At 42.4% G+C, this 72,089-nt stretch overlaps 2 protein-coding genes across 3 annotated transcripts; both read right to left on the minus strand.

Annotated features, from left to right (window-relative positions):
- Positions 1 to 30,644: 30,644 nt before the first annotated feature.
- ASMT (acetylserotonin O-methyltransferase) lies at positions 30,645 to 37,856 on the minus strand (the record flags this gene model as incomplete). Its single annotated transcript, XM_082491921.1, has 7 exons — positions 30,645 to 31,223; positions 31,871 to 31,993; positions 33,266 to 33,406; positions 34,178 to 34,296; positions 34,813 to 34,881; positions 36,469 to 36,598; positions 37,790 to 37,856. The coding sequence occupies 7 exons, from the start codon at positions 37,854 to 37,856 to the stop codon at positions 31,012 to 31,014; spliced, it is 861 nt and encodes a 286-aa protein (XP_082348047.1). The 3' UTR covers positions 30,645 to 31,011.
- Positions 37,857 to 37,929: 73 nt separating this feature from the next.
- Positions 37,930 to 59,690, minus strand: AKAP17A (A-kinase anchoring protein 17A). Of its 2 annotated transcripts, XM_082498444.1 has the most exons (6): positions 59,660 to 59,690; positions 58,114 to 59,343; positions 55,671 to 55,819; positions 54,321 to 54,561; positions 51,952 to 52,855; positions 37,930 to 37,964 (listed from the first exon to the last, which is right to left on the minus strand). In XM_082498444.1, the coding sequence occupies exons 2-6, from the start codon at positions 58,873 to 58,875 to the stop codon at positions 37,945 to 37,947; spliced, it is 2,076 nt and encodes a 691-aa protein (XP_082354570.1). In that variant the 5' UTR covers positions 58,876 to 59,343; positions 59,660 to 59,690; the 3' UTR covers positions 37,930 to 37,944. The 2 variants fall into 2 exon arrangements, with proteins under 2 accessions (XP_082354570.1, XP_082354569.1); XM_082498443.1 differs by lacking the exons at positions 37,930 to 37,964; positions 59,660 to 59,690 and having other exon boundaries at positions 51,755 to 52,855.
- Between the last annotated feature and the right edge of the window lie 12,399 nt (positions 59,691 to 72,089).

The following is a 72,089-nucleotide window of genomic DNA, read 5'->3' on the forward strand; positions in this document are numbered from 1 at the left end:
GATAATTCTCCCACCTCCTTTCTCATAGTGGAGTACTGTTTTAAGTACTGCAAGTAATTCTTTTTAACATTCATTCTCGTTATCTTTAATGTGGTTATTAGGTTGCTCTCTGTTCTTACAAACACCACACTTACTTTTTTTTGCTTTCCTTGTCTTTCATCTTTATCCTCCAGTATAACTTTTAGTGCCACAATTCTGTAGTGTCCTTCTAATGCAATGCAACTGAAAAAGGCATCACAGCCAGAGCCCTGAAAGCAGGCTTTGTCTGGAGGTACAATGTAAAATCACAAAGAGGCTCTGCTCCTGAAAATGTCACGAGAGCATAAATAAGACCTGCTTCCTTCATCCGTGCTAACTTGATGCTGTTGTTGAATGAGGAGGAACTGCAGGGCCCTCCCCTGCTCTCCTGTGGCTGGAAAACAAGAAGCATGATGAGGTCTTACCTGATTGACACCAGTCAGTAGAAAGGTCAAAGACTCAAATAGGTATATCAGATCCATTGCAAGAGCTAAAATGAGGTCAGGAAAAAAGCTTTGTCCTCCCAATGACTTAACTGGCCAAAGTAGACCTCACCAATAACTTCCTTGCTACACTTTGCTTTTTATGAACAACAGATGTTTTCTGTGTATTGATTATCAATATTCTGATGTGGAATAACCATATGTCTAGTGTTGGATCATGTAATATACCTTAGTAAATACATGGATAGAGTTAAAATTTTCCAAAAGACAACATGCTTATTTCACTCTTTGGGACTCTGGCACTCTTGAATCTGTACCTGCATTTCCTATAATTCTCGGGGTCAAATATAAAATACTTTGTATTTTTTTTTACTCTATTAATAGGTTACTGCGCCTTAGTGATATTCTAATTGATTTTTAAAAATTTTTTTTTAAGAAAGAATCAAATAATTCACTGCAGGTGACTGGCTATTTCCATTCAACTAACATGTCTTAAGTAACTTGGATCACAAATAAACTGACTAATAGATGAGCAGATAACTACCCATTTAAAATGGCTGTGGAAATGTTTCTGGTTAAGACCAAGATTAGTGACTATCACTGACTGTTGAAGGAGTCCCATATTCATTTGTCACTTTTGCTCCTTCCTTCTCATCCTAGCCTGCAGCCTGACCTTTTCCTGCATCCTGGCACACATCATTCCCTGACACTACATAGTTACAAGTGCTGAAGGGTCTGCAGACCAACAGACCTGCGTGAAGGTGCATGAAAATATGTGGTTTTACTGTGTGTTAGTGCAAGTCAGGGTTAGAACTACCTCTCTCTAATGAACACCAAATTAGGGCAATACAGTTAATTAGTTTTCTTATAGTTATTTTATAGTACTCAAGAAAAAAAACCTGTTGTGTCAGCTGAAACTTCAAGATGCTCAGAAATCAGCTTTAGATCACTTAAAAAATTTAGTTTGAAAAATTAAGTTGTTAGTGGTAAAACCAGAAGTGTGTTTGAAGCTGCTCATTGTGACTACATAGGCCATATCCCCACCTGGAGGCAGCTATGGTTTCAAGTGAAGACACAGCACAATGAACAGTTACAAAGAGTGACCCAGACATCACTTATGCCACCACATTTTCCATCCTGCAAGCTCTACTTCCATGACCTACAAGAAAATCAGAGAGAATGTGGCTCTTGTGTACTTCCCCTGGGAAGTCATATATGCCTTGCACTGCAGCTGAACAGCAGGGAACAGACTAGACCTTGATACAGGAGGAATGTCGTTTGCCCCACCATCTGAACATTTAAATCTCAGAAGCTCTGAAGAGTCCATATTTCTACCACTCTTCAAGCAATTTTATTGTTGCGTCATACCCCTATCTTAAAAGTGATGTTTTTAATGCCAAAGAGTCCCAAAGAGTGAAATAAGCATGTTGTCTTTTTGAAAATATCAACTTTGTCCATGGATTTAGTAAGGTATCTTACAAGATATATTACAAGGTATATTTCTCAGTTCTTGCTTTGACATTCAATTGCACTGCAAATTGGGCCTGGCAAATTTGGTGGCCTTCTACAACGGCTTTACAGCGCTGGTGGATAAGGGGAGAGCAACAGATGTCCTCTCCAATGGCTTGATGTCCAAGTGGAGACCAGTTACAAGTGGTGTTCCTCAGGGGCTGGTACTGGGACCGATGCTGTTCAATATCTTTGTTGGTGACAAGGACAGTAGGATCGAGTGCACCCTCAGCAAGTTTGCCAATGACACCAAGCTGTGTGGAGCAGTCAACACACTGGAGGGAAGGGATGCTATCCAGAGGGACCTGGACAGGCTGGAGTGGTGTGCCTGTGTGAAGTTCAATACGGTTAAATGCAAGGTCCTGCACATGGGTCGGGGCAATCCTATGCACAAATACAGGCTGGATGGAGAATGGATCGAGAGCAGCCCTGAGGAGAAGGTCCTGATTGATGAGAATGAGCCGGCAATGCACATTTGCAGCCCAGAAGGCCAACCGTATCCTGAGCTTCATCAAAAGCAGCGTGGCCAGCAGGTCAAGGGAGGTGATTCTCCCCCACTACTCTGCTCTGGGGAGACCCCACCTGGAGTACTGCGTCCAGTTCTGGAGCCCCACACATAAGAAGGACATGAACCTGTTGAAGCAAGTCCAGAAGTCCAGAGGAGCGCCACAAAGATGATCAGAGGGCTGGAGCACCTCTCCTATGAAGACAGTCTGAGGGAGTTGGGGCTGTTCAGCCTGGAGAAGAGAAGACTCCAGGGAGACCTTATAGTGGCCTTCCAGTATCTGAAAAGTGCCTACAAGAGAGCTCAGGGGGTACTTTTTACAAGGGTGTGTAGTGATAGGACAAGGGGTAATGGTTTTAAACTGGAAGAGGGTAGATTTAGATTAGATATTAGGAAGAAACTTTTCACTCTTAGGGTGGTGAGACACTGGAACCGGTTTCCCAAATAAGTTGTGGATGCCCCATCCCTAGAAGTGTTCAAGACAAGGCTGGATGGGGCTTTGAGCAACCTGGTCTAGTGGGAGGTGTCCCTAACTATGGCAGGGGGGTTGGAACTAGATGATCTTCAAGGTCCCTTCCAAGCTAAACCATTCTGTGATCTTATGATACTTTGATAATATTAGTACAGTCAAAGTTTGCTAAGCGGCATAAATTCAGCCTTTTAAATTTGTACATAAGCATCAGTCTAGAAGTGGTGAGCTCTTCAATAGATCTGAGAATATTCAGTGGCCACCGTGTTATTTTGGCCTAGTCCTATGATCGTCTTACTTTTTTTACTTTGTCCACTAACATTTTTAAAAGCAGCCGAATGCTCACATCTCGGTGTCCCATATGCTGGGGAAGGAGGGAGAGGGAGGGAGAACCTTTTATTTTGCTGCCTTTATTCCCATGAGAACGACTAATCACGTGGGAGTAGAACAACAAGTTCTGCTAGGCACACAGAATCTGCTTATGAGACATCTCTGCATACTCTCGAGGTTTCATTAGCTTTAAGTGGATTTTTTCCACTCCTCCAGATCATTGTTATTTCAAAACCAAATTTATTCAAACTAGGGAAAGACACATCTCCTCAAGTATGCCAACTTCAAACTCAAGCACAAAATGTACTGTATGCATTTTTTTTAAACAGTTCAATGATTAAAATATGCATCAGTTACAAGAATGGGTTTATGGTAAACTCTTCCTTTTCATGCTGTAGGGAATGCTAATAATTAGTATGATTTCTGTCATCCTTCTAAGACACTGCTGAACCTGAAATTATTATGGAGAAATAATATTTCTATACTGGCTGTCTTGCAAAAATAACCAGGTCTGTGTTTGTTATATGGTCGTCTAGGGAGAGAATAACACAATAGCTACACCCAATGGCAACTTCATTTACTGCTATTTTTCTGAAGAAAACTGCTAGGATTCTCTTACCAAGGACTTAACAATCAAGGTCAAATACAAATACTTGAGCTAGTTTTAACAGTTGCTTTTTCGTAATGATAAATTAGTTTTTCAATGGTGTCACATCGAGTAACATTTCTCTTCCATAATTCAAATTTTCCTTGCAGTTTATCTTTTAATGCACACCAGTGTTGTTCTTTTGATTGGTTTATTATCTTCTCCAAGTAGTGCACTTGGACAAGCATGAAGTATTGAAACACATATTCTTCTCTTTACTGACTTCTCCGCTTTGATATTTTTACTTCATTGTGGTGACAAAAGTAGCTTTCACATTATGAACCACAGGAGGTGCTGCCATCTTACATTCTGGGTTTGCAAAGAAAACTGAAGCTGGTGCTCTAATATGGATAAGAGCAGTCTCCAGTTCTATAGATCATCATGTTAGCCTCTGAGGCTACAGATGACAATAAACAAATAAAGAAGGGGGAAAAGTCATTTTTAGTCAGTTTTTGGCTTCTGAATTTTAGTAGGACAGCAATTTTTGTCATTGAGAAGTTATAAAATTTTGATGGAAGTTTAAAATTTCCATTTTACTTTAAGGAGAATGAAAAAACATCTTACATTCGTGCTCCACAGATATAGGATTATACCTTGAATAGAAGTATATTTGGAAGCTTTGCTTCTAATTGAACCAGGCTAAGAAAGAATAAATAAAGGAAAGAAAAAGAAAATCATATTCTGAAATTTTGAAGTCTACAGTACATGGGAAATAATTCTGACATCACTAATTGAATGTCAAAGCAAGAACTGAGAAATAGGAAGAAATAAAGCAATGGACTTGCAACCAATGCTTCTGGTGAAAAGCGGAGGCCTTCATTCTATGGCTTTTTTTGGTTTATGTTTGCACCATGGCTGATTTAAGTTTGATGGATTAATTTTGCCTCAGAAAAAGTGGCAAAATCTCAATTTTCAGTTAAGTTTCATTGCTGCAAATTTAGGGAATGTTCCTATAAAGGTTAATAAATGAAGGGGAAGAATTTATAGATTTTCTTTTCTTTATGATACCTGAACTTGTATTCTTTAGTGTATAGGTGTATTTTCCAGTCACATTCCCCACTGGTGTAAAGGAAAAGTGATTCGCGAGTTACAGCATGCTATCAGAGTTACCCTGTACCATGAACCTCAAATGGGTAACAGCTTCCAGCCACCTGCTGCCCTGAACAGTTCTGTTGGATGACATGTTGCTTATACATTCACAAAAACAATTGCGATGTTCCTTCTAGACACATAACAAAAGTTGATCCTCCTCTGGAGGAGGGATCTTTGGTACGGGAACAGTGATGAGAGAGGAGGGAAGAACTCTGTCCATAAGAACCATCTGCATCCATTGGAGCAAACTTCCATCACCAGCACAAGGTCCAAATTTGGGTACTGCCTTCACTGTATAACCATCTCCCAAAACTCACAAATCACTGTCCTACCACGTTTCAACATTAGCAGGATGTGAAAAAAAAGGACAAAGACCAATTTTGTTCTCCCCTTCCACTGCTCTAGGAAGAACCCAGCCAGATGCCAAGAAAACCAAAATGACACAGAATGAATGGGCACAAGTCATCTCTCAAATACATCTGAATAGGCTTAGAAGGACACCAAAGCCTCTCCTAAAATCATGTGTTTTCCTCTAAATGTCTAGCCTTCATCATTGCCTATGGAAACAGGACACGCTTACTGATACAAGGCATTCACTCAAGTCTGCCTCGCAGAGGACCTTTCCACACCCAGCCTACTATTTTTGCTCAAAGGCTGGCACTGCTCTTCAGTGTCACAGCTGGAAGTTCAACACAGATGAAAATTCACCAGATGGAAAACTAAAGTCCAAAACTAAAGTTTTGCTTATTAGCAAAAAGGCTTTTAGTGGGAACCTTGTAGATTGTATTATCCAACCATGTGCAAGAGCCTCCCAGATCACATTTCTCAATCAAAGTTCTGATAAAACTAGTTATGCTGATTGCAATTTGCTTAAAGGACGGGTAAAGGTTGCTGGGAGAATGCCAGCATATCTATTGCTGGAATATATGCATTAAAACATCCAATGACAGGCAAAAATGCACCTGAAAGATCCCAAATATAAAAAGGTGTCATCAGAAATCCCTGTTGGAGCATGGAAACCATAGAGCAAAAAGGGTTTTAACTTGCCTGCATACAGCAAAGCACTTAGTTACACAGAAAGATCCCTGCAAAGGCAGTGTTTTTCCTTGAGATTTATCACCAGGATTAGCAGAAACCTTGCCAAGGGTGGCTGCTCCTCACGCAGCAATGTCCTCGTAAGCAAAAGAAGCAACTTCTGAACACGTGTGTTCTGCTGACCACATGTGTATTCTTCATGTGGGGAAAAGGTCTTCTTCACAGTGTTTGTTATTTATCAAGAAAAATGGAAAGATGCTCTGATTAGTCTGATGATGCCTCTATGCCTCTGTTTTAAATCCAGAGCAGTCAGGGATTACTCTGCCACTGACCTGGCAAGCACAAAGCACAACTTGGCTTCAGGCTCTTTCAGATCCTCAATACTAGAACTCATGGGAAAAAATAAAATAAAATAAATTTAAAGCATCTTTTTGAAGGGGAGGTGGCATTTAAGCTCATCCATCCAAGCTGATACTTACCTTCCCAATAAAGATGTTGATGTCTAAACCGCAAAATGACTTCAACATCCAAAAGAACAGAAAGGACTCTGAGCTCACCACATAAAGGTTTTCCAGCAAAGACACGGTAGTGCTAAGTCCCTGTGACTGGCCTTTTCCTACTGTAATGAATTAACCCACAGAAATACTGCATTTAGGGAACCAGATCTGACAAATTAAAACGTCCCATTCTTGCACTTACTGAAGACAAGGGCAGAATTACCGCTGACTCTAACTGAGACAGGAATTCTCTGACTCATCAAGCATAAATATCAGTTTATGTATGCAGCTGTCGCACATCGGCTGTGACTAGCCTATCTGCTGACTCAGGAAACAAAGCAGCATCATGAGCAAATGGCAGCCCATGGGCATGCCCTGGTTTTATCTTTTTGTCTGCCTTTACTCCCTTGCCCACCTCCAGGTTCATCCTAGAAATCAAAGCCACCTTGTTTCATTTTTTTTTTTTTTTGAAGCCTTCATATTCACAGTGTAAAGGTCTTTAGGACTTAGACTGTGCCCTTTTCACTGACACCTGCCCAACATATTTGAGGATTTACTTCTGCAACGCTAAGCCAGGCCATTGTGCCTAGGTAGGGAACCCCAGGATTTGGGGAACGCCGCATGTGCCTTACCCACACCAGCTAGTCACATCCTGAGACCAAACACAAATTGAGTCACAGCAATCCATGGGCATTTAGGGTTCTTTACAAGCATATGAAATGACAGCTCCATACGCTGAATATCTGACAATTTACAGTGGGCTTTACACAGCAAGGATCATCACAGACAGTAGCAGAGTTGGAAAGGGTGTAAGAGGACAGAAATTACAAGCGTGGAAGATACTGAGATGGGCTTGATGCTGTTTGTCCACCGTGGGAAGGAAGTGTTTGGGAGAGCTCGCAGGCACACATGTACGAGATTTTTTTTTTCCCCAGCATATAACATAGGCTGATTTTGCAGTGCTCCTCATTGAAGGGTAAATTAACATTTCCTTGGTAAAAAATGTAGAGGGTTCACATTTAGCCACTATAATCATTCACTTAAAAGGGTAATTAATTCACAGATACCACCACTTCCTTCAGGCTACTTTTTAGCATGAAACTAATATTGCTGGGTGTAGTCAAATAAGCAAAATAATTTCTCTGAACTGCTTTATTTTTAAGGTGGTGGTGGGGAAATTGACGAAGACCTGAGTCAGCCCCACACATCCCTGCTGGCTGTTTGGTCAGCCTCATTTCATTATTCGCATTCATGCCTGGCTGCTGCAGGATGTAACACCTCGCTTTCTCTGGAAAGCGAGCAGGCATTCAGAACACATTACTCACAGGCTGCAGCTCCTGGCAAAGTCACCTTCATGCCACATCACCCGCAGGTAGGGAACACTGCAGCTTATGAGGAAACTCTCCAAAGCCACTTGTCCCAACTCCTCCAATATCCGGTCGATATCTACGGGGCAAGATCCTACTCAGGCACAAGAGGCTCATGAACTGTGCCCTGTTGCTTTTAAGGATGAGAAGGGCCATTATAGCCTTGTGATTTGATTTTGTTACCACAAAATGTGACAAAAGGCCAACTTTACCCTTCTGAGGCTACTTTCTCCCTACGCTTCTCCTACAATCAAGGGAGAAGGGGACTCTTGTAGATGGCTATAAATGCAGACTTTTTCTGTACCTAATTCATTCAGTCTCCACTGATTATAATGAGAGCCTGGTGAGATTAGCCCCACAGAGCTAATAGCCTTTGCAAAGACTTCTTACGCATGCTTTGATGCCTATTACTGAGCTCAACAATTCACTGAACTGAACGTTCATTTCAGAAAGGCATCTGTTCTTGAATTAAAGGCACTACAGATAAGATCATCTGATGTCTCTGTCTCAGCCAGTCACCCTCACTTTGCTTTCTAGGCCATGTAGGAAAATAGGACATTCAAAATATTTTCGAAAAATGGTACCCTGTAGTGCCTGGAACCTAAGGGTTCAGCGGTTCGGATGAGATGAGTCCACCTCAAATAATGCTGAATATACCACTGCTTCTCTGTTTTCATTAGACCTCAATTTTTTTTTTTTCCCTTTTTACCTAGTAGGAGAATTTTCCTGGTAGCCAGAGAATAACAAGCAAGTAAAGTCTTATCTTTCATTAAAAGGGAGAGTCAGAGAGGTTTCTAGCCTGTGTATCTGTGCAGAGATGCTCGTAAACATGAAAAACATGTTCTAGAGTCTCATCAATGTGAAAGCAAGTTAAAAATGACAATATGCTTTTAAAATAAATCTCATGATTTGCAGGCATTCCTAATCTTTGAGCACTTAAGTTTGACAACACTGTAAATAACAGCTTCTGGCCCAAAATGAAAGGCAGTTTTTATAATTTTAGTGCAGAATGACGCGAACGATAAATAAAGATGATCTGAAACCTCTGTCAAAAAGTTCATAAACAAGATAAGCCATTCAGGAGAAAGGTGTCACATTTGAAATGTTAGCTTACACCAGAAAACAACCTTTCAGATCAATCCTTCAAGGCAGATTAGGAAAGAGTAGTAAGACATTTCCACCATCTGCCCTGGTGAAATGAAAGGAGAAATATCAGACTTCATCAGCATATCCAGAAGCAACTCCAACATTGCAGTCTGCACATCAGCTGGAAGACAAGAGTTTAAGTTTGGGCTGAGCCTCCAAAAAAGTCATCAACCAAAAACCTCTTGCAAGCATGTTCTCTTTGCAGCTGACCATTCCCGTTGACAGCCCATTTCTAGCACCTCTCCACCTGGAGCTCTAGGCTTTCTTTCTCTCAACCCAGACACTAACACTAACCCCAACCCTAAATGAACCATGTAGACTGGCTTCTTTCAAACCCACACTTCCACTCCCTATCTCATTTTCACTCTGCCATCTCTGTGCAGACAGGATGTAGTACTTCCATGAAGGAGCAAGCAAAGCAAACTGCAGCATGTCCAGGCTCACCTCCATATTTCAATCGCCCCATGATAGTCACTTGCCATACATCTGATATTGGCCTCCTCCCCAGTATCTATACTGGCATCTTCAGAAGATCTTCTGTGTCTCCTTCAGTAGTCTTCTTGTGTGAGCTCACCCTCCAAGGTTCAAGCTCCGTGTGTGTAGGACCAGTTCTAGTAGGTCACTGTTGTGCGTCCAGGTGCTCAAAGAATTAGGTGCCTCAGTCAAGGTTTTAAAACAATGGGACTAGCTTAAAAGTGCATTTTCGTAAACATAAATATCTCATCCTGAGAAGGCAGGTAGAGAGGAAGTGTTTCCAAACCCACACTTTGAAAGTCATCAATTAGATCCACAAAAAGTCTTGCTTTAGAAGAAGAAAGGCTTTTTTTTTTCTTTTGTTTAGCATTGGGTTGTTATCCATTAGCATGCAGCTAGACTGTGTTTTCAGGGCTTTCTCCTTGAATATGGGGACTAAAATGTATTTTTAAATTAAGAAACATATTATTAGACTCTCAGATCACTCCAAGAACCTAAACTTTAACATGGGCATCGTATACTCAGAATAAAATCATGACTTCCAGTAAGTGCATTCATCTACCACCCACAATGATGGATCAGCAATGAAAGAAAGTAGAGAAGGCATTTCCTTCTCAGATGCAAAGAACTGATCTTTCAGAATTTTACTTTAGTTGGCAATACCAAATTGTGAGAAGGCCCCGGGGAGATCTTATTGTGACCTTTCAGTACTTAAAGGGGGCTTATAAGAAAGATGGGGACAAACTTTTTAGCAGGGCCTGTTGCGATAGAACAAGGGGTAATGGCTTCAAACTAAAAGAGGGGTTAGACTAGATAGAAGGAAGAAATTTTCTGTGATGACGGTGGTGAAACACTGGAACAGGTTGCCCAGAGAAGTGGTAGATGCCCCATCCCTGGAAACTTTCAAGGTCAGGTTGGACAGGGCTCTGAGCAACCTGATCTAGTTAAAGATGTCCCTGCTCATTGGGGGGGGTTAAACTAGATGACCTTTAAAGATCCCTTCCAACCCAAACTATAGTCCCATATAGGAACTACTGCCGCACATTCATGGCAGAAGATGGGGCCCTGTCTGGAGGTATTGCTGGCTGAGTGAACCCTGAGAAACTGCCAGAGCAGAGGCTGCGGTCACAGGGTGGCTGGTGAGGGAAGCCAGACCCCACAGAGGGGATGGGGCAGCAGGGCCTGTCGTGGCAACCCCTTAGGGAGGCCACCAAGAGGCCAGGGGATCTTGGGAATGGCGTCGGAGGTGCCAGCCCCTGCAGGGAGGCAGCAAAGGCAGGTCCAGCACAGGGGAGACAGAGGTGAGGGCCACGAGGGCCGCAAGGGTTGCAGGCAAGCGGTTCATACAGCCAGCTGCCACGGGGCACCATCAGAGCCTTTGTAGGTCGCCACAGGCAGTGACCCAGACCAGGACAGGGGTGACCCACACCGGGGCCAGCACCCATGGCCAGGGAGAGCGGTGAGTCGTGGGGCTCTCTCCGTGGCCAACGCGGGGCACCGAGGAACAGGCTGAGCACCCCGGAGTCACCATGCTGAGGCCTGTTCCACAGCTGGCAGCACCAGCAGAGAGGCACCAACCCTATGATGTAACCTGGCTCTGCATTTGCAAAGATGCTTTTATTCTCTGAGTAACAAGAAGAAATGAAATGTCAGGCCCATGTACCGCAAAGTCTTTTTTCCTGTGGCGCTGTAAAAAGGCTTTTACAAACAAGCTCTGCTGGACTGGCACAACCTTTTTAGAAGAAGGTTGCTCTTTGCTTCATGTTAAGGGTGGTAAGGTGGGACAGGGTCACATTGTGGCCGTCACTGCACACAAAGATGAAGGGTTTGCTCCTTCTTCCAAGGATCACTCTGGACCGAGAGCTACGTGAAAAAATGGGTTTGCATTTATTGAGAGCAGAATGCAGAGACTCTTTAACCGCTTTTATCTCGACCCCCGATATCTAAACTGTGTAATTTACGTGGCACTTCAGCTGTGACCGCAAATGACCGCGCAGAGCTTTCTGTTTTTTCCTTAACCATGGCTGGTGTCATCTCAGCAGACAAGTGCAGCAACAGCAACATCTAGTGGCAAGTGTGATGGTGGCTACACCAGAGCAGAAACGAACTCAACAGGATACAAACCAGACACAGATGTACAAGAACAGAAAGTAGCAACAAAAAACTTATTCTGTAAAAATTTGTATTTCAAAGTTTTCTCATGGTCACATGCATATATAATATGTAGAATATGTATATCTCAAATATAACCTAGTCTTAAATCTTCTTTTTCTTCACATGACTAACACTGTGTCATTAGTTCAAACACCAACTGATTTGATGACAATATGTTTGTATCTTATTTAGCACCCTTAGATTTTAAAGGTGCAGAAACATAACAGCAGAATTTCAAGGGAAATTATATGTGTAGTTATGGTTTTGTTAGGTACTCAGGCGGTGAACAGTATGATGTTTTAAACATGAGAGAAACATTAGATACATGTATGACATTCGGGATTCCTGCAAGGACAGGAGTGTACCTTGTTTTCTCTGCACAAGGTTCAAAACAATTCAACATTTTTTTTCTCTTTTTCCATTCTCGCACTAGTCATGTATTTAGTATGTCAGACACCCATTATTCAAGATAGATGATTTTGTAGTTAAAACATGGATCTAACGTACATCTCCTCTTTTGCCATTGTACTGGAACTGGCTGGAACAGCCCATACAGTGCCGTTGTTGTGGTTTAACCCCAGCTGGCAACTAAGGCCCACGTAGCCACATGCTCACTCCCCCGGGTTGGGATGGAGGAGTGAATCAGAAGAGTAAAACTGAGAAAAAACTCATGGGCTGGGAGAAAGACAGTTTAATAGGTTAAGTAAAAGCTGCACACGCAAGCATAGCAAAGCAAGCAGTTCATTCACTGCTTCCCATGGGCAGGCAGGTGTTCAGCTGTCTCCAGGAAAGCAGGGCTCCATCACGGTAACAGTTACTTGGGAAGACAAACACCACAACTCTGAATGTCCCCTTCTTCCTTCTTTTTCCTCATGTGCTGAGCATGACATAATATGGCATGAAATATCCCTTTGGTCAGTTGGGGTTAGCTGTCCCGGCCGTGTCCACTCCCAACTCCTTGTGCCTCCCCCAGCCTGTTCACTGGTGGTCGGTGTAAGAAGCAGGAAAGGCCTTGACTCTGTGTAAGCGCTGCTCAGCAACAACGAAAACATGTCTATGTTATTAACTGTTATTAATAACTGTTTTCAGCACAAATCTAAAACATAGCCCCATACTAGCTACTATGAAGAAAATGAACTCTATCCCAGCCAAAACAAGAACAGATATGTTTTAAACTTGTGACCAAAACAATGTTGATAACACAGGGATCTTTCAGCTAGTGCTGAGCAGCGCTTACACAGCATCGGGGCCTTCTCTGTTTCTCACTCTGCCCCCACACCAAGTATGCTGGGGGTGAGCAAGAGGCTGGGAGAGGACACAGGAGGTACAGCTGACCCAAACTGACCAGAGGGATACCCCATACCATAAAACTTCATGCTCAGTAGTAAAAAATGAGGGTAGTCTTTCCAAGGTGGCTGCTGCTTAGAGAATTGCTGGGCATCAGTCTGCTGGTGGGAGGTGGTGAGTGGTTGCCTTTGCATCACTTGTTTCAAGGTGGTTGGGTTTTTTTCCTGACTCTTTCTTTCACTTGTTAAACTGTCTTTATCATGATTCCCAAGCTCTTCTTGCCTTTGCTTATTCAATTCTCTCTCCCACCCTGCTGGCAGCAGGCAGTAAGCATGGAGTGGGTGGTTGCTTCATTTCTGGCCAGGGTCAGCACACCACAACCAAGCACACTTTACTTCATACCCAGTTTTAAATATGCACATTACATTGTGTCCAGAGCTACAAAGTGTGATATTTTTCAGCTAGATCCTGGAAAAAAAAAAAAAAAAAAGGATGAACTTTCCTTCACAGACAGTAAAATATATCAATTTAAAACTCGTGAGGCAATACCTGTTGTAGATAAATATAAATGAAACTATGCAGTTAGACAGAGACAGCCATTCTAATACCTGTCTCTATACAGTCACACAAAATTAACAGTCTGCTGTTATCATACTACATTCTGGAGGACTTGGGTGTCTCCTTGACCTTCCCAAAATGTGCACTGGAAAAACATTGCAAGACCCAGCTTCTGGTCTCTATACCTTACTTGCAGCTGCATATAGGCATAACATTCTAAATAAATGCCCTATTCAACCAGACTTAAGTGACAGCTGAAATAAGAGCATCTGCATGCTGTGCATTGAGTCCTATTCCAACCAAAGACCCTAAGTTGAAAGGTGGCCAACGCTTCTGAGAGATAACTTGGGCAATAGCCTATAGACCCTATATCTGAATAGTGCCATTCAACTGTCTTTTCACTTTGCAGTGGTTCAGAAGAGGCGGGCCTATTTGTCTCCTGGAGCCCTAATCTTTCCAGCTTTCCCCATGCAGTCACAAGGGTTCACAGCTGTATTAAAAAGTTAGAGCTGGGCAGAAGACAACCTTCTTCGAATGAAGCTCCAGCTTGAACTTAGACAATACATCAGAACACCCAAGTGTTAAAGGAAAGCCCAAGGAATTTTAACGTTGCCGTATCACACACTCAGCAGTCTGAGATGTCAAAATTAAGGTGGTTTCTTCTTCTGGGACTTGGAGACCAGGCTTCGACAAGGAAAAAATCCCTACTTCTCATACTAGTTGTACGCTTCTTATACTCTGCTAAGAAACTACACCAGTTACCACAGCCTCAACTAGCATTCAAGCCACGTGTACCCACTTCCCATCACCTCTTCCAAATGCTTCCTGCACCAGGCATCTGGGCTATTACGAGCTGTACTTCACTAACTGATTTAAAGAAATAGCAGATGGCAAGTGGCACAGAGATCCCTGATGGGTAATTAGATTCTCCATTACTTACCTCTGCCTCACAGCTGCTATTCCTTGGGCTTTCAAAAGTGTTACCAGTGCAGAAGCATCACTGCCCTCCCAACCGTCATCATGCTAGGCTGTCAAGTTCTCATTTTCACAAGTTACTCTATATTCTAAAGGAAATTTTCATACCACCTTCCCCTGTACATTCCTGGTACCTTGGCATCTCCTTGGACCTGTCCCTGGACACTGCCTTGCCCTTGAAAGGATCACTTAGCACCAAAGCTGCCATCCTCCAGAATTATCATAACAAAAGACAATCTGGACTTGTGTTCCTCCAAGTCCATTTCCTCATCCATGAGACTCTTTCCACGAAGCGCATTTTCCACAGATGAGATGATCCACAGCAAAAAGTCACCTTGCCTCTCTGTCCAATTCCTGGTTAGAGAAAAACTGTCTTTAGGAGAAAGTTTCCCCCTGAAATTTGGTGTTTCTAGGCTATACACATCCAGAAATCCAGTGCTTAAATCCTAAGGAGGATATGGAAGGAGTACATTTGTTCTTCTACAAACAAATCATACTGCTGACCTTGTAAGTGGCCAGGCCTTGTGTGAATGCTGCTCTATACCTTGCACCGATGTGTGTCACAGACTGTAGAAAAGGAAGGAGAAATTTTCTAGTTTTTTGGTGGTTTTTTTTTTCATTTCCCACATCAAATATCATTGGCTGCCCCTTCATTCCTACCTTTTATGAAGGTATTACAGCTTCAAAAGTAACCAGTCACAAGGAGTTAGAATTTACTCTGTGCTACATCAATCCCCAGGGAACGTGACAAAAATGGAGCTCACTACAGTGAACAGTTTTATTTTGCAGGAAGTAAACAGAGTACAAATTCAAATTTCTCTTTGTCAGCTACCATGTTAAACTTGGAAAGAATGGGGAAAAAAACTTGAAGCAGAAACTGTGAAAAGATCACTAAGCATAAGCTTTCCCTGGCACGTTCCTTCATGGGTAATTTCTTGTGGAACAGGTGGTAATTTATTTTTCCCATACTCAGACATACAATCCATATGTGCTCAACAGTCAATGATTCCCCTGACAATGCATCAGCTTACAAATGAATTGGCTGCCTTTATACTAAAAGTTAAGTTGATGGCTTATCTCATTTCTCCACTTATGTACGCAAGAGGGCAGAAGAAAGAAGAGAGAATTATTTCCTTGTTAATAGAGCATCACAGAGTTTTCCAGTCCTCTTGACTTGAATCCCTCTGAAGCCAGCTGCCTCGAGGAGCTTGCTGTACTCTGCTGCTGTTCGCTCTTTTCCTTCTGTCTGGACCAACATATTCATCGAATATAGTCGGGTTTCTTTTTCTTTTATCTTTTCTCTTCATTCAGAAGTGATTCAACCAGCAGCACTCCATGGTCTGGTTGAATAAAGAGAAATAAAACACACACTGAACTCTGAGAAAACAGGATATTTTTCAGCTGAGTTATCAGATCCTAACCTTTAGTTTCAGGAAGAAGCAGCCAATATGTTATGTTTCATCATCACAGAAGGCAATGAAAGAGCAAAAGCATCAGAGCATGCCTCTGCTTGGCTGTGCAGGTACTGACGTACCAGGGCTGAAGGGGATGCTATGGCTGGGATGGAAATTCCCCTTTCCCTCAGCTGAAATCCGCAGAAGCTTAGTGATTATACTGAGAATCTGGCCCTGTAGGCAGCGTTTTCAAAGCTCCAAGGGTTCAGTGTGATGCTTAATGGGATTTTTACTATGACATACATACACTTGTCTAACAGTGCAGTGTTATGGCACACACCTGATGTTTCCCTCTGAGAGCAGTTTTTTTAAAACAAAATATCACAAAACTTTTAAGTGTTAATCTTTCCAAGAAAAATGCCTTTTTAAGAACTCATGTAATTATCTCATACAGAGGGTACAAACATTGGTAGAGACATTAGATAACCACTTTGTTAGATTTTATTATCCTGAAAAACGTAAGCTCTAAAAGACGGTAGCTGAACCTGCAGCACAAAGCCACCGCAGGGCCTCTGCCCTTGAAGAAGGCTTAACCTCAGCAGATGTGCACAGGCAGACCTTGCAGCCAGACACGCAGGCACAGAGTTCACGAGAGCAAAGAGACAAAGTCTAATGAGCGGTAAGGGAACTACGTCACCTCCAGCATAACGGTGACTCTCTTAGTGGCCCCTGGGAACAAAACACTGGGAATCATGACTTTGGCATTTATAGCAGGCAAGAGGCCACTGCAGACTAACCTTCACTGGCCTCCTCTTTCCACAGTCAGAAAGATGGGATATGAAGAACAGAGGCACTAAAGTAGGCGCTGGGGGGGCAGTGGTACCTGACGGCTCCCGGGAATCCTGGCAGCGCTCAGCAGCGCTGGGCCAGTGGTGTAAGAGGCTGCAGTCTCTCAACCTAATGGCACTGACTGAAGGGCAGGAGGGAAAGAGTCTGGCACCAGAAGAATGTATCAAGCAAGGCAGGAAAAAAATACCAAACCTGCCATGTACGCAAGGGGATAAGCCACTACTCAAACAAATGCGACTCTGCAGAGAAAAGCATTCAGCTTCCTAATGCTCTCACCACTCTCACATTTCTCTTTGTGACCCAACCAAGACAGTAAAATGCTCCCTTTATTGCTGACAAGATTCTGAGATATGTCCTGCTTTCCACTGCTGTACGCATCATATAATATAGGAGTTATTTTTCTTTTCAGAGCTCGTAAAAGTAGACAGTTCAGAGGCTTGTTAAAGAAGATGTGCTGATGCTCACCTCCCAGGTCATAGATCTGCCTGAAAGGGGAAAGGTCAAATGCAGCAAGAACATCTCTGCCACATATACTCCACACTGAGTTCTGGCCAGCCATGAATTTCAGCATGTCTTTTTAGCATTTCAGCATTAGTTTAATTTGGACACGTTAATCTTTATATCCTTCGTATATTGTGGAGCCCAAAACTGCACACAGTACTTGAGGTGAGACTGCACCAATGCTGAGTATAGTGGGACAACCACTTCTTTCAGCAGTTTGGCTATACTGTGCTTAATACACCCCATGATACAGTTGGCCATTTTCCCCACCAGGGCAAATAGTTGACTCGTATTGAGCCATCAGCCAAAACCCCAGACGCCTTTCTGCAGGGCTGCACTCAAGCTTCTTGTTCTGCAGTCTATAAGTATATCCAGGATTACACCATCCCAGGTGCAGAATCTGGGATTTGTCCTTGTTAAGTTTCATACGGTTGGTGATTGCCCAGTGCTCTATTCTATCCAAATCTCTCTGTAAGGCCTCTCCACTCTCAAGGGAATCAATCGTTCCTCTTAATTTAGTACCGTCAGCAACCCAATTTAGTACCGTCAGCAAATGATTTGGGAACATCCATGAGAGGGAAGACTCGTTTGCTTTCAGTAAGAACATGGTTGAGATTACTTCTCAAAAACATGACATGAATGTGAATTTTGAAAGCACTGTAGAATGAAAATGAGGAAAATTAAAACTGAAATTGAATAGAGGAATTTTATGCAAACGCACATGCACACAGGAAAACAGCATCAGCAAACATTAAGGAAATTGAAACTACTGCCTGTCTGCCTTACTGATATGCTGTCTGGAAGAGAGTCATTATAACACATTCTGTATTCAAAGTAGCTTCATCTAAAGGGACATAACATACGAATGTTATCAAACTCAGCCTGCTGCATGGTAAATTTTGGGAGGGAAGATGATATTTGAAAAATCTTGTTCTTTGCACAGGGAGTGAAAAAGGCAATTCAAGTCAGCTCTCCATTTCTCAGGCTCCAAAAATGAAAAGTGGAAGGAAATCCCACCACCAAAGGAACCTTCCACATTTGAGACAGTCAGACAGCAAGCCCGCAGCTATAAATCCCCATGTTATTAAAACTTCATACAGAGACAAGGTCTACTCATCCAAGCCTCCAAAGGTCAGAGGGGTCTCAATAAATGTTAGGACCACCCTGAGGGCCAGGTCTGCCTTAGTTTTTGTTGGTTTTTTGTTTTGTTTTTTTTTTTTTCTTTTAGACTTTTATCATGCCTATTCCAAGTTAAAAGTCAGTGTAGTATTAGGATGTTTTATCATGATCTGTTTTCTTTTCAGAGACATTAAGCGATTCTCTTGAGCTTTCCAGTCTTAGATATCTATCCAAGACTGAGTTATATTTCTTACCTTTGAGACTAAAAATCCACTGTTGTATTGCAAGATGGTTTGAGGGTAGTCAAGGTCTTCTGTGGAACCCATCTTGTTTCTGGACTGAGGCACAGATTCTCTGTCCTCTTAATTTAAATAAGCTTCTTTCCACCAGGCACAGAGCACACCAGCTGATCCACTTAATCTTATTGCTTCGGAGAAACACACTGGTTACAAAACCTGTTAGCTAAGCTTCAATGGGTCTCTCTACCAGGTTCAGCTGTTTCTTTGGCTCTTCCATCATCAAGTACAAGGCTAAAGAAGCAGCGCAGATTAAAGCTTGTATTGTCAGTTCAGCAGTCAGTTAACACGCTGGTACTTCAGAAGCACTTGAAAACATTAAAAGCAAAACAGAAATCAATACAGAACAGCGTCAAGAACAAGAACTCAGTGCGATGCACCAGGAGTTGATAAACCAAAGTGGAGTCTTTCTCGGGTCTTGTTCAAAAGCAGCTCTACTCCATCAAGCTGGCATTTTGATGCTGGGAGACTTCCCAAAAAGAAACAGAAGATAGCAGGGGACAGAATTTAATAATAAGAAAAGACAATCTGTATTAATCAGACAAATAAAAATAAACAACAAAAAAAACAGTTGTGGTGAACGGAGTTAAATCCAGTTGGCGGCCGGTCACAAGTGGTGTTCCACAGGGATTAGTACTGGGGCTGTTTCTCTTTATTTATCAATGATCTGGATGAGTGGATCGAGTGCACCCTCAGTAAGTGTTGATCTGCTTGAGAGCAAGAAGCCTCTGCAGAGGGATCTGGACAGGCTAGATGGATGGGCCGAGGCCAATGGTATGAGGTTCAACAAGGCTAAGTGCCGGGTCCTGCACTTGGGTCACAACACCCCCAACACTGCGCTACAGGTTTGGGAAAGAGTGGCTGGAGAGCTGATCGGCAGAGAAGGACTTGGGGGTGTTGGTTGACAGCCAGCTAAATATGAGCCAGCAGTGTGCCCAGGTGGCCAAGAAGGCCAATAGCATCCTGGCCTGTATCAGGACTAGTATGACAAAGCAGGACTAGGGAAGTGATTGTCCCTCTGTACTCAGCACTGGTGAGGCCCCACCTTGAATACTGTATTGAGTTTTGGGCCTCTCACTACAAGAAAGACATTGAGGCACTGGAGCATGTTCAGATAAGGGCAACAAAGCCGGTGAGGGGTCTAGAGCACAAGTCTTATGAGGAGAGGCTGAGGGAACAGGGGTTGTTTAGCCTGGAGAAAAGAGGGCTGAAGGGAGACCTTATCTCTCTCTACAAATGCCTGAAAGGAGGCTGTCGCCAGGGGGGAACTGGTCCTTAACCAGATATGTCAAAACTCAGGTATCCTTACGTTATGGGTATCTACACATCCTTAACATTCAAAATATCCTAATATATACATCTCAGAAACAGTACCTGTTTCCCAGGTTCTAACACCACAGGGTCTCCTATGTTACCAGATTACTAGGTCTGAACACACAGAAGTCGGAGCAAACCCCACCCTGTAGAAACACACAGAGCTCCTCACCCTGGGCAACAGACTCTGGAATCTGTGCAGCTTGCATTTAACAAGACATGATTTCTCTGAAGGAAAAGCCTGGACAATAGGTTTCAAGAACACAGTTACGTTCATAACGGACATCATCTCCTGCTATTTCCACCTCAAGGATAGTTCACGAGCTCAGTTTCTATTTAGGAATTTCCATCTGCATATGGACTAAGTGCGATTCTGCAAAGTTCATTCATTTCAGGAAACCTAGACCCACTCTCACTGATTATGCTATGGCTTTTTCAGTTCCTCATACCCATTCCAAAGACAGTTCTACAGGAAAAGTAGAACTCTTCACTGTCTGTGTCTTTTACCACTTAAAGTAGAAAGCAATGGAGATCACTAGCACTTGCTTTCACCAGAAAATTCCTTGGGCCTTTTACGTGACAACAGTCATCCACAGAATTGCAAAGGAGACCTGGTCTGAGGGGGAAAAATCCTTGATTAAGCACTTGGCTGGCAGGTGGAGATTGCTGGTGATGGTAACTGTGGCGCTCCCACACCATTGCCTCTTCATGTTGTACTACAAATACCCTGGTTCCAGGGACAGCACTCCTAAGCATCCCATCCAGAGCACACAGAGTTCACTTTGCAGCTGCCGAAGGGCATACGTGACTTGATTTAGCTAACAATAAAAGCAGACTTCCCACCAGGCAGCCTTAGTCCTGCAAAAGTTTTAGCATACACCTACGGCAAAGCATTTGGTTGAGCTAATCTACAAGTTCATTGTGAGGCAGCAGGAGACTTATAGAGAGGATAAGGCATGTGAGGGGATACCAGGTCAAATAGATTTTCTGCACTGTGATTAAAGACAGAATGATGCGTACAATTTCAATAAAGCCTCGAGAGCACAGTACCAAACAAAGTACAAAAAAATAGAGGTACCCTTTCTTTTAACAATAATAAAAAATACTCACACATGTAAGAACACAAGCACCAGAGGGATCCATTCTGCATGCTCAATTCTGAGCAAGTGCAAGTAATGAGTAGTATGGGTTCATTGTTGCTTTATATTTTCCCTACAAACATCTCTGCAATGTGATCAACCATGGGCAGCTGCGCTAGCCCGTTACACAAGTCTACATGTTTTCAGATTCTGCTGTAAAATATTTTCTACCCATCTGTTGAGGTTGAATTTATCTGTAACTGATCATCTGAGATTTCAGTTTATACCCCTGGGCTCTCTGGTATTATGCCGTGCTTGTACTTCAGGGGCCTTTGACAAAATTGGAGGGGCGGGATTCAGCAGCGCTCAGGATGAGACTTCCTGATAACTAATGTTTCATTAGCAAAACTAGTCAAGCATTCACCTCTGCTCTACAGCTGTTGAATAGTTTACACTGTAAAAATAATGGTCCATTAGCAGACAGATGGATGGACAGATGCAGAGTTAAAGTTTTGGTAATCACTTTCTACCGATAATGATTAATTGGGCTATTATGACTTGTGTATCATCAAAATTTCTTTACTGCAATAGTATGCAGATGGAAGATGTCCACAGACCTCACATTTGAGGAGCTGGCATTTCTATCTCAGGATAAAAAGATCCTTTCTACGTTACTTGGTATGAATTCAGACTCATGGGACAAGCTTAATTTCTGGAGGAATTACATGCACTTGAGGATTTCCTGAGTCTTCAAGGATTTCTTTCCCCATCTCTACCCTGTATCCCTGGGGCTGACATGCCAGGACATGTCAGGACAAATGGTTTTCAAATGCCACGCTGCCTGACAGGAACAAAATGCACAGGCTGGGTATGCAGAACACCCAATCATTTCTGGCAAAATGTGATTTTCAACTTAGTGTGGCCTTATCATTAAAATGTCACAAGATACAGTACGCAAGATACATTTTTTTTCCACAGTGACAAGGTACCTTTGGCATCATAGTAATTATTTAGAACCATGGATAGCTGCAGACATTTTTCTAGAACAGAAACGTTATGATCGTATGTTTCTGAAAATACTCATTTTGCTCCATAATAACAAATTAACTTCTCCGTCAATCTCACTTATGCTTAGATGTGACACATTCACACAGTGTTTTGCTTACTAATATATGCCCACAGTTGAGGAACTTCTGGTTTCCACCAGCTGATATTTTCTACCTTCCTCATGAACATTATTTTAAGATATTTGCTATAGAACACTGCAAATGGTACAGTCTTCCTAATCACAATGTTGTAAAGTTATGCTTATTGGTACGCCATCTTCCAATGTACAGGTTATCATAGAGGAAATTTCCATACTTAACGGATTTGCATTTGCTCCTTGGAAGTAACAAAGCCTGCGTATTAGCACACTAAGCCAGAATCATCCTGTTTGTATAATGTTCGACGTTCGTGAGGACACAGCCTTTGACAAGCTTTGATAATCTACCTCAGTCTGTACTAAAACTTGTACCACTTCTTATTGCTGTGTAGAAGCTTTAACCACATCACTGATCACCACTGAGAATTTTTTCCAAATAGGTTGTCGGTCTATGCTATTCGTGATACCCCTCACTATCCCTAAATTTCCATAAAGAACTTAGGCCAATGTCTCTCCCTTTCTTTCCTCCAAAAGTGGAAGACTTTCCAACTCTTCATGATGATTTTGAATAGCTGGGTTTCCCCCCACAGAATTAGACTTCCATCTACAATTTTAATTGATCATTTTATTCCTTGAACTTCACTGAATCTATTAAAAGGTTGTGAGTATCACGAGGTTCACGTCAAGATTGCTAACCTTCCCTATAAGTAATATAAGGAAATAAGGAAAAAGTACCTAAGAAATTACGAGCTGTGGGGACCCCACTTTCATGAAGTTTAGACAGGCAACAGCAAAGTAGTTCCAAATTATTTTTTTTTTACGGTACCCAGAATAAAGATTGCCCACCCTGAAGATCATTTTACATTCCAGTGGAGTTGTTTGGGGTTTTGTTTGTTTGTTTTTGGTTTTGTTTGTTTGTTTGTTTTTTGGGTTTTTTTATGGTATGTTTGCTAATTTTTACACACCATTTAGCACACAAGTCGTGAATGTGAAACAATTCAGGATATTCCCATAGATACAAAGGTTCAGAATAACTTATACAAAAAGATACTGATGTATTTTTAATTCCAATATTGTAGCTAAACCACCTGATCCTTTGTCTTGTCAGTCCTCAAATACAACCTCTTGAGCTGTAAACGCCCACCTTAGATGAAAAGGCTTTTTGAGGTATCTGGGTACCATCAGGAGTCTGTGCTAAAACAGAATTCTTCCGTTTAGTTTCTGTATTTCTTTTTTTGAGGTGCTCTTCTACACATGAGTAACCCAAATGGGGGCTTTCCAGGGCAAGACTACTTGGCCTGCTCTCCGTGCAAGTTTGTTCATGCCTCCTTTCCTGTCTTGGACTATAAAACCATTATGAAACCTGCCTGTATCCAAATTGCTTGGCATTCTCCATAGGACTCATCCCAGCAGAGCCCACAGTGGGCCCATTCGATCCATTAGTGGCAATGCATTTTAGACAGCTCACAGTTCTGATGTTTCTGCCTCTACCAAAGGCTGAACCCTACAAGCAATAGTTTTCTCGGTGCAGTGCTGCTCTTCCCTCAGGTACCCTTTCCATTAGGGTGGGAACCCGAGCAGCCCATAAACTTGCCTAATCTATTATGATAAACCACCTCATCCTCTCTACAGTTGCAGCCAGTACCTCAGGCATCTTGGCTGCTGTCAGAGCCATCTGTGCAGTCACAGAGCTTAGGGTTGTCACTGTTACCCACCATCTGTGGGCTGTGTTTTGCCGCCTGCTTTGAGCACAGGCCACACTGGAGATTGATGTATACGCTAGGGCACTGCACTCACTTGTAGCTGAACTCAGCTTTCAAGGGGAGGCCACAATCCTTCCCCCACCTCCTTCAGCCAGCTGCTCCAGTGTGGTGGAGTCAGTACCCGAACTTTGGCCTGAATTTTCCCGCTCTCTGATTTATCTTCAGCCCATACTTGGGAGAGATATCTTCCTCTACGAATAATCTTGGTGTCCTTCCAGGCTGAGAGCTTGGTTTGCCCGACACCAATAGATCGTTGAAATCTGTTTTTTCCTACCACCATTCAAGACACTGCATGAAACTGATTAGCTCAAGGTGAACACTGAGTTATTGTTCCTTAAAAATGAGCTGCCAGAAACACCGTCCCTTAAATCCGTCCATATTTGAACACACAGAATCACAGGATGTTTGAAGTTGGAAGGGATGCCTGGAGGTCATCTGGTCCAGTCCCCTTGCTCAAGCAGGGCCACCTAGAGCTGGTTGCCCAGGACTGTGCCTAGAAAGCCTTTGAGTATCTCTAAGGTGGGAGACTCTACCACCTCCCTTGGCAGCCTGTGTCACTGCTCGGTCACCCTCACATTAAAAAAGTGTTTTCTGATGTTCAGAGGGAACCTCCTGTGTTTCAGTTTGTGCCCGTTGCCTCTGGTCTGGTCACTGGGCACCACTGTGAGGAGCATGGCTCTGTCCTCTTTGCACCCTCCTTGCATACAGAATACTCTTTCTTGCCAATTATACATCCTTGCCTTCAGCAGCTGTAACACTGGGGCCTTAACATTTACTCCTACACATAAAAATGCTATCACCTTTATTTCCTTTTTAGCCTTGTTTGGTATCCAAGGCTGTTGAATGCAGCTTCTGATGGCTAAAGGCCTGAAAGAAAAGTTTCTATAGTGGTATTAGATTATCTAGTCTCCAACTAAAAATGAAATCCTACCAATATTTCAGGGTTTCCATATTAGATTTTTTTTTATATATATATATCTTTAATAAGCATTAAGAGGTGAACACTTTCGTTGTACCTCGGCATCCTTGGCATTCATATCACAGCCCGGAACTGCAGCCTTTCTTTTGCACTCTAAATGCTGAAAGAAGAAATCAGCAACATGTCCTACTGACACTGCTTCATTTATCACACCAAAGGTTTATTGATCGAAGATTGTGTTCCATTTCCAACAGCATTACCTGTTGTAAAGCTACAAGATATGGCAGAGGACAGAGATGAAATATGTGCCTTTCTAGCAATATGAAGTTTAAGCCATTCTCAAAGCCCACCCTGAGACAGAAAGAAATACTGAGTTTTATGTGCTTTTAGTCAGCTCCTGACAGGCTGATTGCACTAATATGTAACACACAGACATAACTCCTATTTTAAGAAATCTGTTTCATCTTGTTGCAATCAAATTGCTTTTGGCGAGCCTGGACACAGACACCCGTTCAGAGACTGCAAGGTGGAAGAAAGCCCACTTCTTCAGAAACACGCTGACCTTCTGGAAGCCACTCTACTGGCAGCCATGCCGAAGACATTGTGCTTAAGGAGTCAGTGGTCTTGGACAGGCCACGTCTGCTCTACTGGGCCTTGTACTTATGGCTTGAGAAGCCTGTCTGCTGTTAATGGAATTTGTAACTTACAATAAGTTTGGGAAAAGTAAGTTGTGTGTGGAACAAGGGGTAGAACATGTTGATCCTGACCGGGAGCCCATTGTGCATTTAGGAAGTGGTGGCCCACCTCACAGCTAAGCAGGTGCAAGCCCATGTTGCCCCGTGCTGCATGTCCAGGGTGGTCTTCAGGCCTGTGCTGTGCCGCTCGCACCCCTTGACTGCCGGAGGAGCTCAGCCAGCTCACCGTAACAGGACCCTGCGGGCAGCTCCCACCCAGTGCTGGCAATTACACCACCTTTGCCTTTATTTAACAGTGCAGCAAAATCTTTTTGTGAGAATGTGCTTTTTCTTATGAGAAATAATAATGCAAAAGAGACAAAATAAGTCTTTTTGGGGGGGGACTAGAGAACCAGAGGGGAGAAACGTGCAGAATTTGTGCGGGGAAACAACTGGAGAGAGCCCAGCAGAGGGCTATGAAGGTGATCAAGGGAGTGGAGCACCTCTCCTATGAGGAAAGGCTGAGAGACCTAAGTCTGTTTAGCCTGGAGAAAAGAAGACTGAGACGGATCTCATCAATGCCTAAATAATATAAGAATAAATATCTAAAGGGCAGACGTCAAGAGGATGGGGCCAAACTATTTTCAGTGGTGCCCAGCAACAGTAGAAGGATCAACAGGCACAAACTGAAACACAGGAAATTCCATCTAAAAATCAAGAAAAAACTTCTTTACTTTGAGAATGACAGAGCACTGGAACAGGCTGCCCAGAGGGGTTGTGGAGTCTGCTTCTCTGGAGATATTCAAAACCCATCAGGATGCATTCCTGTCCAACCTGCTTCAGGTAAACCTGCTTTGGCAGGGAGGTTGGACTAGATGATCTCCAAAGGTCCCTTCCAACCCTGACCATTCTGTGATTCTGTGAAAAACACACACATGCTTACAGCAGCACATGCAGTCCAGGACAGCTGGTGGTAAGGTCCCTCGAGGGCCGTCTAGGAGCAGGCAGGTGGAGGGAGCTGGACCTGGAGCCTGGGGGCATGTCATGGTTTGGGCCACGTCGTGGACAGGGCATGTGCCTGGTTCCCACTGTCCCGTAGTGCTTCTGCAACCACAGGTCCCGTGGTGACAGTTTCCCACTCTTCTCCCTTCTGTTTGAGGTCTCCTTTGGTGAGGTGTTTCTAGGCAGCACTCAGCCCCCAGCCTGTGCCTGATGCAGCTGCACACCAGGCTGTTGTTTTTCTAGGCAGGGGTTTCTCACTTTGCTCCTCCACTGTTTTTTTCTTGCCTAGTTACAGTTTCTTTTGTTTGTTATATTTGAAGCTTTTTTCCCTGGTGCTCAAGGTGGTGCTTCTTCAATGACCAGTGGCTGTCAACAAGTTCTTGATGATGCCGGGGCACCTGTCTTCGGCCTGCACCCATGCTTTCAAGGCCTTTGTTATTGTGGGGAAATCAAAGTGTGGGATGACAAACAGCAAGAGACACTTGCTATCAAGCTCCGCTTCACATGGTAGTTTCTCAAAACAGCCCCATAGGCCAGACCTGGAGCCTTGTGAAGTGAACACAAGGTAAAGTTAGTATAAGGCCAGTGGCCCCTCACCAGCAAAGGCTCTCTCTCTTCTCACTGAGATACCAGGAATCCCTCTTATGGGCAAGAGTAACACCTCTCCCATGCAGAGCCAGGAACCCACCTCACCTAGTCTAAAAAAGTCTTGAGAATTGAATTATTAGCCCAGATCTAATTACCACTGAGAAAGAAAGAAGTGCTGTCACAGACAAAAAGAAATTAAACTAACAAAAATAATGATACATTTAATGTTGTTATACACAGATTCTGTAAGGCTATGGGTGACCCAAGCACCTGGATGCACTAGGAGGTGATGGGGCCTTGGCAAGAGGTGTCATTGGCTGAGTAGAAGAAGACCTACCTGGTCTGGAAAGACCAGAGGTGAGAGTCAGTGACCTGGTGAGGCACAGAGATGAGATGGAACTAGAGGCCATGGTCATATTCAAGGTACCCATGAATGCGCATGTGGGTCATGGGTACCGAGAGCCAGGCTGTTTGCACCTCTCACCAGTGCACCTCAGGAGACATTATAGAGCACCCTGGACTTGACTCCTTTGCAGGTACATGGACAGAAACTTTCCAAAGGGACCTGTAGAGCGGAGAGGCCTCCCTTTGAAAGGTAGCAGCCTTCAGCTTTCAGTCAGAATGCTAACAAGGCAAATTTCCTGGATCCTCCTGCCTGCTCCTCTTTCATATAATTCCCAGGCCACCAGGCCAAGGCCCTGCTGGAAGCTTCTGTCCTACCAGACGGAGTGGCCCTTGGGGCAGCTGCACTGGCCCAGCCCAGCTGGGCACAGCCAGACTGAGCTCACCGACCATGTTTCCTGCCTGGTGCATTTTAATTCTGCTCTTGGCTGTTTCACCCCATCTATGGCCAAGTTTCATTTGTTGATCTTAGGTCATACTGGGAGCTAGAAAATTTGTCTCAGCCTATATGGCTAAAAACTCCATGAGAGGGTGAAAGAACTCTGTTGACAAGAGCCACCTGCATCCAACAGAAAACCTCCCACCCCAGCACCATGAAAGGGCCTGAACTTGGGAACTGCTTTCATTACCCAAAAGACAAGTAACTTGGAAACCTCCACCTTATTGTTTTGTTCCTACATAATCTTTTTTAACATTAAAATATCTAATGACAAGCAAAATACACAGCTGAAAGACCCCCACATACAACAAGGTGTCATCAGAAATGCCTGTTGGACCATGGAAACCATAAAGCAAATGGTTTTAACTTGGTTGCATACAGCAAAGCACTTGTTTCAAGTCTTCTTCATGGTATTTGTCATTTAGAAAAAAAAAAAAAAGAAAAAGGAAAAAAAAAAAGGAAAACAAAAGGAAGAGCCAGTTATGGCTCTGCTTTGCCAAGGCAATTCTTAAGCTCAGAGCGCTCTGATCTTACCCTCTTACTCTGGCACTGACTTGTTTTGTGCTTATAGAGCAACCTTCTCTCTTTGCATCAGGAAGGAAGGACTACAGGATGGACAAAGGTCAAAGGCACATGGGAGAAAACAGAGGCTCTGAAGGAAGAGGAGGTTAAACACACTGTGGAAGGAAGGACAGAGGGGTGAAGTCGAAGAATAGGAAAATCAGAAATGAGTAGATAAATAAATATAGTCTAATGGAAACAGCACAAGCCCTCTTATTACATTATTTTGTGGTTTCAAAGGTCTGGTCTCTAAAGGTGAATATAGAAGTTAGTATCTTCCTTATGCATACTCCAGGATTTACTTAGTCATCTAGCATAGGAGAGCAGCCAAGAATGCTTTAGCATTGGATGCTCAAACGCCAACTAGCAGATAAGGAATGAGCAGCCAAAGCTATAGTCAGCTGGAGGTTCTGCTTCATGCAGTCAGTGAAAGCACACGCTGATCATGTGTTGGTGTTTAGCTGCTCAGATATGGCATCACATCTGACCCTTCAAAGTCATTTCAATCCCAATGATCTTCAAATTCTGCGATCACCATTCTGTAGTTTCTTCATTTCCATCGGTATTCCAGGTAACGATGGTCAATCCTGTTCTTTAAAGATCAGCACCTTTGAACCTTCATACAGATAAAAGGCATGTTAGAACCAGGTGTGCATCTTGCCTATTCAAGTTGTGCCCAAGCCACTCACTGGCAAGTTAATGACATGCACACCATGCCGTGAATCAACTCAATGCAGAAGTACCATATTTAAAGAATTTGTTTAGACAAACCAAAACAGCCTGATCATATTTTTCTTCAAGTCAAGGGCAGAATTACCACTGACAGCAGCCAAGACAGGAATTCTCTGACTCATCAAGGTTATATGATGTGTCAGTTTATATATGCAGCTGCAGCATGATGACCATGGCTGGCCTGTCTACAAGCTCAGGAAACAGTGCAGCCATGTGAGCAACCAGCAGTCCATGGGCACGCAACTTTTTTGGGGGGAAAAAAGCGTATCAGAGAAAGACTAAACAGGAGTTTTTGCTTTTTCCCCCAGCATACTTAATTGACTGCTTGGTACAGTCAAATTAGCAAAATAATTTTTCTAAACATTTGGTTTTTTGGGGTGTGAGGGGAATCAACAAAGACCTGGTCAATCTCATTACATTATTCAGATTTGTGCCTGGCTGCTGCAGGATGTAACACCTCGCTTTCTCTAGAAAGCGAGCAAGCATTCAGATCACACAACTCACAGGCTGCAGCTCCTGGCAAAGTCACCTTCATGCCACATCACCCGCAGGTAGGGAACACTGCACACTGACTGCAGTTTACAAGGAAACTCCCCAAAGCCACTTGTCCCGACTCCTCCAATATCCGGTCGATATCTACAGGGCAAGATCCTACTCAGGTGTAAGAGGCTCAGGAATTATGTCCTGTTGCTTTTAAGGATGAGAAGGGCCATTACAGCCTTGCGATTTGATTTTGATATAAAAAAAAAAAAAAATGTGACAAAAGGCCAACTTTTCCCTTCTGAGCCTACTTTCTCCCTATGCTCCTCCTACAATTAAAGCAGCAGGAGGCTCCTGTAGGTGGCTACTGAGACGACTATCTCCAGCTCCTCTAGTATCCAGCTTAACATGCAAATGTGATTAAGTGTTCAAGCCACAGCTGCAGCAAGTGACTTTCTGATACCTTCAATGTTTCTAACTTCAGTAATCTGTAATTCTGCTTCCAAGAACTGGGTGGGTTATAGCAGGTTGTGCTTGATCAAATGATTTAGAGAAATAGCAATAAGGACTTCCCCAGTGAGTAACTGAATGACTCAGCTGCATCATTTCACCTCTCAGCTGCCATCTCAGGGCCTGCCCTGTAAAGAGCATACCTGGGCTTCAGCCAGTCATCAAGCTACAAAATATTTTCATAACTTAAATCAAATCCAGAGGAAATAAAAAATTAATATAATTTTTCATGCCAAACTCCCCAAGGCTGATATAGGATTTCTCCCGCAACTCTGAAAAAACTGACCACAAGATGACATAATTTGGTCTGTTTATACTATATAAATTCCCCAGGAATAAAAATTCAGGTAACAGTGCTCCATACAGGGGTCAGTTTTATTTTGCAGGAATTCAAGTACAAATTCAGCTTTGCTTTTGTCAGATACAGCATTAAAATTGGAAAAGAATAAAAAAAAATCTGAAGTAGATACGCTGCACATTTCTTTCATGGGTTATTTCTTGTGGAACAGGTGTTGGTTTTTTTCTCGCCCTTCCTGATCCAAAGGCTAGGCCTAGTCAGGCTACCAAACTCACAATCCATTCACACTCAAGGTTTGCCATGAGCAATTCTCCTGACAATATATCAGCTTACAAAAAGTTGGCTGCCTTAACTAAAAGCTAAGTTGATGATTCCCCTCTAAGAAGAGAATAACACATTTCTCCACTTGTGCTATCTTGTTAGGTACATAAAAGAGGCGCTATTATTTCCTTCCTAAAATAGCATCATAGAGTTTTCCAGTCCTCTTGACTTGAATCTCTCTGAAGCCAGCTGCCTCGAGGAGCTTGCTGTACTCTGCTGCTGTTCGCTCTTTTCCTTCTGTCTGGACCAACATATTCATCGAATACAGTTGGGTTTCCAAAGGCCCACTTTTATCTTCATTCAGAAGTGATTCAACCAGCAGCACTCCACCACCTGATTGGTTAAAGAGAATAAAGCACACTCTGAACTCTGAGAAGACGAGATATTTTTCAGCTGAGTTACTAGGCCAGATCCTAACCTTTAGTTTCAGGAAGATGCAGCCCCTACGTTAAGCCATATTTCATCATCACAGAAGACAACAAAAGAGCAAAAGCATCAAAACACGCCTCTGCTTGGCTACATAGGTACTAATGTACGAGGGCTGAAGGGGATGCTACAGTCAGGATGAAATTTCCCATTTCCCTCAGCTGAAATCCGCAGGACCTTAGTGATTATACTGAGAATCTGGCCCTGTAGGCAGCTTTTTCAAAGCTCCAAGGGTTCAATGTGATGCTTAATGGCATTTTCACTCTGAGGTATATGCCTGCTTATCTAAACAATACCCTAAATCCCCAATCCTTACATTTAAATACCTTGAAAGAGGAGTCCCTGTAGAGAAGGAGATTAAAACTGGAAGCCAGACAAGGAGAACGTAAACCAGGCCCTTATTTGGCTCAGCTGCACATCTGGTTTAAGAAAGAAGAAGACTAAACCAACAAACCCCTGCACTGAAACTCTGCCACCCAAATCGAGCATTGAGACTGGTGTCTGTCATGTCACTGACAGGTGAGTCTCTCTGCTCTTCAAGAGCTCACACCTACCAGGTTTGCAAGCCTCGTAGACTTTTGCCAGCAGTTGCCCGCATTTCTCATCATCCCAATCGTGCAGTATCTTGGATAAAAGATATAGTTCGGCTTCTGGAATTGAGTTTTTAAAGAAGTCTCCTGTAAAGCAAGAATACATGTATTACACAAAACCCCAAAACACAGCGGGCTGGGTTCAGCGAATATTTTCAGTTCTGTCCATTTCTAAAGACTCTGGGCTTGCCATATCTGTCACCCACATCAGACTGCAACAGAGTTGGGTAAAAGTCCTCTGTAGCACTCCCTAAGGGATTTTGTTCTTGTTCAGTCTCAAGAAGGTCTGTCATGTTTAAAAGCAGCAGATGATCTGAAACAGCCTTTGATACACAGAAAAGCATTCGAGTATTTTTTCTCCAATTACAGGAATTCAGATTCATAGAGTTAAGAAGAGGAGACAGTTTCTCATGGTTTCTGTCATGGAAAAAAGGAAAGAATTTTCCCTTATCTAAGCAAATTTTCAAAGACCTTCAGTAATCACAGAGCTTCATCATAAATCCATAAGGAAAAAATATACATCTCACCTCCTAGCACCAGCTTCTTCATCGTGCCTTCTGCTCAGCACCTGTTGTACTGTGTTCAGAATTTTCTCCTGCATCTTACTTTGTCATTTCCAATCCCATTTCTTTGCATTACTGGCACACCTAACATTTCCTGTGTTTCTCCTTCTTTGTTTTTATATACTCCCTCCCTTCCACATGGCTTCTTTTCTCTCTCTAAGTGCCAGGCAACATTAAGACAATTCAACACTTGAAGACTTTTGTAAACATCAAAAATTGGATCTCCCTACACTCATTTTCACCATAGATGGTGCAAAGACCACGCAAGATCTACAGACTGTCCAAGAGGAATATGTGCTAGCACACCCACATTCAAAGCCTGAAATATCTTAGGACTTGAAAGTCAATCAATCGTGACCAGATAAGGAAAAACCCTTGCTTAGAGCAGGCCTGGCATTCCGCACATCTGCCAGGAGGTCTGCACAGGAGAAAAAGGAATGTTAGGAAGATTTATAATATGCCATGTCAGTTTTTCAAAACTGCAGGACTTTTTTTTTTTTGTTGTTAAAGTAACCTTGTTCTGAAGAAATCAAATAGTTCTGTTCAGGAGCAAAGACCTTCTGGGTTGCTGAATAACTGAGTTGTGTCTCTGATAGAAGGCAGCTGCAGATGCACATCTGGGACAGGCCTGTGGTAGCAATGAACTGCAGACCTGGGCTGGGGAGGCTGCAGTCTGGGACACTCTGCCCACATAAGAGGCAGCTGGAGACCTGAGCCTCCAGTGTGGTACCTCTGAACAGAGAAAAGGGGCTCAAGAGCAACAACTCTTGCACACTATGCTGCTGTCCGCACTTACCTTCATGGAAAGTGATCCGATGCTCCTCAGGGGGAACAAATTGCTCCTTGGCCACTTGCACAACTTTCGGCAGGTCATAAATTGTGACTGTGGAATTTGGGTACAAAGAAACACACTCCCTGGCCAAAGCTCCTCCACCTCCTTTGAGGATAGCAAAAGAAGGTCAGTGTTGACACAAACCCAACCTGTTCAGCAACACAACCATGAAGCAATGCAGACAGCAGTGCATTCAGCCTCATGGAAGCTGGCAAGGTACATTTGCTCCCCATGTGTTGCTGGAAGGGAACAGGAGGGACAGGAGAGGTCACCATCTCCGTTTGCTCTGCAGGAAGCTCCAGAGTCCCCAGCACCCAGGCATATGGGGTCAGCGCCAGCCCTTACAACTCTTATGCACCCCCTCAGCCAGACCCAGCTGTGCACGCTGGAAGGTGGGACATGAAGAACAGAGCCACTAAAGTAGGCGCTGGGGAGGCAGTGGTGCCTGACGGCTCCCGGGAATCCTGGCAGCGCTCAGCAGCGCTGGGCCAGTGGTGTAAGAGGCTGCAGTCTCTCAACCTAATGGCACTGACTGAAGGGCAGGAGGGAAAGAGTCTGGCACCAGAAGAATGTATCAAGCAAGGCAGGAAAAAAATACCAAACCTGCCATGTACGCAAGGGGATAAGCCACTACTCAAACAAATGCGACTCTGCAGAGAAAAGCATTCAGCTTCCTAATGCTCTCACCACTCTCACATTTCTCTTTGTGACCCAACCAAGACAGTAAAATGCTCCCTTTATTGCTGACAAGATTCTGAGATATGTCCTGCTTTCCACTGCTGTACGCATCATATAATATAGGAGTTATTTTTCTTTTCAGAGCTCGTAAAAGTAGACAGTTCAGAGGCTTGTTAAAGAAGATGTGCTGATGCTCACCTCCCAGGTCATAGATCTGCCTGAAAGGGGAAAGGTCAAATGCAGCAAGAACATCTCTGCCACATATACTCCACACTGAGTTCTGGCCAGCCATGAATTTCAGCATTTCTTCTTCTGATCTAGTAATGCAAACAGATTCAACACATAGAAAAGGTAACTTAAAATATCTTTGGTGATTCCTATCATATAACTGTTACTACAAGTTTTAGCTTCAACACTAATCTCTGGTTTTATTAACACGGAATATATTCTTTTTGCATACCTTGAGTCTTACTGTAGCAGAAGGGTACAGATACGCATTCATGCATTTAAATAGGGAATTAAGACTAGTGAAGTCCAACAGTGTATTAAGCTGCTAATTCTTAGGCTTCCGAGGGATTTTATTTCCTTGAGCTACCATTGCGTCTGTGCAACAGACCTGTGATATGTTTTCCAGAACAGGAAATTATATACTTCTATTCAAAATGTCAGACAATGTTCCAGTAATGGATATTGTTGAGAAAGAAAAATGCTGCATGATGGTTCTGGTGAGTGGGATTCTCACATCATCATATTTAATTGTCCTAAGCGATAATTAAAACCATTAATTTCATCTATAATAAGAATAAAATTTCTATAAATATACTAATGATTACCTGTACATCGCTCCAAAAGGGTCTTTAGATGAAATGCCAAAAGCTCTTTCATATTGGTTTCTTCCTTCTCTAAAATAACAATCAAAAAAAGCACAAGAGCATGGATTTTTTTCTTTTACCCCAAACACACCTTGTGGCTGTAGTTTCATCTAGTTCATCACTGTGGAAGGTGCTCACCTTTGTACAGAACATATAGAATAGCATAGTTTGGGTTGGAAGGGACCTTTCAAGGTGATCTAGTCCAACCCCCCTGCAATGAGCAGGGGCATCTTCCACTAGATCAGGTTGCTCAGAGCTCCGTACAACCTGAACTGGAAAGTTTCCAGGGATGGGGCATCTATTACCTCTCTGGGCAACCTGTTTCAGTATTTCACCACGCCCATTGTAAAAAATATCTTCTTTCTATCTAGTCTAAATCTACCCTCTTTTAGTTTGAAGCCATTACCCCTTGCCCTATCGCAACAGGCCCTGCTAAAAAGTTTATTCCTGTCTTTCTTATAAGCCCCCTTTAAGTACTGAAAGGTCACAATAAGGTCTCCCCAGAGCCTTCTCTTCTCCAAGCTGAACAGCCCCAACTCTCTCAGACTGTCTTCACAGGAGAGGTGTTCCACCCCCCTGATCATATTCTTGGCCCTCCTCTGGACCCGCTCCAACAGGTCCATGTCTTTCCTGTGCTGAGGGCTGCAGAGCTGGATGGAGTACTCCAGGTGGGGTCTCACCAGAGAGGAGTAGAGGGGCAGAATCACCTCCCTCAACACTTCTCCTGATGCAGCCCAGAATACAGTTGGCTACCTGGCTACCTGGGCTGTGAGTGCACATTGTTGGCTCATGTACAGCTTTTCATCCACCAGTACTCCCAAGTCCTTCCTGAGAGGGCTACTCTCAGTCCCTTCATCCTCCAGCCTGTATTGATACCAGGGGTTGCTCCGATACCAATGATGAAATGCATGTTGCCAGCTTGTTTGCAACGGCTGTAAAGGCACTCCAAAATACACTGATGTATTTCTCAACTTTTCACAAGAATGACTGGTTCTTTTAAAGGTCAGGTTGGATGGGGCTTTGAGCAACCTAATCTAGTGGAAGGTGTCCCTCCCCATGGCAGGGGGTTGGATGATCTTTAAGGTCCGTTCCAGCCCAAACCATTCTGTGATTCTATGATTTATGGGCACACATCTCAGGTAAAGGTACAAGACCCGTACAGTTATCACCACCACACACACACCATGTTTGATCATCAGTTGCAAGAACTGGAGTAAGTGAGGCTCCAGCCCCATATTAAACTACTCCTATACACCTTTGCAACAGAAGTATCCTTAGCCATCATTACTCATCATTCACTTTGTTGACGCCTCCTTAAGTAAGAGCCACTGTAATGATCTAGTGCTTTCCTGAAGGTGAAACACACAGAAATCTGATTCCTACATTATCTCTACCATCAGAAGGAAAAGGAAAACAAGAACTCACACAAACAGAAAACAAGAAAAAACAAGAACACATACCGGCCATGTTAACAGTCAAAATGATCTGTTGTTTTTTTCTTTCTGAGAACCAGCCAGCATCTTCATTGTGCCCTTTCCCTGAGACACACCACTCACAGCAGCCACACAGATGCTGCAAAGCAGTTTGCAACAGACAGCGCACAACATTCCTACTTACCTCACAGCATCAGCCAGGTAGTGCCAGCACAAGTAGACTGTATTGGAGTAATACATCATAATATGATACTGAGACTTGGGACTTGATTTGGTAAGGTAGATGTTGGAAATGTCTGTGTTTCTGTAGAGGGCTAGAGGGTGAAATAAATATATTTACTAACATGTATGGTATATCACCTTACCAAGCCTATTGTACAGCATGATATTTATCACCAGAAGATGTCTATGTGACCAAAGACATTGCTTCTACAATCAATCCTTCCACTGCAATGAGCGGTGGCTGAGGGCTGCTGAAATGTGTTTTGTCCCATTCAATGTGAGTAAACACTATCTACCTACACTTATTCCTGCACCAAACATTTCTTTCAAGAACAGCAAGAGCAATGTCTTACAAGTGACATCATTTACCTATAGGCTTGTGCTATCAGAGGAAGCTTTTAGTATGCTCTATTTAAATGAGAAGGCCTCGCAGACAAGTCTTTTTCCCATCAACAAGGTCAGTAAGTGGGAGACAAGTCCCCAAAACAGCATGCCAACCACAACTACCCTCTCTCAGTTCACTAGGGCACGACCTTCTGCAGACAGATGAATGCCTAAAGGACTCAGAAATCTCCCCCACTTCCTCCAATGCATCTGCAGTGGCATCACCCACCCACAAGACTGGTACACAAAAGGAATGTAAAAGATAGATCCTGCTTTCCCTAAACTCATTGGACATCTTGCCCTAAAACAGGGAAGGCAACACAAGCCAGAGCAGGGGACACAACTTGCAAGATTCTGGCTAGTCCTGACCAACTGTTCGATGGCCACAGATCCCTTCTGACCACATGGACTCAACGTCTTTGATGCAAGGTCAAACTTATATCACTTCTCAGTTCAGATCAGCAACATAACAATACTTCACACAGTGGTAAAACCCCAAAGAAAAACAAAACACGTTTTTAAATCGTGCTGTCGTCCATCTACCCTGGCATTTTGTTTTAAGGTTTAAAATCATGCCCACACCTCAGAATTTTCTTGAGACCAGCTCTGCAGAGGCCCTGAATATCTTCTCCAAGGTCACCTGAGGCTCTTGCATAAAGAAGTTTAGGGATATAGAGCCCTTTACCTGGGTTTTAATTTACACCTTTAATCATGCTGACATTTTCTGGTCCTCTTTCAGTTGAAGAGGGGATGGCATTCCCAAGTGATTCTCTCCTCCTTCCAGCTATGGCAACTGGCCTAACACTAGATATCACCCCTCCCCAGACACCTTGCCTCGCTTTCAAAACCATCAGAGGTTTAAGTCTTTTAGTCTCTTCCCCTTCTACTGCTTTTATTACCTCCTTCTTGTGTCAGCTCTACTGCCAAGAGCTTCAATCCCACGCAGGCATCCAGCAGTCTTTCCATCCCTGTGGTGCTGGTGCCCAAGCGTGCAGCAACGGTATCTGAAGACAGAGGTTCTCCTGACTCCAGCAGAAGATCAAACACCCCCAACTCACAGGCAGTGAACATAATCTGGGGGTAAGGAAAGGTGGGAGTGAGGGATCAGGTGAAAGCACCATACCGTACTCCATTTCTAAAGCTGCTTCATTGGGAGAAAATATACACATAATATTTTTTTCATGTAAAATCATATTTCATATAAACAAGTCCAATGATTAAATTGAAGTTTCTCTGAACACCGATAATACCATACAGTGCTTGTAGTGCACCTTCTTCATTTCTATTCCTTTTCTGGCAAAGTCAGCCAACATTTTTTGGCTCACAAAGGTTCACATTTAGAGACCAGTTTTCAGTGTGAATATTCTTGCCTATTCCTTAGTTTCAGAGCACGTTATCATCATCTCTCTTGTTTTTTGCCTGGAGAGCACAAAGGCAAGACTATGTGCTGATGGGATTTTCTGTTGTTGTTTTCGTTCTTTAAGGATCTAACATATGCTCCAGTGAACCCTGGAGACTATCCTGTGGGTTGCAGCAGCGGGGGGATAGCCCACTCTATGGACTTTTTTCAGTGACTGACATGCATCAATACAGTTGTCTCCCTGAGGCAGGGAGGAAGTACTGCCTCATTCAGGTCAGCAGAATTGCCCCAACTTTTCATAGCGAAGGTATGTAACATCTCCAGGAACAACCCTTAACCTTCAGACAGACATATATAACCACACATAAGAAAAACATCCTTCTTTAGCTGTACAGTCAAGTGTAAAATGGTAACAAAGGCATCAACTCAATTGACTGCCTGTACCTACAACGATTTGATAAAGTTCAAGGGAAGCTCCTTTTACCCTCAGTAAGAACATGGTTTATCCAAAGTTGAGTTCACGTCTCAAAAACATAGTACCAATTTTCAATTTGGAAAGCACTGAGCACTCCTCTTTCTCACCAAGCAAAAGGATTTTTCATTATCCTTTTTTCCTCTCTTTATTCTCAGCTCTGCATTTCAGGAGCCTTAAGATGCAGCAGTATTTGCACAATCCAAAGAGTATTCCTTCCACTGCCATGTTGGCCAGAGGTGCAGCAAGGGACAATAGAAAAGGTAACTAAAGAGTAAATGAGGAAAAAGTCTCCACTGCACTGGACATTATAATTTTATGCTCATGTGCTTACACACACAGAAAGGCAAATAACAACCGTTAACAGTAATGAAAGCAGAACTACTAGTTCTACTTTTGTGCCTTAATTAAATGCTTTTTGGAAAAACAGTCATTATACCAGACTCTCTTTCACTTGAAAAGAGGCAAGACACAGAAGCTCTCAAGCTCAGCCTTCTGCATAATACATACAGACAAACCACGGGAGAGGGAAGGAAATTTTTTGAGAAGACATTCAAAAAATCTTGTTCTTTGCATGGTTTAACAAGGAGTAAAAAAGGCAATTCAAGTCAGCTCTCTGTTTCTCAAAATCCAAAAAGTGGGAAGAAATCCCACCACCAAAGGAACCTTCCACATTTGAGGCAGTCAGACAGCAAGCCCTCAACTATAAAATCCAGGGTTTTTATAAAGCCTCATGCAGAGACAAGGTCTGCTCATCCAAGCCTCCAAAGGTCAGAGAGGTCTCAATAAATGCTAAGCCTATCCTGAGAGGTCAGCTTGCTATCACATCTTTTTTCTTGTCAAATTTCCTTCCTGTCTAAATGAGCAGACAGGATGCTTTCGTATGAGATGGTTTTCATCCCAAAGACTTATATTCAGGACCTTGAATACTGAGCGATCCTTGAACATTTCTGTCTGCATAATCTTAGACATCTATCCAAGACTGAGTTATATTTCTTACCTTTGAGACTAAAAATCCACTGTTGTATTGCAAGATGGTTTGAGGGTAGTCAAGGTCTTCTGTGGAACCCATCTTGTTTCTGGACTGAGGCACAGATTCTCTGTCCTCTTAATTTAAATAAGCTTCTTTCCACCAGGCACAGAGCACACCAGCTGATCCACTTAATCTTATTGCTTCGGAGAAACACACTGGTTACAAAACCTGTTAGCTAAGCTTCAATGGGTCTCTCTACCAGGTTCAGCTGTTTCTTTGGCTCTTCCATCATCAAGTACAAGGCTAAAGAAGCAGCGCAGATTAAAGCTTGTATTGTCAGTTCAGCAGTCAGTTAACACGCTGGTACTTCAGAAGCACTTGAAAGCTTGTAATAAGCAAAACAGAAATCAATACAGAACAGCATCAAGAACCAGAACTCAGTGCGATGCACCAGGAGTTGATAAACCAAAGTGGAGTCTTTCTCGGGTCTTGTTCAAAAGCAGCTCTACTCCATCAAGCTGGCATTTTGATGCTGGGAGACTTCACAAGAACAGAAAGCCTTACACATGTTAGTCAGCCCAATGATGTGACCCCAAAGGAAAGAAGACAATTTGGCAACACAATTCTTCAAGTGAAATGTGGACGTTCACAGGGGTTTAAGAGTGAAGGAATATCAGCTCAGCTCAAAGGGTTAAGGCACACTCTTGGCCAAGCCTGGCACCTCACACGGCCCTAATTCCATCACCCCTCACCCAAGCATATGCACAGCACTTAACTTCACCATGCAGAAACAGAGACATGTTCAGACTTGGGCTCCGGTCACGTACACAGGGCCTCAGACCTTACCCATCAAGGAAAATGACTGGCATAACTACTACATAGCAGGCTAGAGCTGCTGAGGAAATAATCCGAGAGCAGAATCCACACAAGGAGCTGAAGGAGAAGAAAGCATCCCACCACAGTCTGTGCCTGCAACAATTTCCAACCAGGTGTGGAAAACCTGTGTGTGTGCTTCCCTGGACTGGTTTGCAAGCCATGTCCATGGAAAAGATAAAAGAAACACAGGGCATAACCAGAGGGGAGCTGAAACTTGCTGTGATGGGCACAGGTCCAGGTGAGCCTGGGGCTGGCGATACCGTATACCTCATCCCCATGTGCAGAAGCAGCCAGTCTGAAGAGAAACTGTAACAGTCTGTTGTGCTGCTTTGCCGCAGTGATTAGTTTGCTCTGACAATGATCACTCAGGTGAAGATTACAAGGAATTAAACCTACTCTCACCCCTTTTCTGTATTTTGCAGGTCTCCCTGCACACCGGCTTAGAAAGCAATGCCTGGTTGATAGCAGCACCACAGCAGGGGTGTCCTACTTGTGCTTTACCACGTTTCGGCAGAGCAGCGTGCTGAGGGATAAAAAAACGTTTTACATTTTCCAGATGGATGCCACAGCCTTCCTCCCTTTCTCTGTAAAAGTAGCCAGGGGTATGCAGAAAGTCCTTGGGAAGAAACAATGAAATGATTGCTAAGTGTCAGATGTGGCGCAGATTTCGACTTCATGCAGAACATACCTCATAGGTCTTTCATCAGAAAATCAAAACCCTGGGTTATTTCCCAAAACCTCTCTGCCCCACTGTCCGTTGGTCCAGCTTGTAAATGCCTGCCGTCTTGCCTTTTTGGGCAGACATTGCAACTCTCGGATGAGAAAAGACCCTTTGCATCAGGAAAAGACTCACAGGTTTTGTGTCACACATTTAGTGACCCTTCAGGCAACAACACTGAATGAGGCTTGACTTAGGTGATACAGTGATGGCAAAATGTTACACAGTAGCATTTTTTTCAGTGGTAGCTTTCTCCATGCTTCAGTGATTAGGTTAACGGGCAAAACTTGAGCAATACAGTGATCAACTCGCAGCTCAACATTTTTGTCTACGTTACCTTGGCATATGTGTAGACTGCACTTTATAACTTCGTCCCAACGCAACATTTTAATGTTCTCTTCCTTTCCTAGGAAGCAGGTTGTATTTATACACTGCTGCTGAAGGTTAGTTCTGTGCTTCTCTTTTGAACCTGCCCCATTTTAGAAGAAACAGGCCAGTATAAAGTTTTCCATGTGTTCCTTCTGACCATTTTCTGGATGCAGTGAAACTTCCTCTACTGAAAGTTTTGACTGTATAATCCTTCTGTGAATCAGTATTTTTCATTCAGATCCTTACATTTCAGCCAAAAGATGTATTTCTTTTAGCCAGTAAAATAGCAACCTACTTTAGGAGTTAGTTGCAAAAGTTAGCAAAGCAGATGTCACAATTATCAGCTTTTTTCCCCTCCATATACAACCCAAAACCAGTACCTGTTCCCAGGTTCTAACACCACAGGGTCTCCTGTGTTACCAGAACACTAGGTCCAAACACACAAAAGTTATAGCAAACACCACACTGTAGAAACACTTAGACCTCCAATACCTCTTAGGCCAACATAGCCTGTAAATATAGTGCTATTGTCTCGCTAGTGCACCAGACTTCACTGTTCGGTACAGGTTAGACACCAAAACTTTATTTTGTACTGTGGAGGCTGGAGATCACAACACACTTCTCTGCCAGAGTGACTGTGAATCTGTGCAGCTTGTATTTAACAAGACACCATTTCTCTGAAGGAAAAGCATGGACAACAGTTTTCAAGAACACAGCTACATTCATAATGGACATCAGGCGAGATTTTCAAGACCCGCCTGGATGCAGTCCTGAGTAATGTGCTCTAGGCAATCCTGCTTTAGCAGGGGAGTTGGACTAGGTGATCTCTAGAGGTCCCTTCCAACTCTGAAAATTCCGTGATTCCCTGCTATCCCCACCTCAAGGAGAGCACACAGTCTCAGTTTCTATTTAGGAACTTCCATCTGCACATGCACTAAGTGCGAGTCTGCAGAGTTCATTCACTTACCCAAATCTAGACCCACTCTTATTGAACACGCTACAACTTTTTCATTTCCTCAGATCAATTCCAAAGAAAGATCCATTCTTTTTCCACTATTTTCTATGGGAAAAGAAAGCTCAAAAACTTCTCACTAAGTCTCCATCCATATGGATAACCAGGTCAACTTCTTTCCCTCAATAGCTTTCACACTCTGATTAAAATAGAGAAATTGTACAGAGATAAATATCACTAACCAAAGAAAGATTAGAAAGGTGTGGGAAAATAAAAATATTTCTCTGCTAAAGGCAAATTCTGCCTACCTACTACTGAGAAACAAATTGGTGCAATTTTGCCCAAGCATAAAGATCTCCCATTCCCAGGATCATAATGGCTATTCAGATTGAGGCCATCAGCCACACTGGAAGCAAATGCTTGCCACACTGATGTATTTCTCTTCTGTTGAGCTAAACAAAACTCTAGGAAGCGCTAGCTGCCACTCAAGCTTGCAGACCACCTTCCTCAAATGACTCAGCCACAGATTGGCAATCAGGTATTAGAGTGGCATTTAGTACAGCTGCATTAAAGATTCATGAGTATGAAAATGCTCAACCCTTGATTCTTGTAGTTTTGACTAAATAACAGACAGTTATGTGCACAACTGTAGGCTAGCATGTCCTAACGGGCCATAAATTCACTTCACTTAAGGCAAAGTTATAGGACACAAGAGGCTCTGGTAATTAAATGACCACAAAGTTAATTAAACCCACTTGAAGTACTTTTTAAATTATGACTAAATCTGTCTGTTGAGGACACCAGATGTAATCGTCTAATGGGATTAAAACCAGTAGCGAGATGTAGGGTAGGAGGGTTGCAGATAACTCACATCAGATTGATGCAAAGCCACACACAGTGTGTTGCTGTTTCCAAGTAAATTGTTAGTGAGGCTTAAAGTCTAAGCTCCTTTTAAGCTACAAATGCATTCATGAAGATGAAATTGCAATGGCTTGCTTTCTCCAAAAACCCCATCAAGGCTTTTGTCATAGCACTTAGACCATGTGCAGGCTAAAGCTGTTACTTTACCTCCACGGTTCTATTTTGGTGATGAATTTTTCTTCACCTAAATGACTCACTACAGACAAATACTACACAAAAAATAATTACGTCATTTTTGCACAACATTTGAAACTAAGAAATGATCTATGAACAAAGCAGATTTAGTAAGACTAATGTGTCTTTCACTGAGAAATGGCAGATGACACTATTTTCACACACGCAACCTTCCTTATAAGCAATAAGTACAAATCTCAGGGACGTCACTACGACAATGAGTTTCAGTAACGCCAGTATGGAAACAAGTGTGCCTTGCTATCATTATTAAGCTTCTAAGTATGCCCAGCATGTATCAGATGGCCTGGATGTGCACTAAGACAATACAGTTTGTGCCCTTTTATTTTTTTTTAAGAATTCTAAAAAGCCAAGATACTCAGTATCATACTTTTTCTTTGAAACAGAACACCCAGTTTTAACAAAATGCTAGTTTTCGTCTTTGTAACTTTTAATTCTTCTCATTTTTTACAACAGATGTATTTCCCTAGTAATATGACTATTGCTTCTGTCAGTTTTTGACAGCAACTAATTATTTTTTTTTTTCCTGTTTACTACTGATGGACATTTAAGGTGGGCAGGCAATCCTGTATACCCAGCTCATTCTCTAACCAAATCCTCCCTTCTCCTCAGTTTTCCTTACAATGAAAACTCTGAGAATGTCTTTTAAAGTCCATCGCAAGCAATCCAGTTGTTCTTGGTTTAACCTCCTGGCCTGCAAATAATCTCTCAACAAAATTCAATCAAATAATCATTGAAACCCCTGTCAGAGGAAGGTGCCAGGAGAGACAAGAGGCATAGTCTCCCTGAGGACAGGCAGGTTCACTAGCTAAAACTAGTAGAGGCCAAAACTTTAAAGAGAGAGAGATAGAAAAAGAAAACCAAGACAGAGAGCAGCTGAGGTAGGCTTGTATGTCAGAAATAACTTGCGCTCTGTCAAGCCTCCCAAAGGCAATCAGTAGGCATGCAACCGCCTTGCACAGGCCATGTTACACTTGCTAGTCTGACAATCTTCTCCTCCGTTTCTTCAAAAAGAGAGCTTCAGAAAAAAGTGTCCCCGTGGCTTGGCATGGGCAAGCACCCCTGAAGTCCTTTTACCTGGTGTTTCACCTAAAATGTTTTTTTGGTTTTGGTTTTTTTTTTTTTTTTGTTTTTTTTTTTTTTTACAGCTTTATATTGTTTGCCAGCCTTGTCAAGTGCAGTGAGCAGAAGAGAAAGACTTTGCCAGCCCTTCCCTTTTCCAGTTAAGACAGGAAGTAACAGACACTATTAGGCAATTCCTCAGAGCACTTACATGCATATGTCCAGGATCATACAGAGAATTGCAGGGAAGACCCAGTATGAGGGATCAACCCTTGCTCAGACACTTGGTTGGCAGGTTGAGACTGCTAGCTGGGAGTGACTGTGGTGCTACCACACCATTATTCCTTCATGTTGTGCTACAAATAGTCCAGTTTCAAGGACAGCACTCCTGGGCATCCCGTCCAGAGCAGGTAGAGCTCACTTTGCAGGTGCGACAGCGCACATGCAACTAGATTAGGTATCAGTTAAAAAGCAGTTCAAATCAGCCTTAGCCCTTCAAAAGTTTTAGAACCTACTACTACAGCACAGCATTTGAGTTAATCTATGATTTTTTAATTATTTTTTTTTTGCGAGGAAGCAGCAGATATATTAAGAGGATGCAGCAGGTGAGGGGGAACCAGACCAAATTCATTTTCTGTGCTATAATTATAGAGAAGGACAGTGGTGCACACCATTTGAAACAAGCTTCAAGAGCCCGGTATCAGATTAAGCACAAAAAAATCAGAGATACATTTCCTTTTAACAACAATAATTCTGTACACCCAGTTCTGAAGTATCGACTGCAACTAGGTTGCTGCTTCATACAAATGCTAGAGACAACTGCAAATTTATTGTGAGGCAGCAGAAGATACATTCTGCAAATAACACATTTGTTGGGCTGGGGAAGGGACGGATCAACAGAATGCAACATAAACTTAATGAAATGTGTGTTGTACCCAGTTTATAACCAAACCTCAAAGGCAGGATACCAGATCAAAACACAGGCAATACATATATTTCCTCAATTATAAAAAAAAACACCTTTAACTTATGTACCAATACAATACATCAGTGGTCAATTCTGCTCACCCATTTATGAATTAAGGAACCTGCCAAATTAGTTGGTTTAATTGCTGTCATATACAATCTAGCAACATCTCTACCTCTGCTGTCAAACACAAACAGCTGCAATGGTCTGTTACACAATCCTGTACATGTTCAAGAACTGCCCTAAACCTCACACTGGTGCAATGTCCAGGTAGTGCTGAGCAGTGATCAGCTCTCATTTGTTTGCATTTATAGCATTGCAGTCCCTGGTACAGTCCTGTCCTCACAATTTTGGGAGCCATTGCAAAAACTCCCATTTTCACTAACAGCTTTCAAGATGATGCTTCCAGATAACATATCAAATGTTTTTATATGCATACCTAACCATGCATATGCCCTTATTCTTGGCCATTGAATAGAATACTCTACAAAGGTAGAGTCAATTACAAAAAATCATGGGTATGGTCATGGCTTGGGTAACCACTTCTTATTAATATCAATTACTTCTGACAATGTCTCATACATTATCAAAATTACTTTACTACAGCAGGCAGTAAGTGGATGGAAAACACCACAACAATCATATTGAAGGGCTTGGACTTGCCCCCTTGCCCTTGTGGAGAAGCCATAGTTTCTGTTGAATAAGCTGCTTCCCAAGTCACCTAGTGCAGGTTGAGCCCAGAATATAAAAAGAAAATTGCAGGCTGAAAGGCTGGTAAGTGCAGAGGGCCATCAGCCCTCAGATAGGAACAGGAGGAAACATTCTTCTTTAAGGATCCAAACAGGATTATGTGGTAACACTGTCCATAGCAATGGGAACTTGGATTTCTTACCCTTTTGAGGCTCATGCTCTTCTTTGCTTAAAAAGGGCTGCAGAAAAACCATTCCTGGCTGCCAGTGCCAAGAGGCATGGTGAGGCATCAACATACATGTGGACAGCATGCACCAGCTACTGCACAATACGGGGAAGCTCGGGAGCTTTATCCTACGACCTTTCCACCCCTTTCAGCTCAGACCTTCCTGCAAGCAGTCTGCGATAAGCAGGATCCTCATCCTCAAAAACGAAGAGGTCACACACTGCCTTGTATTATTAGACGGTTAATGCCCTTCTGAACCCTATACAACCTCCAGAGCAAGGCGGGTTCCCACTGGCTTGATCCTATGCTCCTGGCACCTCTACAAGGACAAAAGGGAGACGTCGTGTTTTGTAGTGATAGATGTGAAATCTCTCCCAGAGCTGATTTCAAGAAGAGAGGTGCATCCTCACAACTGAGAAAACTCTCCCTATCTCATTGCGTAACTTAAAAGACTCAAGAACGGAGACAGAACATCGGAAGAAACCCTGGGCATTTCTTGGCACTCAGTAAGTAGAACAGGGCTCAGAGGTCTCTTACACTGCTGCTAAGACCTTCCAGCAGGCATGAACACAGTGCTATATGGTGGAGTTGCCCGATCCATGACTTAATGGGATTTACACCCCATATTTACTCCACACCAGTCTTGCTCACTGAGGAAATTTTTCCACTACTGAAGAAAAAAAACATACCAGTAAAGAGCAAACCTGAGCTTTCTCCAGCAACATAGGCTGATTTTAAAGTAAGCTTAAAATTCACTGATAGGTATGGCTGCCTGACACAAACCAAGAAGCTGGGAACTACTTGAGTTTTTGGCTTTGCAATGGCACGGGAAGAGCTCCAGAGTTTGAAAGCAGGACGAACAATAAAGTCAAATGCATGGGATAAGCTTAACACTTCTGGAGGAATGACTTGTATAAAAGTCTTCCATCATCTTCAAGGATTTCTTTCCCCATCTCTACCCTAAACCCCTGGGGCTGCAATATGTTCAGGCAAGATGAAAGCTAACATCCAGACTCCAACTTTTCCAATGGCAGTCTACTGGAGAAGAAACAAAGACTTATAGTCTTGCTCACCCAGATCCTTGATGTTCTGATAAAAACAGTGAATAGATTTCTGCTTACAACCCAGGAGAACAAAGCCTCCAAAACAAAACCAAACACTGAATATTGACAGACAAACAGAACAAGGTATGTAACTTCAATGCAATGGGACGTAAGTAACATGCAACTCATAACAAGCCTAGGCAAAGAGAGTCAGGTTACTACTGGTACATAATCCTCATTGACCAGTTTCAGAAGTAAACAGGCAGGTATCTCTGCAGACATTCTCACTGGATTGGATTTCCAGCAGCTATGCTCTGAAAGTAGAGGTAGCCTACTAGCTAAGTCAGACTCGATCCAATACTCAACCATACCAACATAAATTCAATGTTTCAGAAGTATTTATTAGTTTGGTATGTCTTTGATAAATATTAGTTGCTAAATCCTGTACTACTCTGTTTCCTTAACATTTATACCAGAACCTGTGACTACAGTGTGATTTAAACACTGTAAGTTTAATAATTAGACAAGAACAGTAGTGTGGATTATTGGAACTCCTTCATTAATTAGACCAAAGTTTGTTAATCAAAGTTTGAAGCCCATTTCAAAAGGACATTGCTTTAAAGCAGCTAAAACAGCAGACGATAGACGTTAAATACTTATCTTTTCATATGAACTCAAGGTCACTCAACAGACATACACCAAAATGGAAGAAAAAAGGCCAACTAATTTTACCTGCTTTTAGACAGCTCTTGAAAACCAGTCTTGCAAATCCAAGCAATCAGGCAAGATTTAAGCAATCAGCATCGCAACATTCTTCCAAAGTAGGGAAAAATATCAGTAACTTTGGTACTTCGGCATCTAGAAGCCATTATAAAGCCTGCTGGTATCCTAGGTTCTTTCATTCAAAACACTAAGACCCCTAGAAGCTACTTCACAAAAATGTACTGACTTACAATCAATACAGAACAAAGAGCAATTGTTTACTATCAAAAAATGTATTAAGTTATTGCATCAGCAAGGTTTTTGCAGTAGTACAAGCACACACCCCAGCCATAATGAAACCTGAATAAATTCTATTTGGCATGGCGTAATTTATATTTGTGACCTTATTAAAAGACTACAGTTTCAACTCTTCAGTTTCCTTGCAGTTCAAAGCTCCTTATCAATGATGACCACAAGCAGACAGAGGGCCAGACAGTCTTGGAGCAACAGCTACCTTGGAAAGACAAAAGCCCCCATTTTTATTGTTGAGCATGATGTTATACAGCACAGGATATCCCTTTGGTCAGCTGGGGTCAGCTGTCCTAGCTGCATCCCCTCCCAACCTCTTACCCAACCTCAGCCTACCCATTCAGGGGGGTGTGCACAAAATGCAAAATGGAGAAGGCCTTGACACTGTGCAAGCACTGCTCAGCAATAGCTAAAGCATTGGTGCGTTATCAACACTGCTTGTCACAAATCCAAAACACAGCAAACCAGCAGCTCTGAAGAAAGTTAACTCCATCCCAGCCAGAACCAGTACATGGACACATGACGCAATATGCATTTCAGGAAATTCAGCACTGAAAAGATTTTGGTGAGCAAAACACATACCTGAAGTAATAATACTGCTAAGTGTTAGACTAGATAAAACTCTGCACTGAGCAGTTACTGGGCAACTTTAGATACTAGGAGTTTTAAGAGGTCTTGATTGGGTTCAGCTGGCCGACTGAAAGAGAACTTCCGCATTCCCTCTGCAGTTTTGAAAGTAAGCATTTGCAAATAGCTTCAAAACACTTCCAGGCTTTTCTTCCTGAAGCTGCTGTGAAAAGAAGAAATAATACAAGCACTATAAACAACAGAGTTACTTTATGCTAGTGCACTTTTAGGACCTTGTATGAAGTCAGAGCTGGATATGGTGCATTAAGCTGAATGATTACCAAAGCTTGACAGCTGAACATCCTCCCCCTTATTTTCTCTGGCCTCAGAAATTGACCTAAACATCAGGGGAGCTTACGGAATTCAATCATTTCAGGGTGGGATACAAAACCTACTCTTGGTGCCCTCTCTGGAGAAAAAAAAAAAACCCTATCAAGCACAGTCTTTTTTCATCATCAACTAACAATATCCATTGGGTTCTTCCAGTATGACTCCAACACTTTTTGGCAACTGCCACTTCTTTAACTGCTTCCATTCCTGACAATGACACTGCATTCATAGCTTGACAACTTCCTGAAAGTAGAATTATAAATGAGCATCTCCCCAACTACTTACATAATCTATCATCAAGACCTCCACCCAACATATCAGTCCCAGTGGAAATCCACAGTAGAAATATACTGTTGCAATACTAATAGGACTCTAATCCTGAGCTCGAAGACATTGGTACTAAGAGCTATTAGTTAAACTTCTCACATAACCACAGATAGAATACACTTTTTTAAAAAAAGTGGTGTTACCATGGATAGTGTGTCAATATTTAAGAGCAGGCTAAGTAGAACTGCGTGTGTTTACAAACAGGCATCCCACCAGCCTTATCAAATATTTTGTGAACAACATTAGATTGCATTTTAGCAAAATCATTACTAAAGATGAACTTATCTTCAGGTAGATAGGCTTTTAACACTTTAATGAAGACAGCAGAAAAAATGAACTCTCCACAGAGAGCCAACTGCTCGGAATTCAAGAGATCAGTGGTGATGAGATGATTAAATAAATCAGTCTAGGTCTCAGCACCCAAAACAGTGGTGAAACTCACAAAAGAGGTCACAAAAACTTGAGAAGTAACATAATTAATTGGAGAACTTCAAAAATGTGAATTGCCAGAAAGGGAAAAGAATGTATACCTTTTCTTTCCACAGCTAGTAACAACAATGATTTCAGCAGCATGGTCTAGTAAGAAACAAACCCTGTATGGATTCACTGAAAGCAATGCACACAAACTCAGTCAGCCAGGGATCCAGCTGAGCTGTAGCACCAATGTGCCTCTCAGGCACTCCAGGAAAGGGATGTACTTTGATCTGATGCATCAGTGTGAGGAAAACGCCATCTGCATCTGAAGACTGTTGATAAAAGAGCACACACCCTGCTGAATTAACAGTTGACATAGCTGTACATAACAGGACCATCAAGAAGAGTGTCTGAGCTTCGTTATTCAAATATGTTGAGTGATTTTTTGCAACAAATGGGTTCTCATACAACACTTCCGCAGATTTAATATACTGACATGAAAACAGCAACTTCAGTTCACTGGAAACAGTTTTCTTTTTAATTTTACCATAAAAAGGCAAAATAAACTCTTTCAATGTAATGTTATAGCTTTTAATATTCCTGAGCTGCATTTTAGAAGCAAAAGTATTCTTAAACAGATTTAAGAGACACTGCAGCCTTACTTTCCAACACCACAAGTAAAAATAATTTAGCAAGAAGGCCCCTTTTTCAAAAGACAATGGCTACCTCTGTATGTACCTGAAAAAATACTTCAAGTGGCTCTATGCCACTTAAAGTAATTACAAAGCCAAATATGTCAACAAAATAACAGAACAACTTTTCAACCATTTTATCACTGCTTCTTACTTCCTACATCAGCGTGCCTCTCTTACATGGAAGGTATTATTATACAAATGGCATTACATGCCCAATAACTTGCGCCACAAAGCTTGGCACTATACAGACATATGAAGGAACCATAGGAGTTTAAAAGATATCCTGATAAACTTTATAGTCAGTTTTAAGAACTATATGCAAGTTCTGCTATCCATCTCAATCAGAAAATCTCTACTTTGTTAAATGTGATTTCATTGAATGCACCAGAAAGCATTTAAAATCAAATCTGTATGTAATAGCTTGTCACGTCTGGAGTTCCAGATGTTCCCATATACTTCTCAAGCCAAATTAGGTGATACAGAGACAAAAACTAAATCAACTAAAATTAAGGGTTAGAAAACTGAAAATCAAGAAAACAGGTTGGCTTTTAGCACTGTAGGAACTCGAGCACAAGCACAGGCAGTTACACCTACATGGTGGTAGAAACCTAGAAAGAGACAACAAAGCACAAAGGAACATCAAGAAAAAAATCAGGCATCTATTTGCTTGATTTCAGGGATTAAATGCAAGTTAAGCATTGGTTTAAACAAACGTGTTTTCTACAGCAGTCACACAGATGAGGTCTCGTTTAGAACTTTCTGGACCTTTTGTCCAAGCACAGCCTTTTCAAGGAGCCAAAGCCTCCACTACCCACTCCAAGTACTCCTTTGCTTACTCAGTGATCTCCTCCGGTGCCTTTGTCTCCTGCTCACACTTCTGCGACTACGACTTCTTTCTCTTCTGTCTCGTCTACGTTCATTACTGCGAGTTCTTCTGTAACGTGAACGTTTGGGGCTTACGCTTCTTCGACGGGGACTACGGCTTCGTCGAGGACTGTAACTTCTGCTAGAGTGTCTATAATACCTCCTTTCTTTCCTGCGCTTTTCATCCAGATAACTCACATCTCTTCTGTGTCTGCTCCTCTCTCGTTTACTCTTACTCTCATCAGTGTTTACACTGCTACATGAACGGCTCTTTCTTCTCCTTGGCTCTGTGCTACGTTTGCGCTGCTCATAGTGTGAGTCCTTCCTGCAGGTATCCTTGTCATAGCTAGAGACGTTCTTCTGCTGCTGGTTATTGGTGGGAACACATGAAAGTTCCCCTGAACTTCTTTTCTCAGAACACCTCTCAGAGTTTGTGGTATGAAGTTTCTGACCTTCTTTGACATGAACTTTGTCATGAACATTGCCATTCAAGTACTTGCACTGAGTGTTTACACTCTCAGGGGATGGTACTTCCCTTTGAGAGCCGGGAGCCAGTTTGCTTGTAACAGCCTGTCCTGAGGTAGAAGTGATGCAGCTGGATGACACAGTGTGTGGAACACCACTAGGTGTTATCAGCATGTCAGACTGAGACGCTTCTGTTTCTTCTTTGTTTTGATTAACTGCATCCATTTTCTTGCTCAGAAGATTGTTCAATAGTTTCACCCTCAGTTCCTTTTCCTTCCTCTGCAACCCCAGTGCTCTCTCTTTTTCTTCTTCCACACGTTTGAGCTCGGCCTCCTGGAGCCTTCGTCTCTCCTCTAGCTGCTGAAGACGAATCTTTTCTTCATTGTGTTCTTGCTCCAAAAGCTTTACTGTCTGAAAGACAGTCAAAGGGAAGATAAGAGTAAATATGAAAATATTTATAGACCTGCTCATGCTTCTAAGTTATACCATAACACAAAAGCAGCAATATGACAAAAAATTTAATCTAACAAACAGAACTTAACCATCCCAAAATAAAACAGTTGCTTCCCTTTTAAAGGGAAAAAAAAACCAAAACCAACCAACCAAACAACAAAAACCTAAACATTGACACACAACTGTTGTAAGGTGAAACATTAGTCTTATTCCACAAATGCTTTTGAGTGTTAATTTCTCCTAGCTGTTCCACAAGGCAAAACCAAAGCTTGGTCTTTACGTCTCTTTAATATGACGAGAGTAACACACAAGCTAGAACAATATGTGAAATTTGAACTATTAAAATACATTTATCAGGGCCAACACTTGAAGGTTTCAGTCAAATTTAAAACATTAATTTCTCTTAGATGATTGCAATCTGTGGTTCATAGATAACTTTACAATGAGTCCATAAAAAACAGCAAATAATTAAACACATGCATATTATGTAGAAACTGATTCTCATTTTGTCAACCATGTTAGAAACTCATGATACTGAAAAAGAAAGTTCAAACTTTTTTTTTTTAATTCTGATCCAGACAAACAGCTTAGCGCAGACCTTGCAATTCTGTCAGTAAAAGAAACTCTGCTTTGATTTATCAGACCAGCTTTCTATTTCACAGCTGCAAAAGTTACAAAGCCTGCAAGAAGTATTTCTCCCTTCTCCTCGCATGTAACTCACCACATAGCACCATACGAGTTCAAAAACACTCCTGAGGTACACTGGCATCAGGGAAAAAAAAACCTGTGTGTGCTTTGCCACACAGTTTTTAATTTCTACAGAAAAAACTTACATTATGATACATCCTAACATGACTTTATCCAAGTCTTAAGCAAATGACATCCTGTTTCAGTGAAAAATAACAATGCTGTTAGAGAGACAGGATCTAACATTTGAAACTTTAGCTGACAGTACTCTTCCTACAGAGAAATTGTTCTGCACAATTGCAAACATCAAATAATGAAAGCTCATTCTCTGAAACTACAAAGAATAGTTAACAGCATTGCTGAAAGCCAGAAGGGAAACAGCATCAAAACTAGAATTAGAAATAAGGAGTCCTGTGTCTTATCCTCTATGTTTAAATCACTTTATCATGCTTACTGGACTTAAAAGCAAGTCTGCCAATTAGCTTACAATTAAAAAAAAAAGCTATCCAGGACTACAGGTTCAAGTTCACTCTTCCATTTACCTAAAGGTCTGTATTTTACCAAGGGACAAATACTGTTTCATTGCACTTTTTTGAATTTTTGGTCTAAGGAATAGCATCTGGAGAGATACTAAATCTGTTGTTTAATGAACAGTGTTCCCACACCTTCTCAAGTCAGTAAAAGGCTTTGTTCTGCTGGGTTCTTCATTAGCTTCTGATACAAATACTGAAGTTACCTTTGCTCTGCTTAGCAGTTCTGCAATTAGTCTAATGGACTGAAGATTTCTCTGAGCTAACAGGAGTTTCCTTTCTTCTAACTTTATTTTCTCTTGCAGTTTTTTCTGTTCTTCAGCTTGAAGTTTTTCAAGTTGTTTTTTGTTTCGGCGAACTTCACGATCTTTCTGCTTCTGTTCTCTCCTGCGCAGCTTTTCTTCTCTTTTTCTCTCTCTCTCATATTCTTCAAGCTCTCTCTGCTTCCTAAAAAGAGAATAATATTTTCACCTTATCTAGGGCAGGTACAATTTTAGACTTCTACTCTTATGTAAAAATGTATTTTGTACTTAAATAAATTTGTTTCTAAGTAAATCTTGTTGATTACTGAAAAACAGAAGTAGAAAACAACAAACACTTTAAACATTAGTTGTGACAGCAAACAATAATTAGCCTGTCAATATTTGAAAACAAGTTGGAATGCAAACAAAACATGGCTGCAACAAATTTTTTTTTTTTAAATCAATTTGACCAGAGACAATAATAATGCATCAGGCAGCTAGGAGGTCAGTCACAATAGTGAGAAGAAAATTACCAAGCCAATTAATGTATAGAGGGGTTGGTGGATTTTATTTCAGTCATTAGGACAAAATGGTAGCTTATGTAAAAGGCCAAGGGTTTCTGAGATCAGGTGACTAATGGCACAATTTTTAGGAAACTGAATATTTTGCAGATTTAATATTTTGAATGGAACATAAGCATTAGTGACAATCTAAATAACTTTGTAGTTTCAGAAACTGTTTAATGTCTAAACATTAAGCAATGAGAATTTATACACATCAAGGCAACTGGACACCATACAACCTCCTAAACAATGAGGTCCATTCATATTTATATTCTGAATAGCTGTCTTATGACATTTGCACCTATATACATTTTCTTAAAATGTCACTGTTAAGATATGCTTGTATCCCACCCCTTTCCTGGAAAAATACTGATGTTAAGAACAAATTAGCTTTATAATAGCCAAGTTGCTAATATAACAAGTGCATAATTTTCTACTCTCCATTACAATGCACATTTTTCCCATCAGAATGACTACACATCATGTAAGTTCTCAGCTCCTGAAATTACTGTTCAACAACAACAACAAAAAAAGACTGTGTAAAACACTTCTCCAAATCTCATAATCCCTGAATCCTACCCTCCTCAAAAGGACCACAATATTTTAAGTGCTTGACTTTAGTTACAGCAGTAGAACTTTGAAAGTAAACTTGTGTTTAGTTAGTTTCTATTGATGCTGGTACGAGGAAGTAACTACAGTTTTTACTATGTCTTATTGCTAAAAATATAACTGAGAAATAACCTGTGAATACCTTTCTTCCTCTTTTTGTTTTTCCTCAGCTTCTTTCTCCTTACGTTTTTGTTCTTCTCTCTGTTTTTCAAGCTCCTGAAGCTTTTGTCTCTCAAGCTGACGCTTCTTAATTGATGCATCACTAAGGTGTTTTGTTGAGTCAAAAGAAACCTTTACAGGATACAATTGAAAACAGTTTTAAGTAGACAAAAAAAAGTCCCCAACAATCCCAAACAATTTTAACTTAGCACAAAAGTATCCAAACCACAGTGTAAATACAATCAGAAATATAAAACCTTTTCCAAAACCAAGGGAACTCCTCTATGTGCCCCAGAGCAAGCACCAGAGTACTATAACCAGATAACCGGGAACTAAATGCCTGCACACTAGCACAACCAAGTATCCGTTTACACTTTTGTGTGTGTCTGACATCCAAAAGTAAACCCTACTGTGGTGTAGGCTCTGGCTGTTCAATGTTTTCAACCTGTCAGAACAGAAACATACAGAACTCTTTCAACTTGTGTGCTATTAGGGACTGTACAGCACTCATTACAAATGGGCCCTAATAAAGGTCTCCCTTTCTATCTAACACTCTGATGATCCGTAAGTTCAGCAGCAGAAAGTTCTACAACATTCAGCACCTGGTTTAAGTGCCTCCCCACCAATTCACAGTATCACAGTATGCTAGGGATTGGAAGGGACCTCAAAAGATCATCTAGTCCAATCCCCCTGTCGGAGCAGGAACACCTAAATGAGGTTGCACAGGAAGGCGTCCAGGCGAGTTTTGAATGTCTCCAGAGAAGGAGACTCCACAGCCTCCTAACAAGAAGACTCCCAAACTGAGCTGCACTGTGCTGAAGCTCTAAGTTTGAGACTGGGAACACAAGAGAAAAGGAAGTTACACACAGCTGAGCAATGAGACCTGGGAAAACACTCAGCTTCCAGGACATACAGGCACACCTTGGCCATGCCCAGCTGCACATTGAACCAGGACACCAGCAGAGATCACAGCCCGGGTGGCCTAATCTCCCATTCTAGATACCAATGTCTGTACAAGCAGGCAGGGGTCCATAATACATTACTGCAGGCCCATCATCATGAACCATTGGGCAGAGAACAAGCAGCACATACTCTGCAGTTTAATTCACCCAGGCTCTACGTAAATGATGTTTCTAGCTGGCTAAAAGGACAGACAGGTAGAAACAGACAAGGTGTTGTGACCTTGTATGAAAGGGATCCATTCTGACAGTTCAGTCACAAACACAGCCCTCCCTCTTTCCTATCAATCCCCAGGGCTGCTGCTAGGAAGGCATGCTTCCTCTTGCACGGCCAAACTAAATTTGGGAACCCTGATCCCCTGCATGCAGGCGACAGTTTTAATTTCACATCCCCTTGAAAACCTTGAGGGTCAAGGTAAAAACAGTTTCTACGCTCTAACTGACAAACTTTGATAACAAGATAAAAGATTACAGCATTTTACTTATACTGACTAAACTAAAACTTGGATAAATATTTGCACGTTCCCACATTGCACATAGGAATACTCAAGCTTTTGCCTGAAATACACTTTCTGATTTGATGAATGACTATTGAGCATACTGAAATACACCTGCAAACATTTCACTCAACTGATATATAAGTGCACAGACTGTCTCCAAACATATTAGAGCAAGTTTTCTTCAGGTCATGCTTTCATAGATACTACATCTGAACAGACTGTCTTGTTCTCTATCACAGTTCTAATTTCTAAGACAATAGGGTTACAGAAAAAAAACTCTGGAAAACTCAATATGTTACTATTATGAATTAAGCACACTGCATTCACAGGGAACTGTGCTACAGATTAATATTATCATTTAAATTTTTGTGGGGGCTTTCTGTACGTGAAATACAATAATGATTAGGCCACATAATATTAAACTCCACAGTTCTGACACTTGTCAGGTAGACCTCATTATCAATGCTGGGACTAAATATAGAGGCTGTGAAATTCTCCCCCGAAATTTCTATTTGTAGTGAACACAACAGAGAACAATGCACTTTAAAGTCAGCCTTCTGGTGAAATATGTCTGAACTTGTTCAGAATTAGAATTGTAAGTGAAATTACAAGATTTATAAACACAAATTACTTCCTAAAAACTATTTAGCAGGTCATGTTCATATACTTGGTCCTTCCACCAAACGGTTCTCATTTCTAGAACTGCCTTGTCAAAAAAAAAAAAAAAAAAAAAAAAAAAAAGCAAAACGCCACCCACTTTGGTCAAGTAGTCTAACATGACATTTTTCTTCCATCATTTGCCATTAAAAATTCTACGACTGTTCCATAAAAATACATTACTGCTGTTAACGTCACCTGTCGTCATCACTACAGTACATAGATGTAGGCTATAAGCACTAGTGAAATAACATTTAGCTCTATTTTGTCTTTCACATGAGTTCCCATAAAAAAGCCCACAGTTTCTCACCTTTATATTGCAAGCCACTGCTTTGCCATCATCGCCTTTATACATCAGCTTCATCCCTCGCAGGGCGTTCATGGCCTTAATGAAACCTGCGTACTCCCGGTATTGAACATAAGCTTCAAAATTTAAATGGCCTCCAAAACTGAAAGTGTGAAAGTTTCTGCCAGTCATTTCTTCTCTGTAAGGGTCCAGCATGGGTATGTCCACATTACGTATTTCTCCAAACGTCTTGAAAACTTTTATAAGGACTTCTTCACTTGGCTTTTCTGAGCCAGAGTCCTTTGCTGCAAACCACTTACAAGGTAAGCCCTCTAAGTGAATAGTATCTGGCCTTTCCCCTGGCAAAGTTTCATTCATATCTTTTGCATCACGGAAAAACGAGTCCCAGTCATGTCTGGTAGGAAAGTCAATCTTATATTCCGCAGCACGGACTTTTAAAATGTCAGAGAAGCCACTCAGCTTTATTGTTTTGCCATCAAGACATGCCAGAAAAGATTTAACCAAACTTTTGTTTTCAACCTCTCCTTCAAACCGGATGAAATCCATCGTGCTTTTGGAAATCCGCAGAGTGGAAAACTGATGAGTTTGCACCATCCCTTTCAATCTTTCCATCACTTCCCAGTTCGAAATGGATTTTCCCGGTTGTTTCAGCTGAGGAAGTGCCACACTGATGGTCATTTTTGTAATGGGTTTAAGATATAACCCACAGGGAGCACAGAGCTCTACAGCTTCTGATGTATCATGAACTATTGTTGCAGCAGCCATAACACAGAAAAAGCATAGGATAAAAAAACATAAAAGATGCAAGTTTAAGTTGCAGGCTAACAGTAGTGACTTAAAATAGCCCTTATCCGTAAATAAGTGAATTCTTTGGCCATTTAACCATTCCCGAGTTAAAACAATGTCTCTTAATACAAGAGTCAATTACAGAGTTAAAAGAGAGTAGTACAAACATCTTAAATTACTTTATAACCACTAGAACCTGTAGTTTAACCTCAGTAAGGCTTCAGAAAACAAAACAAAACAAAACAAAAACAAAACAAGAAGTTGATGACAATCTTAGGAATACATGAAGTTGGTATGTGATGGCTCAGAAAGCAGCTACCCTTTTTACAGAAGGAAGGAACTGGCAGCGCGATGTCACACCACTCTGAAGTCTACTTAACAAGCACTAAACGCCAGCCGGCTACCGCCGAGGCGGATCCCACTCCAGCAGAAAGACTTGGAAGGCGCCTGCAACGAGAGAAAACCGCCCTGTATTATTTAGAAGCCAGAGGCCCCACCGACACCACCACCCCCCCTCCCAGCAGCGCTGCGCAGCCTCAGCAGAACGAGGCGGGGGAGGGCCCTGAGCCGCACCGCAGCCAGCGACCGCCACCCGCCGGCGGCTGACCCCGACGGGACGAGCCCGGGCGGCGGGGAGAGACCCCGGGAAGAAGAAGCCCAGCGGGGAGGGCCGCCAGCGGGGAGGGCCGCCAGCGGGGAGGGCCGCCAGCGGGGAGGGCCGCCAGCGGGCCGGGCCGGGCCGGGCCGGGCTGGGCCGGGTTACCTGCGCCCTCCCTCGCCGGGTCCCCGACGCGCTCCCCGGCCGCCGGATCCCAGCGGCGCCCAACCAGCCTCCTCCCCCTTCCCGGCGCCCGCCTCACCCGCAGCCGGCGGGGCGGCTCGGCCTCACAAGCAACAGCCGCCGGCGCCGGCCCCTGCCTCTACCGCGCGCCGCTGGGGCCGCTTCCGCTTCCGCCTGGCGGAAGTCTTCCCGGCCGGAAAACGGCGGGCGCGCTCGCTCTCTCTATGGCAGCGCCCAGCACGGCGCCGCCTGGCGACGGGGCGGGAGAGGGGCGAGGGCGGAGGAGGCTTGAAGCCAAAATGGCGGCTGGCGGTGCAGCTGAGGGCTTGGCCTCGTGCCGTCCCACAAAAACATACTAACAGCGGGGGTGAGCGGGCCTGTTTCCCCATAAGGTGGTTTTCACCGTTTCCTTCTAACAGCCCGGGGCATGTGGGCACGGGATCATGGAATTGTTTTGGTTGGAAGGGATCAAGTCCAACCATTAACCGAACACTGCCAAGTCCACTGCAAAGCCACATCCCTCAGCACCATATCTACACATCTTTTAAATACCCCCAGGGATGGTGACTCAACCCCTTCCCTGGGCAGCCTGTTCCAATGCTTGACAGTCCTCTCGGTAAAGAAATTTTTCCTAATACACAATCTGAACCGCCGCGGCACAACTTCAGGCCATTTTATCTTGTCCTATTGCCTGTTACTTGGGAAAAGAGACCAACCCCCACCCGCTACAGCCTCCTTTCAGGTAGTTGTAGAGAGCGATAAGGTCTCACCCTGCCAAACGCCACCTCACCGCTTGGGAAGGAGAGCCTCTGCAGTCACCATCTACCCAGGAAGGTAGCCTCCTGCTTGCTGCTTACCACACATTTCCATCAAGTCATCATTTTTTTTCTTTGGAAACAATCTCAGACTCTCTATTTATGAAGGAATGGCACAAATCAATGAGACATAATTTAGTTGCATAAACATGAGTGACTGGTGCTATGCGAGATGCTGTGAGACAGCCAAGCAACATAGGTGAGTCTGGAAAACACGGCACATAACCTGCAGGAGACCTGCCTACACTGCCAGCTTGTGGTCGCATGGGTGGATAAGTCCATGGATGGATGGATGAGCGTGTCCATGGATGGACGAGTACATGGGAGGAAGGATGGATGTGGGGTCACAGAGCAGTTAACGATAACAGAAAACAGACAGAGCATTTAACTACAAGATTAGAAGGTAGACAGAGCGTTTAACTACAAAATTAGGAAGTAGGCAGAACAATTAATTGTAAGAATAGAAGATAGATTTGAAGGGAGTGAGTGCCAACTTTACCTGTCTCCAGCAACCTAAAGTAACCTAAGCCTAATTAGCATGGTAAAAATCACACTCCTGGGAAGAGATCTTATATGCTGTCATGGTTTGGGCCGAACTGGGCACTGAATGAGTGACATGCTCTCTTTGACCTCCCTCCCTTCAGAGAAGGAAGAGCATTTCCCTTCAGAGCAGAGGAGAGAGAATGAGAGGAAGAGAGAACTTATGGGTTGAAAAAGAAACTAAACTACTTTAATGAAATATTAATAATAAAATAATAAAAAGAAAAAATAATCTATTAACAAGAAAATAATGAAATATATACAATATGTACAAAACTGTATCGAGCTCCCAGGATGATGACCACATCACCAATAGGCGCTGGGAAAGACACAGACTGGACACAACAACAGATTGGAGATGAAGTCAGGAATTGGATTCAGGAACACATGGATCGGGATCAAAGGCAGACGAACAGAGAGAGTCTTCCTCAAATGCTGGCTGTCGAAGAAAGAGGCTGACACTTCTTATCCCTCAGCTTTTATACTGAGTGTGAGGCAGATGGGATGGAATACCCTGTTGGTCAATTTTGGGTCACCCGTCCTGTCGCTTCTTCCTGCAGGTGCAACCCTTCTACGCTTTTCCACTTCTGAGCTTCCAACTATTTTGGGGCAAATACCAAAGTTAGCTGCCTTGGGCGTTATAGCAGTAAGTATAAGCAGGAGCCTCTCTGCATACCATGCCTGGGCATCAGCTATAAACATGAGGCCTTATCACTCTGGTAGCTGACACTGTCTGAAGAATATGCCATTAATTTCATAGAGTTAGTTAGGTAGAAGAAGCTTAGCTGCAAAGTAAAATTACTGAAAAGAAAATTGGTTCTGTTTTACCTCAAACCAGGACATATGCTAATGCTAGATGGCCTTTGTATAATGACCTGGAATTAATGAGCACATATGCTGTAGTTTGTAGTTATGTATTGTCTTGAACAATAGTTAATTAATCAATTAACTTTTTTGCTGATAAGCTAAACATATACAAGTCAGTTGTGCCTTGTGTGGGCATGCTAGCTTTGTGAATGATCGCCTAGAACCCGCTTCTGCACAGAACTGAATAAAGTTCCAAACATGGAATCTCGGCGCTGTGTGTGGTAGTTGGCTGCTGCACACCAGGCTCGAACCCTGTTATGGGACAACAAGCTGGAGGTTATGCTGGATACCCTACAGCATCCCAAAGAGCAGTAGGCATGTGAGTTAGACAACTGAATTGAGCCTTTGGTGTCATCTTAGGGGCTGTGGGGTCTCGGTCGTGCTTGGCTTTCAGCTGCTGCTTTAGGAGGGTGTGAATCTTCTCAAATCCTGGGTTGAGCCTACTGCATCTTAGCTGACATCTCCAGTACTCTAGAGAATCTCGATAGAATCTAAGCCCTTATTCCAGGAAGCTGAATCCTGTTTCTAGTTTACAAGTAGCTATCTGCATGCAGATACCTGAATTCAGATGTCCGAGTCTTTAACAGGATGATATTCTTGGTGTTCTCAATATCCAGGAACTATTTAATCAACTGCCGTCTGAATGGGAAAAGGTTTTCCTTTCTTCTCCCCATCTGCATGTGCGGTGGGACTCAGACGCAGACCAATATGATCATGCTGAAGCTGTTTTATTACAATACTTGAGGTGTTATATACTTTTACTACAACGTGGGTTAGCATCGTGTCTTGTGCTCATTGGCCTTTAAACTTATACACACAAACTATTATTGGTTAAATACAGCTGTAGCAATACACATTCAGCATCTATTTAGGGGTCGCAGCAGTTTCAGTATCAGCGTGTGAATTCCTCCTGTGAATTCCTCCTTCATGTCGACCTTCAGACTGTACCAGCTTGTCTTTTATCTCTTCTGTTGCACAAAGTTCATAAGCTCATTATTTCAACGTGTCCGTTGTTTTCCAAAAAGCTTCCCACATGCATGGGGAGAAGAAAGGAAAATATGGAAAGTATTGATGTGTCTTTACATAATTGTTCACTGGTAAATATTTAAGGCATACCAAAGTGCATCTCTTGAATATGCTGTCATCCTGCACTGGTCCTCAGTTTATATCAGTTAAAAAAAAGAGGTTTGAGTTGCAGTAGTGGGCACAGGAGGCAGTTGTCCATTTTGTGCTTGTTCGCTTTTTGTGTCTGCTTTGCCCACTGTACAAATGAGAAGTGTTTGATAGGCCATCAGATCCTCAAGTGCAGTTCTTAAGTGATCTTATACTATGTTGCAGGTGACACATCAGAGCTTCTCACTGTAGCTTAACCATCAGCAGATTCCTCATACTTGGGTTCACTGCAAGTGAAGGGTGCAGAAGTTGCCACGTACACGCAAGAGAAGGCCTGCCCCTATTCCCTGGGCCACTACCCTCCAGGTATGTGCTCCCACGTTCCCAGAGAACCCCAGTTTTAACACTAGAACTGTAGTCACATGCCCCCACCTACCTCTTGCAATTTTCTGCTGCGCATCCCTAGCCCACAAGCTGTTCCTGCTGCTGCTGCCAATCTCCTGCCTGCATCCAGTGACTCACCCACTACAGCACCTTCCTGCCACTGCTCCAGCGTTTTAAAACAGGCACCAGGTCCCACCTTGGATAAACTCCCACCACTTGAGAAACCAGGACTGCAGTAACCTTCAGCTTGTGCTAACCACTGTGTGGAAATAATGACTTTGAAGCAATAATGAGAACAACACAGGAGGTCACCATCAGTCCAGCAGCTGCAGCGAGACCATAGCTGTTGTGCAGAGGTGCTACTTCACATCACAGGCGCTGGTAGCTGCTGGCTTTACTCTGTTTCTTTTGTGGCTTAATTAAGTACTAGCATAAAGGCAGAAGCTGGAACTGCTGCTACTACGCAACACTGAAATAGTTTGAACTTTATAGTCTGAGAGCCCCTGCATAGTATGTCACACCTTTCCTCCAAACTTGCACTTGGGAGCACATAAAGCAGATCTAGTTACATTCCAGAGAGTTTCAGTAGCAGTGTCATGGCAAAGATTTTGAATCCTGTGCATAATGATAGCCCCACTCCTCAAGACTGGGCCAGAAATAAATATTCTGTATTTTTAAACTAAAAGAGTAAATCAATGCTCTGAAAAGTTACAAAATGCCAGAATTGAGGTTACCCATGCCATGACATCAGCCACAACCGTGACAGCTTTCACAGAATATTTTTCTGATATACTTGAAAGAACTGTTACAAGCATTACATTCAATATTGTAAAACATACAGGCAAGAAGAAGCAGTGATGATGTATGCAACTTTTAAAAGATGTAATCAATCATCAATACCACAGTGCGGCAAGAGTAAACAGTGTCTCTGTGTCATTTTTATTATTATTTTTTCACTGTAGTGAGATACCTAAATGAGTTTTCAGAGTCTAAAGTGAAGGTCAGTGAAGAAAGGGTGTCACACCTACCAGGAAGAGGACGGATGAACAGGCAAAGTAGCCATCAGTAAGGGACAGTATTCAAGTGCAACAGCGTATGTAAATCTGATTTTTACTGTAAGACGTTGTCTCTTCCCAACTCTGACAAAAACATTGCGTTACCGACCTTAAAAACTATCTACCATGTCTAAAAGCTTATACCTTTTTTCTGACTTCAACAGATAGTCTAATAGAAGATGTCACTTCTGCCTATGAACTTTCTCACCCGTACCTTCAGTAGTTACGGAATCCCGCAAAAGTTCACTAGAGGGAGCGCTTGTTATTTACATATGTATAATAGGTCTATTCATAAACACAATTAAAATAGGCTGCAAACAGCAGATACTAGGTTTTGTATTCATGCCAGAATACAGAAGAGGATATAATTCTCCCAACTACATATGTGTACTATTTCTGCTCTTCCTGAAATGCACCATTTTCTTGACCTTAATGGTCATTTGCGGTAATGCATGCAAGATATTACATGAGTGTTTACGTAAAATAAAACAACTCAGTATAATTCCATTTCCTTTCCTTCCATCTTCCTTCCTCTCCAAAACTTACCAAAGAAGAACAAAACCTCTTTTTAGTTTAAAACTTAGCTGTATCTGTTGGACAATGATTTATCTCGCATGCTTATTTAAATATTTTCTACTATATGATATCCAGAAATACTCCTAATACATATATTTTTAGAAGCAGTTAGAGTACATGGCACCCTGTGGTTACTTTCAGTGTGATTTATGTTTTCTCTTGTCACTGAAAAAGGGACATCTCTTCGTTCTCTCTCACACCAAGGAAAACCAAAATGTTTCACTTTGTAATTGAACAGTTTATGAATGGTATTTGAAGGTGGAGGCAGCAGCACAGAAGAATCTCTCAGATAAAGAGATTGCGTAACTGTTGAAGAGCCATGACAATGTTCTTTTCAGACTCTAAATAGCCTCTCCCCAAAAGGCAAAATTAATCCCTGAAGTGGGTAACAACAGAGGAATGAACCTGGAACATATTGATTTATTTCCCATGGTAAGAAACAGTTCCACAAATCGTTCAATTTCCTTTCATTAGCTCTACTCAATTACTTTTTTTTTATCTGACTAAATGCTGTGTGTCAGTGAAGTGTGTGAGTGTGACAGATTGTCTACCTTGGAAAGAATACATAACATTAGAAATAATGCATGTGCTGATGCAGGGTAATTTCAATTAACTGGAATTAATCATCATTTCCTGTGGCTGGTTCTCCACATGTCTAATTGCTGTATTCTATTTAAAGTGGTAAAATATGACAATATACAGAGATAGTTTCACTCTCCCTAACTCATCCTAATGGCAGAGAATTGGTCTTGTTAGCACAGATTAGGAGCACGCAACGCAGAACAGGCCCTTTCTACTAATTTATCTCAGTGCACTGTGCCCACTGCCATCTTATCCTAAACATAAATGGCAAAATTTCTGCCTTTTGCTTTCACCGAGCAGGAATTAGCATCTGTAGTGGTACTGGTTTATGGACTATCTGGTCAAACCATAGTGTGCTGTAGCCTATAAAACATAAACATTAGATTTAAGTTGCAAAGACACATTGTACTATGCTCTCTCACAAGATGTATGTTTTAAATAGTTTTAGTAACATGCCGTCAGATGTATTACTGATTATTTCTGTTTTTATGTAGGCACCCATGAGATGCTTTCACATGCTGACAGATTTCAATAGCTATCACTTAAAATAAGTCCAAACCTAATAGAACAGGGTTTTTTTCTACTTTTTTTTATTAACTGTTTAGGGGGAAATACTTGAACATGATTCAAATTAACATTTGAAAATTAAGTATTTACTCCACAATATTACATGTTACAGATTGATACCAATCATAAAATCATCTCATGTTTTTATATACACTTTTTAAATCCAAAATTTTTCTTAGCAATTTATGGAGTGAAATACAAGAGCTGTTGGCCTATCTCTTCTTCTATTTCTAAAGCAGAGAAGAGCAATGGGTTAATACCGGTAACCTTCCTCAGTAGTATCTTTCTCTTTTGACAAAGGGAAGAATTCCACAAGATTCAATACCAGCCCAACTGTTGACACTCCAAAGACTTTTTTTAAAGAGGTGAAACTGCATTATTACAATTGTAGAACTATGAATTTCTGAAGAGCTTTTAAGCAGACAAGATCCCCTCTGTAGGTTCAGCCTGCCCTCCCCACTTATGTTTCACCTAATCCAGAAAGCTGGAGGCATTTTGGTAGATCTGGCATAAATGACTGTGGCATCAATTCCATGTTTCAGAAGCAATGCGTGTAGCCCAGCCTTGCTTCCTAACACACACATCGGAGAGGTGGGGGGAATCGGTGGCAGAATACTGTGCTGAGTTTTCATTGTTATTGCTTTTTGCTCCTGACAATCCTTCTTCCTCATTTTCCAGGGTCTTATTGTGAAATCTGAAAAGCTAAACAAAGGGAGGATGACCAAGCCAGATCACATTTGATTTGCTCATAATACTGCTCTTTTCATACTGACGGATACTGTCAGTATGTCTCAGAATGTGCTGCCAGGGCTTATTCATTTTAAGCTTTACATCTTAAAAAATGTCTTCTAGTCATTTCTGTTGACCAGATAGTGGGTATATACTAAGATGCAGATTAAGACAGCTGAAATAATCATCAGGTGGCCCAAACCACTGACAAAGTTTCATCAAAGTTCGTTTCTGGCCTATAATATGTATATACTTCTATATTTATCTCCATACCTCTATCTATATATACACACACATACATATATGTATACAAACAACAGTATGCAAACTGATTGCCCCCTAAGCTCCCTTTGCAGCCTGCAGAGACACACAAGTTTGTGTCTGATATGGCCCTGATATGTTCTGATGATTCTTTGCTAGGGAATGACAAGACACCCTAGGATGAATTTGTAAATACTCTCCGCCCTTCTCTCCCCAGGTATGTCAGTGGGTAGAGAGACCACTTCTGAAGTGTTTAGATCTGAAAAAAAAAAAAAAAAAAAAGCCTTGGTAGTCAGAACGAAACTCATAAGTTATGTAGGTGCCACATATGGCTAATATTGGACAGCAATCAACTTCCAGACAGAGACTGAAGGCTCCCAAAAAGATCAGGTTGTTGAACTTGCCGCAAAAGAGCAGATATTCAGGTATTGTTGCTTGAACACATCTCAGTGGATATCAGGCAGCCTAAATTGCCTATACCTGAAAAACTTCCATCGTGCTCCTGGATGGAGTTCAGACCATGTGTTCAGCAACAGTCTTCTAATTGTGGGTTAGTCCCACATCCATCCCGTGATAGCTATTTCATACAGTTTCCCCTCTCCACTTCCTTGGATTTTAGCAACTGCTAGATCAGGCTGGTAGTGTGATGCTGGAAGTGTAGATCGACACTGGACTGTGCTCAGAGTAGCATGAAAGTTCAGTTTGCCACCAAGATATGGGAACTTGCACAGATCCTCATTCACCTTCCTGTTTCAGGTATTCTCATTAAATCACGGGAAGAAATAAGTGGTAACTGAGGCTACATACACAGAGAGCGGCCAGTTTTGAGGAAGGCAGATTTTGCAGGAGTAGAATTGGGATTTGTGCGTGAAAATACATACAATTGACAATCTCTCTGTGACTCGTCTCTTTGTAAGCAATTTACAGGGGTTAGGATAAACTCAATCAAGTGTTATAAGAGAACTGTGAGAGCCAATTTAGGGCAAAGCTTCTCGCACATTTTTTGGTCTGTGTAATGGTTGTATTTTCTCATAAGAAGCCATCAGCAATGCAGTCTGTATAAAAGGCTGCTGTGAAGACTCTAAAGAAATGTGATGCAGCTTTGGCCATCAAGTGAAAAGCCTTACACAGCAATTTACAAAATTCAGATGTTCTTTTTCAAGGGCCTGGAGTGTGCCAACAGGCCTTAACTGCCCTGGGTCCCCCACAGGTGGATCTTCTGCCCAGGGGCCCCATCTGAGCCACAGTGTAGGTAGTCCTGACTTGCTAACTGGATTGCTGGATTGACCTTAGACTGGACTTGGAACCTCATCCTGTGTGATGGTCACCAGGCACTCAGAGGAGCCTGTCCCTGTCACCAGCCTGTCCCCGCTTGGGCACTGTGGGACAGTGCCCTGACTGGTGAAGGTGCTGCCCCGTCAGCCCTGCAGACACCTGTGCCTCCTCTTGCTGTTCCCTGACAACTGGCTCAAGCTTTGTGTTTGAGGTAAATAAAGATTCTGGTAAGTGTCCTCAAAATACACTGTGACAGAAAAGGTGGGCATTTGCTGTATTTCACAACTGCTGGTAATCTATTTAAGCTCTACAGAGAACTGGATGAAAATTTTGAGCTGAAGATGTCTTCTGAGCTTTCGGTTTATTGAGAAAAGCATGAAGCAACAACTCTGCTTAATGCTTATTTGTGATAACAAGTTCATAGACTACTTTCTCTTCAGCTGTCATTAGGATCTTTGATATATTTCCCACATACAGGTGATTCCACATAAGAGGTAAGTTAAAAGAGGATTCAGCAGTTTGCTGAATGCCAGTGTAATTATCTGGTAGTCAGAGCTGATGATGAGGAGTGGTGGCGTCTTCTCAAAGAACGAGGAGGATTCACAGGGCATCTACCAGCACCTGGAATGCTAGGAAGGGATGACGTGCCTCTTCTTGCCTCCACCTTGCCTGCTGGGTCTCCTGTTTTTTGCAGTTCCCCTTCACTTTCACATACAGAAAGGTAAGGTAAATGCCTTGTCATGAAGGATGACTTGGATTCAGAGGCACACCTTCTATGCTAAACCTGTCTCTCTTTTCTGGGACACTTGACTACATTCACAGCAGAGGATGAGATCACTGTAGAAGTTCACCAGGATGTTAAGTAACCTGCACCTGGCACAGCATCATGCTGGCATGGACTCTATCAGCTTGGAAGAACATCCCCATGGGACCACTGCAAGCATTGATACTGTGATCAACCTGCAGCTGGACATGGAAGCTGCTGGAAGACACAGCACCTAATTAGCCATACCTGCTGGTGGCCCATAGTATGGACAGGTGTGGCCAAGTTCATCTGGGCCTGTGACTCCAGTGCTTGTACCAAACAGCATCCTCAAACACCACAGTGTTTCTCGCAGCCCCTCCCCAGTCCCAACTGTCCTTGGTAGCTTTTGTGTCAATGGATTCCATAGCAGATCTGTACCTATTGGAGGGAGTCATCCTATTTCACCAAGGTGGGTCATTTCACCTTCCACCCCTGCTCCCCCAGAACTTGCCATGAACTGTCTGATTCTTCCTACAACACTTTTGTCTGATGCTGTGGCCTCTCAGACACCATCTTACTGAGAAGTTCACAGTCACATTTTAGAAGGAGGTCACGGGCCTCCTCCCAGTGCAAAACCACTTTGCAACACCCAGAGGTGAATGAACGGATGGAGAGAGGACTTCCTGGATTTATCTCAGATTTGGTTTGTCACTTTGTTTTGTCTGATGATCACTCAACAGTTGAAGGAACCTGTCCCCAACCTGTCCCTACTCACGTATTACAGGACAGTGAGGGCTCTGCCTGTTTGTGAGGTCTGAGTTAACATTGGCCACTTCAACCTCAAAAGGAAAGAACTGCGGGCTCTTCATTCTGAATCAGTTTGTGGTATTTTTTGAAGATTTCAAAGTAAGACACTGACACCATGCACCATGCATCATGGAAGGACAGTTATAGAAACTGGGAAATGATTCTTCAAAGTTTAGGTACTATTCTAACAAAGAGACTTAATGGAAAAGTAAAATCACTGAAAATAAAATTAGTTCTGTTTTACCTCAAACCAGGACACCCAGGACACCTTTGTACATGAAATAGTTCTTATACATGCTACAAAATCCCAATGACTAGAATATAGTTAGTAGTTATCACCTGGTTTGGGGGTGTTTTTTTTTTTTTATTCGGTTTTTAACAGTAGTAGTATTCCTTCTGCAATATCAGGCAACATAATTTTCTGCAAGAAGAAAAGCTTATCTTCCATTTCCTTTCTATGTTTTTAAATTTCTTTCCTTCTTTCTGTGGCCGATGTTCAATGAAGACTATGGAAAAAAATAGCTCTTCTCGTTTTTATTTTTTATCTAGTGTAAAAGCCATCACTGATGTGCTTAAAAAGCATATTGTAGAATGTATTGCATGTAAATATAGTGGTCCTTGGTACCCATAGTATGAGCTGTTTCTTTGCTGAGATCTTTTAAAGGCTCTTCCTTTCAATTTCTTCTGCACTACCAAACCTCTTCAGTTTTACTTACGGCTTTCTGTAACAAGGACACTGAAACGGTAGCCTGGGTTTTCCTGAATTGCTCATTTCTATGATTAAAGCGGCAGCTTTGATTCTGTTCCTTGTTTTGCAACTGATTCTCACGTGACTTTGGGCAAAATACTTGCGTATCTGAGCAATGTTTCTTACTGAGTTTATCAACCAGAGTAGACCTGAAAGATGCGAGGCACACTTCCACACCAAAGCAAGAGAAAAGTTATTTAGGTTAGTGCAGGGGGACCCAATTGTGAATCACGGGACATGATTTAGAATGGGAAAATGTCACGATTGCAAGATCCTTTGACCTATAAAAAGGGGAAGTCATGATAACAGCCAATTTTTTTTTGTTTAAAAGACTTTGTAGGAAATAAATCTGTCTAGACAAAGCTGCAAAGCCTAAGAACTTTTTTTCTGTAGCTTCATTCACCCACTTTACCCTTTGCTGGTAAATATAGCTGGTATAACAAATTGGTATAGTCACTAGATTTCGCTTCTGTCTCTCTGGCTTCACAAGCTTGCTAGCATTCCAGAGTGCTTGCTACCTCTTTTAGAAAGCCTTTGCTTACTGAGCTAAGGGCTGGATTTTTTCATGTTCCTTTCCTTCTGTTTATGTGATTAAATATTTTACATATATATGGCTCATTGTATATTGTGGATTGGGGTATTATTTAAGGATCTGAAGAATTTAAATTCTACATCAGTGATTAACTACAACTTTATCATCCTTCCCTACAGAGCTGGGCTACCCAAATTTTCTTTACAAAGACGGGTGTTGGTCTTGTAATCTCAAAGTTTATCAGGGACTATGCTCTTTTTATGCAAGTTCTGCAGATCACAAGATTGCAGGAAAGCATAAAGTTTTAAGCAAAAATTTGCAGTTGTCCCGGCTCTTAGTTCAGCACTCCCTTTCTGTGCTCTGCTTGTCTTTCACTGAAATTCTTACATGTCCTCACTAAAAACAGTGAGTTTAGAGATACAGCACGTCGGTTAGAGAGTGAAGTAGCATCCTTGAAGAATAAATTCATGAGGCCTGCCAAGTCCAAATGCATAACAGCTGAAAGTAATTCTCTGCAGTACACAGAAGAAAGCAATTTGATAGTTGAAATGCTTGTCCAAGAGACTGAAATTGAATTTACCTACCTGTCAAAACTTCTGGATAAAGCCATGCTGGCTAAAGGAATTAAGCACAGTGATGCTTAAATTTTAAGCATGAAGCCATAGCTCCATATGGACACACCTGCATACAGTGCCTGGAGGGAGTTGAACACCTTAAGTGAGGTTCTAAAAAGCCAATTGGAAGGAGCTTAAACTACTCAAAACTGAAGTCAGGTACAGGTTTTGGGTCTTCATCTCAGGTCTCTGCAGGAGGCAA

This window comes from Vanellus vanellus (assembly GCF_965231255.1).
Source record: "Vanellus vanellus genome assembly, chromosome: 1".
NCBI classification, from domain to species: domain Eukaryota; kingdom Metazoa; phylum Chordata; class Aves; order Charadriiformes; family Charadriidae; genus Vanellus; species Vanellus vanellus.

Coding starts and splice junctions, on each gene's coding strand:
- AKAP17A (XM_082498443.1), bottom strand. CDS start 58,875: ATGGCTGCTGCAACAATAGTTCATGATACATCAGAAGCTGTAGAGCTC. Junction 54,562..55,670: donor AAACAAAAAGAGGAAGAAAG/GTATTCACAGGT, acceptor TTCTCTTTTTAG/GAAGCAGAGAGAGCTTGAAG. Junction 52,856..54,320: donor AACTGCTAAGCAGAGCAAAG/GTAACTTCAGTA, acceptor ACTGTCTTTCAG/ACAGTAAAGCTTTTGGAGCA.